Source organism: Paramacrobiotus metropolitanus, unplaced genomic scaffold (genome assembly GCF_019649055.1).
Source record: "Paramacrobiotus metropolitanus isolate TYO unplaced genomic scaffold, Prichtersi_v1.0 Parri_scaffold0000099, whole genome shotgun sequence".
Classification (NCBI taxonomy): domain Eukaryota; kingdom Metazoa; phylum Tardigrada; class Eutardigrada; order Parachela; family Macrobiotidae; genus Paramacrobiotus; species Paramacrobiotus metropolitanus.
In genome coordinates, this window is record NW_026570319.1 from 459,387 (window position 1) to 526,153 (window position 66,767).

The 66,767-nt window shown below is 45.6% G+C and overlaps 11 protein-coding genes and 1 long non-coding RNA gene across 18 annotated transcripts; 6 read left to right on the forward strand and 6 right to left on the reverse strand.

The window, feature by feature from the left end:
• The first annotated feature begins 3,745 nt into the window (after positions 1–3,745).
• Positions 3,746–6,241, forward strand: LOC129596987 (uncharacterized). The gene is made up of 7 exons (XM_055494395.1): positions 3,746–4,000; positions 4,231–4,355; positions 4,468–4,615; positions 4,724–4,741; positions 4,845–4,990; positions 5,441–5,661; positions 5,766–6,241. Exons 1-7 carry the CDS (start codon positions 3,935–3,937, stop codon positions 6,029–6,031), a joined length of 990 nt encoding a protein of 329 aa, XP_055350370.1. The 5' UTR covers positions 3,746–3,934; the 3' UTR covers positions 6,032–6,241.
• LOC129596986 (uncharacterized) lies at positions 6,056–9,574 on the reverse strand. The gene is made up of 3 exons (XM_055494394.1): positions 9,419–9,574; positions 7,782–8,660; positions 6,056–6,992 (listed from the first exon to the last, which is right to left on the reverse strand). The coding sequence occupies exons 2-3, from the start codon at positions 8,254–8,256 to the stop codon at positions 6,349–6,351; spliced, it is 1,119 nt and encodes a 372-aa protein (XP_055350369.1). The 5' UTR covers positions 8,257–8,660; positions 9,419–9,574; the 3' UTR covers positions 6,056–6,348.
• A 1,238-nt stretch (positions 9,575–10,812) lies between these two features.
• LOC129596985 (solute carrier family 2, facilitated glucose transporter member 1-like) lies at positions 10,813–18,781 on the forward strand. 2 transcript variants are annotated; one of them, XM_055494391.1, is made up of 10 exons: positions 10,813–11,253; positions 11,752–11,850; positions 14,500–14,735; positions 15,441–15,565; positions 16,064–16,342; positions 16,758–16,945; positions 17,052–17,264; positions 17,433–17,565; positions 17,688–17,815; positions 18,217–18,781. In XM_055494391.1, exons 1-10 carry the CDS (start codon positions 11,023–11,025, stop codon positions 18,352–18,354), a joined length of 1,770 nt encoding a protein of 589 aa, XP_055350366.1. In that variant the 5' UTR covers positions 10,813–11,022; the 3' UTR covers positions 18,355–18,781. The 2 variants fall into 2 exon arrangements, with proteins under 2 accessions (XP_055350366.1, XP_055350367.1); XM_055494392.1 differs by having other exon boundaries at positions 11,251–11,390.
• Positions 18,782–19,359: 578 nt separating this feature from the next.
• Positions 19,360–22,147, reverse strand: LOC129596997 (kelch-like protein 17). 6 transcript variants are annotated; one of them, XM_055494409.1, is made up of 5 exons: positions 21,928–22,147; positions 21,497–21,753; positions 20,925–21,288; positions 20,299–20,462; positions 19,360–19,807 (listed from the first exon to the last, which is right to left on the reverse strand). In XM_055494409.1, the coding sequence occupies exons 2-5, from the start codon at positions 21,670–21,672 to the stop codon at positions 19,597–19,599; spliced, it is 915 nt and encodes a 304-aa protein (XP_055350384.1). In that variant the 5' UTR covers positions 21,673–21,753; positions 21,928–22,147; the 3' UTR covers positions 19,360–19,596. The 6 variants fall into 6 exon arrangements, with proteins under 6 accessions (XP_055350384.1, XP_055350386.1, XP_055350389.1 ...); XM_055494411.1 differs by having other exon boundaries at positions 21,006–21,288; positions 21,497–22,147; XM_055494414.1 differs by having other exon boundaries at positions 19,360–19,787; positions 20,332–20,462; positions 21,497–22,147.
• Positions 22,148–24,212: 2,065 nt separating this feature from the next.
• LOC129597022 (uncharacterized) lies at positions 24,213–25,961 on the reverse strand. Its single transcript, XM_055494440.1, has 5 exons — positions 25,798–25,961; positions 25,705–25,722; positions 25,184–25,314; positions 24,567–24,796; positions 24,213–24,475 (listed from the first exon to the last, which is right to left on the reverse strand). The coding sequence occupies exons 1-5, from the start codon at positions 25,942–25,944 to the stop codon at positions 24,213–24,215; spliced, it is 789 nt and encodes a 262-aa protein (XP_055350415.1). The 5' UTR covers positions 25,945–25,961.
• A 2,694-nt stretch (positions 25,962–28,655) lies between these two features.
• LOC129596992 (uncharacterized) lies at positions 28,656–29,402 on the reverse strand. Its single transcript, XM_055494404.1, has one exon. The coding sequence runs from the start codon at positions 29,361–29,363 to the stop codon at positions 28,884–28,886; it is 480 nt and encodes a 159-aa protein (XP_055350379.1). The 5' UTR covers positions 29,364–29,402; the 3' UTR covers positions 28,656–28,883.
• Positions 29,396–32,255, reverse strand: LOC129597023 (uncharacterized). Its single transcript, XM_055494441.1, has 3 exons — positions 32,164–32,255; positions 31,388–32,112; positions 29,396–29,974 (listed from the first exon to the last, which is right to left on the reverse strand). The coding sequence occupies exons 2-3, from the start codon at positions 31,598–31,600 to the stop codon at positions 29,396–29,398; spliced, it is 792 nt and encodes a 263-aa protein (XP_055350416.1). The 5' UTR covers positions 31,601–32,112; positions 32,164–32,255.
• Positions 32,256–32,531: 276 nt separating this feature from the next.
• Positions 32,532–34,619, forward strand: LOC129597012 (rhodopsin-like). The gene is made up of 3 exons (XM_055494430.1): positions 32,532–32,595; positions 32,662–33,866; positions 34,269–34,619. The coding sequence occupies exons 2-3, from the start codon at positions 32,985–32,987 to the stop codon at positions 34,431–34,433; spliced, it is 1,047 nt and encodes a 348-aa protein (XP_055350405.1). The 5' UTR covers positions 32,532–32,595; positions 32,662–32,984; the 3' UTR covers positions 34,434–34,619.
• A 2,897-nt stretch (positions 34,620–37,516) lies between these two features.
• Positions 37,517–39,118, forward strand: LOC129597024 (uncharacterized). Its single transcript, XM_055494442.1, has 3 exons — positions 37,517–37,559; positions 37,626–38,256; positions 38,938–39,118. Exons 1-3 carry the CDS (start codon positions 37,517–37,519, stop codon positions 39,116–39,118), a joined length of 855 nt encoding a protein of 284 aa, XP_055350417.1.
• Positions 39,119–41,905: 2,787 nt separating this feature from the next.
• LOC129596993 (melatonin receptor type 1B-B-like) lies at positions 41,906–46,615 on the forward strand. Its single transcript, XM_055494405.1, has 11 exons — positions 41,906–42,240; positions 42,297–42,364; positions 42,452–42,478; positions 42,549–42,639; positions 43,101–43,200; positions 43,453–43,473; positions 44,390–44,508; positions 44,587–44,638; positions 44,760–44,788; positions 44,850–45,159; positions 45,751–46,615. Exons 1-11 carry the CDS (start codon positions 42,087–42,089, stop codon positions 46,079–46,081), a joined length of 1,302 nt encoding a protein of 433 aa, XP_055350380.1. The 5' UTR covers positions 41,906–42,086; the 3' UTR covers positions 46,082–46,615.
• Positions 46,616–46,639: 24 nt separating this feature from the next.
• LOC129596994 (uncharacterized) lies at positions 46,640–47,780 on the forward strand. The gene is made up of 3 exons (XR_008691506.1): positions 46,640–46,873; positions 47,024–47,102; positions 47,422–47,780. It is a non-coding gene; the product is annotated as an uncharacterized LOC129596994 (long non-coding RNA).
• Positions 47,781–50,166: 2,386 nt separating this feature from the next.
• LOC129596996 (uncharacterized) lies at positions 50,167–63,420 on the reverse strand. The gene is made up of 2 exons (XM_055494407.1): positions 63,235–63,420; positions 50,167–53,254 (listed from the first exon to the last, which is right to left on the reverse strand). Exons 1-2 carry the CDS (start codon positions 63,385–63,387, stop codon positions 51,065–51,067), a joined length of 2,343 nt encoding a protein of 780 aa, XP_055350382.1. The 5' UTR covers positions 63,388–63,420; the 3' UTR covers positions 50,167–51,064.
• Between the last annotated feature and the right edge of the window lie 3,347 nt (positions 63,421–66,767).

Here is a 66,767-nt window from a genome sequence, read left to right on the forward strand (position 1 = left end):
AAATTTCTCTTAAGTTGTCCGTTACATCCATAGTTCCAAGAACGGACACCGCATTGAACTTCTTTCGTTGTTCTAACTACTGTTATATTCGCAAGCGAATGAAAAGTTGCTCACATAAACTGGATGTAGACCAGCAGATTTGTCGTGACTTTTTTGATAAATGTACCGCCTACACAGAAACAGAAATTCACTTTGGAAAAAATCCGCGTTAAGTTAGCAAACAGTATTTAACATTTTAATACGTATATGATTTTATATCGGGGCTCAAAGGTTCAACTTCTTATTGTTAGAAGCTCTCTTTTACATGAAAAAGGGTTCGTACACGCAAAAATAAATTTCAACAATAACCTGGTGACAAATTCACAACCGCTAAAGCCACGGTTTCATTTTTTTTCACTAGAAACAGTATTATTAACAATTTTACACCGTCCTGGAGTCTGGCGAGTGCATGTTTGCTTTGCCAAGATGCCATAAGTTCGCAAGAGACAAGTGATTTTGGGTGAATCGGAGTTCAGGCAAAACCGTCATGTGACGGGAGTGCTGCTTTCTGGTGCTCGGCACGGTACTTTATTAAAGCATGGCAGCGGTATAGGTGCAGCTTGAGTTGCGTTATTTTGGTGAAAAACCGACAATAACGGTATGCCCTTAAGACACAATTTCTTATGAAACGACTATCGAGAAAAGAACTTAGGTACGAGACCTGAGAAATTGCCAAACTTCCGCTACCCGGGTTGCAAAATGTTATGCAACAAGGCGTACACAGGGGCGAGGTGCCCGGCAAACACTATCAATACGATTGAGTCACCTGAGTGTGATTAATTATGTAGACCGAGCATTGGCGCTCTCGACGACTGAAAGCACGGATGATGTGGAAAATTTTCTTGCAGAATACGGCAAAGCAGACAGCTTACGAGACTGAAAGAATACTTGCAGGTTATTTATTATGTAACCAATTTTTCACCTTTTGGTTATTTTACTCTTATAGCAAAAAAAGCAATTACTCCGCATTGTAATGCGGAGTAATTGGCAGAAAAAACAGTCGAATAATTACTCAGTCGGCAGTTCCGGCTACACCCGATCTTATATAAGCGCTTATATAAGATATCAGCACCTACGAAACTTCTACAGAGTCTGTACAACAAGGCAGCTGCAGTTGATTCTATCTATGTACGAGTACAGCTTAGGACAAAATGGTCGACATCTCCACATTCAGTACGAATGCAGTGCAGTGCACTGTACGACTGAGTTCAAAATATCCGTTTCGTACAAGTGCACTGCACCGCTTGCGTACAGAATGCTGGGTATGGGGCTATGCGACCATTTAGTCCTACACTGCATATACGTTAGCTTAATGCACAAAATAACGGTACTGTTTGTGGCGTTGTCGTGCACCTGGAAGGCTGCGGTAAGCGCCTTTATTTTTTTTGGATACCTGCGATGTAATTATTTCCTAAATAACATACAATCGCTTTATGCTTTTACAAGCAAATTATTTGGGGGATCATTATGAGCACAGTATAATACAGTATATTATAATCATACTCAAGTACTTACTATCTACCTATAGTAAGTTCTTGTCATACTATATAATAAAATGGATGCCAACATGACACAACATTCCGCGACCAAGGAGCAAGCCGCACCGAAAGTTTCCGTGCAGAACTACCGTAGCATTCGTGCTGCAAATACTTTTACCCAGATCCTCGTTAAACCCTTTCACAATAATTACATGCATTTGCAGAGAGCAGCCGATAATTACCGCGTAGTTTCAGCTGCAGGACTTTACTGCACCAAAGTACGCTACGGAGGACTGCAGCCTGTCCTCCGACACCGAACTGCTGAGAGAAACGGACGGCAGGCAAGCTGGCACTCAACTTGGCAGTAGTCATCGTCGATTAGAAACTTAGGATTTGAGTGATCTGACACTATGCTCCAAAAAAACTTGCACCTACACTATACACATGTCACTGACTCACAGATATGAAATTATTCAGATTTTGTACCGCGGCTTCGAAAACCTGCTTCCATCCGGCGGATGACAAGAAGTTTCTCAACTGGGGAAGCTTCCTTTACGAGTACTGCTTCTACAAAAAAGCGCTCAACAACACCTTTAAGGGTGAATTCTGCAATGCTAATTTCAAAGTAAGCTGTCGGGAATAAAATGCTACTGCGGATTTAGCGCTGTTCACGTTAAAACGCTGTAGATGCTTTTCTTTTATTGCAGAAAATTAGCCTGCGAGTGGTAAGTAGGAGACAGTCTTAGCTACGCTTTGCATTCGAAGTCAACCAGTCAATATGCCAACGACCCGCTTCACTGGTGTTTTTTATCAAGACTGCCAAGCACCACTTCCAAGAGATCCAACTGTTCGACTGCTCCACTTCTGACAAGGCCGGCGATGTGGCAGCCGATAAAAAATCCGCCAAGTGGTCGACCAGCAAATCGTGCGATCGGAAGACCAAAAGTCCTGATGACGCCCAGTAAGTCGACCTTTGCGTGCTACGCAATATGCATGATTATACATATGTACGAGTATATAGGCTCGGTTACGGCTTAAACTAGAAAGTTTGTGCCTAGTATTAGCACTGTACAAACTTACAAGTTTTTACTAGTAAGTTTTAATTTTTGGTGACCTTTGTTAATCTTTTTTCGGGATCACAGATTACAGTACAGCTGGCGGGCTTATCGCATCCCCCAGGAAGAATGCGAAGATTCCCCGCGTGCTTAATGCCTGCCCATATTCATCCTGCCGGGCACCAGTGGGCAAACCGACAAACAAAACTTGATACCATTGAAAATTAGTTTTCTTCCGGCTTTTTAATTTGTTTTGGTACTTGTAGTATCAGGATCTGCAGGTACAACCACTGCTTGAATTGTCAGTATACAGTGTATCTGTTACGCAAAATAATATGTTTTAAGATCATTGTCAGTGTGGCGAAAAGATTACGTTGAATTTTGGCCTGAATGAAAACTTATCATCTTTTGATTACAGTGATAACACGGTGCTGTATAAAATAAGAAAAATTGCTAAGGATAGTCATGAGAAATATTGCTAAGGATAATCTTGCCACCGAAACCCCGGTTTCTTCAAGCAGTCGTCATTACGTAAAATAATATTAGCACGGGCTCGAGCGTTGCCGGTCGGTTTAACAAGCCGACAACATTATTGTCGCTGTTACATTGATGCTTTAGTCAACGACAGTACGAGAAAACCCATCAAGCTGAGTGCCGACTATTGTCTTTAAGGACGATACAACCAATGCCAAAGTATGAAATATACAGTGCTGTTTTCCTTCTTCTCATACGGTAATTAATAAGCACGGTACTATAACAGACTCGGTTATTCCTACAAAAACCTTAAATTTGCCCTGAAGGCAATGTTTCGCAAGACCCGACTACCGTGAAAAATTCCTGGGCGCGAGATGTGAGATGCCAAATTTCCGCTGCACTTGTACAATGTTGCAACGAAAGTTATGCAACTAGGCATATGTAGGACCTGGGTGCCCGACAGACGCAAAATTAATTACCACAGACTTTGATTGTCTCATTAATACCGTTGTAAACAATTAATTAACTTCGCAAGGAAACTCACGGCATGCAGGTTAAACTTAACACACTGCAACACTGAAAATTTCCATGACTAGGAGACCGCTTATTGCGAAATTGACAAAGTATCTGCAGATAGCAGTAAATCAATATTCCACCCTTCGGTTATTTTCATACCTTTAGTTAAAAAAACGATGACTGTACTCCGCCTTGTCCAAAGACAATGAATTAATTATTCAGTCAAGTTCCGGCTACGCCAGATTGTATAAGAGCTGCAGCCACACCTGTGAAATATCTGTTGTAGTGTCAAAACATTTTCAACTGAAGGAGGGCGGCTGCATCTCCAGACTGCTGTTTCCTGCTGCTGCTACAAAATCATCAACTGCGGACATGCGTTACGTAATACCCGTGGTAACGGCGCTGCTTATCGCGTTGTCGTGTACCTGGAAGACTGCGGTAAGCGTCCTTAGTCTTTCCCGGCTTTCTCTGGTTTTGCCGGCCAAATTTATATGCAGTTTGCCTAATCTCAGCAATGTTAACTGGGTAGACATCAGGAACAGGTTAGACGTCGTAGTAATGCCGTTGAAAAAATGCATCGCCCGAAACGTTTTTGTTACTCACACAGCGCAATCTTCTAAAAAATTACTAATAACAATCATCAACGTTGACCATTTGCACTTTTACAGAGAGCAGCCGATAACTACCGCGTGGAATATCAACTTCGCAGCTATGCCAGCCCGAAGTTCAGCAGCTGGGATAAGGACTGCAACCCGGCACATCACACTAAACTGTTCAAAGGGGTAGACAACAGGCAAGTTGACAGCTAGCATTTGGTCAGCGATCCGTCGTTGCTAATTGAAAATTGATCTAGCTTCCCAGTATGTTGCTACCGTTCCACTTGTTAGTAATCTAAAAGTATTCAGGTTTTGTACCTTGGCTTCGGATGAGTGCTTCCATCCAGCCGACGATGCGAAGTATTTCAGCTGGCGAAAGTTCTTTTCGGAATATTGCATAAGCCAAAAATCGCTCACCAACACCTTTTCCGGTGACTTCTGCAATGCCAGTTTCAAGGTGAAGAATTACTTATGCGAAATTTTACTGCACAGTAATTCACGCTCAGTACGTTTATTACGTACTGCCCAAATACTAAGGTCATCAGCTTCTTGCTTTTCGTTACAGAAAACCAGCCTGCGAGTGGTCAGTGAAATATCACAGTTTTTACTATGTCTCCCATATATTTGTCAGTAAAGCAATAATTATGATATCAAGCATCCGGTTCACTGCTGTTTTCGCTTTCAAGAAAGCCCAGCACTATAATGAAGACATTCAGGAGTTTGACTGCTTTACTTCGGACAAGGCCGGGGATGTGGCAGCTGATAAAAAATCCGCGAAATGGTCGGCCGCCAAAGCATGCGATCGCAAAAACAAAAATCCGGACGACGCTCAGTAAGTCAGTCTCTACGAATTGCACACGACAAGGAATTCAGAAATAAGTCAAATTAAATCAGGAATTTCAGGGATACGTTAGTCAGGCCGGCGGCACTAGCTACCACCGGATTATGTAAACCGGAAAACGTAGACGTACTTGAATCGTTGAAGGCGATCGAGCTAAGAAAAAAGGGAAATACTGCATATCATATTATAATAATTTGTAATAATTATTGTAAAACGTCTGTATTGTATTATCGCGGCAGTAAGTGCAATCATGTGTACGTAATAACGTATGTATCAATGTACATGTACTTGTACTCGTACTGTAATCAAGGCAGTATACATATCACGCCTGATTACGGGAAGGATGATGCTTAACCAATATTAAGAGCAGTTTGAACGTGACCTCGTACGCACCGAACCGTAATGTTGTGACTTCGCGTTAACATTTTTCCATTTTTATAGACTGCAGTACAGCTGGCGTGCCTATCGTATTCCCCAGAAAGAGTGCGGTCTGGAAGCGAAAGCCGCTAGTGAAGAATATCCTGTGGAAATCTACATCACAGGCTGGGTGGCCGCCAATCCCGATCCCGGCCGCGATTCCACCCTGGAGGACTGGACGGATGCGGGGCCGCAGGAAAAAACCATCCTGAGTGCAGTTAAAGAAACGTTCACAAAGAAATACCGTGAGTTGTCTCGCAGCAATCGTATCGATCACGTCAAAGGTGTCTCACAACTATAATAATATTATTTCATTAACTGAAGATTTCTCATGATTCTTTTTCCACAGCGAGCACCAGTGGCATGAAATCAGACGGAAACGCCTTCATTTACGATCGAGACTGCACGACAGAAAATGATAAAACGACAAAAAGCTGTTTCGCCTTCAAATATTCCATGCCGGCTCACAGTAAAATGCAAGTAGATGTCGACGTCTTCAAAAAAGAATTTGCCACCGCGGTCAAGGCTGCCAAAATTCCCGGCGTGCTTAACGCCTGCTCCGAATCGCCCTGTCGCGCATCAGGGACCGCTTCCGCATCGGGAAAGAAAAACTGACACCGTCAAACTAAGGGTCTTTTAATTTTTCGTTTAATCTGACATCAGCAGACACAAAAGCGCTGACTGAATTAAGTTGGTCAATTAAGATCCGATAAAAAAAAATCAATAAGCACTGAGTTCATCAAATTTTGAATGCACGTTGTAAGCCGACTATACTGCACACGGAGGTAATTCAAAACATCAGCCGAATAAAGCAATCGTAAAGTGCGAGGGTGGTTTACCTTCTTTAACAAAAATATCTGGAAAAACGATTTAAAATAGCCTATTTGATAATAAAAATATCAAATACAGCCAACTTGATAGAGCACACAAATTCACAACGATGACTGATAAAACAACACCGTATCATCCGAGGAGCCGACCGCGAACACCGGTCGCCACGGATGCACATACAGCTTCATCCCGAAATGCACCCCACCCCCGTCCTCCCCTCCCGCCACCGGATGACCCATCCGCTGCACCACCCCGCCACTCTGCTGGGCATCACGGATCTCCACCGTGTCCATTCCGTCGGACGCTGCCCGCATCTGATGCCCCAGGAGCACATGTTCCTCCTTCCCCCCGAACCACCGCACATCGAACAAATCCAGATGGGTGGAGAAGAGCAGATGGAAGTCCTCCGTGGTGGTGTAGTGAGGGTCGGAGAGCAGGAGGCCGTTCTCCCAGTGCACGAGGAGGCGCGTCCCGCTGTGGTTGTATTCCGCGGAGAAGGTGTCCGGGCCGCGCTGCTGGAAGAAGTGGAAGCGGCGGCTGGCGACGGGGGCGGTGGAGTGGCGGCCGGCGGTGCGCAGATCCCCGATGACCAGTTGCCGGCCCCAGGAGGAGCAGACGCAGAATTCGTGGGGCTGCGCGGGGTTGCGGGAGAGGGAGGTGACGCTCTGGCAATCAGCGGTGATGACCTGGACTTGTCCCATGGGGATCAGGTGGGGTTTCCGCCGGTCGCGCATGTACAAACGTCCTGCGTGTAAAAACAACCCTGAATGTGTTGCTGTATACTATATGACATCGTCATAGTGGATAGTATCAAGTGCCGTACAATCATAAAAACTCGAAATGTAAAAAAATGAAAAATTCCCTGCGGTTTATGTTTCGTTGTAGTTATTTACCAACAGCCTCATAACTACAAATAACATGACTATATAATTCTTCCCAATACTGCTCTAGAGTAGCGCGCAAATTACTACAGTATCTACAAAATCACTAAATATGTGTAGTGAAGTGCTTACATGTCCGTTTCGCCATGGTTGTTCTGCAAGCCCCGTTACACGATGCAATTATGTAAGTAGGTAGTAACTACTAACTAGTAAGTACAAACAATTCGTAAGAAAAGCTTTGACAGAGTTACAAATTTTATTTAGTAGGCCAGTAAGGCAACGGCGGCAAATTTCAAATAATTAGCACATTTAACAATTAAACTGATATCTCCGTCACATCACTGCATGATACAACATTAATTTGTGTGCTTCTAACGTAAAATTTAAAGTTGGTACTTGATAGCATGTATCTAAAAAAATTTTTATCATGTTGTATTTAAGAAAAATTAAAGAGTAATGCGATTTGCATTATTGTCCAAATCTGCACTGGAAGTATCAATAAACGAAGAAGTCCGACAAATGCCACAATTAAAACTCCCAAAAAATTCAATAAACTGACAATAAAATCCCAAAACGTGTGGAAATACTTCCCATTCATGGTCCGGTCAGCGTCAATCGTTTTACAGAATGCATACTCACGCAGTCCGCCGTACCTTTATCATCCGCAATGAGGATCTCGTTGAAGCATCCCGGCAGCACCGCCACGGCATCCACCGCGTCCTGACATTCCATCAACTGCATGAGATAGGTACTGGCCGTCTCCACCGCCACAATCCCCAGGAAGCACGTCTCACGATCCCACACCACGGCATAATCGTCCAAACATCTGGTGTGGAAATGGTTGTTTAACGGGTAAGGACAGTGCGACACCAGCCGTCCGTGTTCCCAGTTCCAGAACTGCAGGTGGAATTCATCGGAGGATCCGGCAGGACCACGGCAGACGAAGAGATCCCCGCTGGCGCTGAAATCCGCGCCCCAGTTGGCGGCGGCCACCAGGCGACGGGCCAGCCGCATGCGGGCGTAGGCGTACGGGGAGTTTAGACTGCGCTGGAGGGGGGTGGGGTGGATGTTGGTGGGGAGTTCGCGGTCCTGTAAGAACCGGGCGAGATTGAAGCTGGATGTCGCCATAAATGTAGGAGTGTATTGGTGATGATGGGTTTAGACGTGGAGATCATCGTTGGGGGTTTTTTGTGCGGGGTACACAGAGAATAATTAAGTTCAAATTGAACCTCATTAAAATTATTACGGGAGAGACAGGAAGTACTGACGGATGCAGAAAATTAAATCCAAAGAGAGAGTTTAAAAACTGAAGACCTGCGCAACTGCGCAACTCATTTTCACATCTGCGCGAGGAATCAGCTAGACGCGGAGTATAGTAATCCGCTGTTGTCGGTCATCTATCGGTCGGTCGGTCGTGTCGTCGGTCGGTCATCCGTCATCTATCAGCTGTTGTCGGTAAATGTGGGAATTTTCTGCGGAGTGGAGAGCCGAACCACTGGACAGCTGTCAAATCAGGGCGGTCGGGTTAGGCGCTGAAATTTCATTCAAATTTGACGCGCAAGCAGGAAAAATTAATTAATCGTATGCAAACAACTGAATTTAGGGTGGGTCTCACATTCAAAGCGAATCTAGTTGCGATACAGCAACTCCACCTCGCGAGGTGGCTTCGCGTACCGTATCTGTAGGCGTGGCCACTGCAAACAACCACCTCGTGCGGTTGAGCAACCGTACCCTAACGAGATTCGCTTTGAATGTGAGACCCACCCTTACAATATTTAGACATTGCCTAAAAATTTAAAATGCACTAAATTAAACCTTTACTGTAAGTTCTCGAATTAGTGTGCGGCCTACAAATTTACGATTGTGCCGTGTGCGTACCGCGTGTATGTACCATATCTGCTGTACTTCTATATTTCAGTAGTTTAAGTTTTACTGTACTTGTCCAAATTAAAGCGCTGTCGTTTGTTTTACCGGTAGATCAAGTACTACGGTATAAGTACTTAATAGCATAGAATAATAAAAGTTTTCTGTACAACTACAAAACACATCAGTTTTGTCAACATTAGCCAAGTGTGCGTTTTTCAGTAGAAGTATTATACCTCAATATTCTTCAATGTATTTACTCGTACAAATAAAGCTTTGACCGGCATTTTGTACTTGGACCGGCAAAGTTCTTACGTTGTATACAGTATACCTACAAGGCTACAATGTAAATTGTTATTGATAATACAGAAATTTAATTGTAATTTTGCACACATGTATTGTACTGCATACAGTGCTGCATACGTACGTAGTACTGAATCTTCCCGTTCCATGTTCCATCCAACTTCGTACGTTTCTTTAGTGTACAAATTCAGTTCCTGAAATCGTTAAATTAGTCTGGGGATTTCAGAACGCATCGGTTTCCGGCGTTAGGTCGGAGAAGGCATGATGAGATATACGATAGTACGCGTAGTAAGCCATGTACATCACTGTAACACACCCTGCGCTACGGCCAGGCGCCGGGAAAGAAAATTAAATTTGTTTGGCGATTTTCTATATTTATGCGCAATCAAGCACGTCAGCGACTCAGCATCGTTAAATATGGTAGTACATCCCGTTGATGCGCAGCTGCAATTTTTGTGCAACCATATGCGTTTGTTGTTGAATTTACTTACATGAAGTGTTTCCGGTTGTTGACACATAGCACGACACGACTTTTTATGCCGACAACCGCCCCGGGACCGTTAACAAGGATCAACCAGTCGTCCGCGATAGGATACCTCAGTACGAATATCCCTTGTGTGGATGTTTGTTTATCAGATGCACGAGGAATGTTTGTTTATTCTGTAGTAAAGAAATTTAATCATATAGTTGTCATTTTACTGGGTGGGCTTTTTGTCGAACTTTTATGGTTTGTAATTATCAGTTTTGTCGGAATGCATGTTAATTTATGCGGAAAAATCCTCCATAATATTAAAATATTCTGGAATATATTATATATACGCGCTGCATGGAAGGATATTTTATTTACAATTATGGAAAAATTCGGATATCCTATAATCCGGCCGGATATTATTGTATTCTACATCAATCATCAGATTATTGTACCGCACTTTAATTGTTGTATCGGTCGGGAAGTTTCGAATTAGCGGGATATTAAATTAATTATACAATTTGAAACCAAAAAGCACAAATGGAAAACCTGTATCTCTATTGTTTATTTCTGGTAAGAAAACATTCAAGATTACGTTTACACATATAACAAAAGTTACCCTATATTTTAAAGGAGGACAAAATTTTACTCTTTATTATTCTGCAAAATGCATTCCCGTATTTATTCTATAAGCTGTCTGTACGTACAGCCCAGTAACTGTGTATGCATTTGCTGTCTTTCTGAAATACAAATTATTTCGCATTAGTACGGTGTTTTAGCAAGTTGGCATTAAATTAGTTATTTATTTTTGCTGGTGTATAAATAAAACCATTATAGAAATAATAAGCTGCATGACATAACGCATTACTTTTACCGCTGTTTCCTCGTCAAGAAGCAGGTAAAAAATGCGAAGCCGTTTTACTACTACACCTTTCAAATTTTTGTATGTAAAAAAGTTTGAACTGAAAACGCGGGAACGGAAGTAAAATGTTGCCACTCAACCGGAAGTCCCTACCTCTCCCATCCAGCGCAGCAAATCCTTTGCTGTACTACACCATGCCTCAAGCCAAAACAACACAGCCACTATGTACTTTCCGCTCTATCACATCATTCACATGTACAAAATAAGTTTAAATAACCCCTGACCGGAAGCGTCCGCAGGGCAGTGTACCAACAATCGCAAATTACTCGTTCATTGATGTAGAAATTATATTGCGTGCATACCCTGTTCGCCCAATTAAACGGCAATTGACTACGAAATGGCGGATTGGCTGCCTAACGGGCGGGTCGCGCCAGCCAATGAGGAGTCAGCACGCCCCCGCAATAGCGATGTGCCATTCGACGCCGTGGAGATCGAGCAAGGCCACGATGAAGTGGCCCCGCCCCCACCAGTTAGCGATACACCAGCCAGACCGAACACGGTTGCAACGCCGCCGCAGACAGGCAGTAAACGGGGTTTATTGGGTCTTCTAGACAAATATCGCCGTCTCGTAAGTTTTCATGTTTCTCCACGTTTTCCAGCCCCGTTTTCCCAGGGTCGTTTGAAGTGGTTTTCCGTTGAGTTTTCCCTCGGTTTTTATGGTGGTTTAATAGTTGGTAGAAGCCGTTAAACATGAAGGAAAGCAAGGTAAATGGATGCTTATCGGAGGCAGTAAAAAGCATGCAATGGAAGCGTTGCAGTTTGACTGATTCATTTGCGGATTCTTGACATTTGTTGGTTTTATGATCGCGGTTGGCCGCTATCTTATCTCGCGTTTACGCTTCCTGATGAAGTGTTATTGAATAGTAAAAAGGATCTGCGTGGTAGATTTGCGGGATTGATAAGATAACTTGACAAGAATCCTGGAGAAATTCATCGGAAACTTTGATACGTGTTTTGAATTTTTCACTGTTTTAAGTTTTTGTTGACAATAATCATGCAGTGTTTTGGTTGTCAGGATGATTAATGAAGTTCCTGCAGCGATAAGTGATTTCTGTATTTTTTGTAGGGACTAACCGGACCCTTGGTGTTCGCGATTTTAGCAGCGGCGTTTGGATCGTCTTTCTTGTTTGGTTATAATATCGGAGTTATCAATGTTCCACAGACGGTGAGTGCAGTTTATTTATTTAGGAAATTAAAAAATAGTCGCAAATACAGCCATTGAAATGTGCATTATTCGTTCTAAATTTTTTATTATTTATTTTTGGTTGGCTTGGATATTTATTTCCATTTTTGATTTTGTGATTTATCGGTTTTTTTTTAAATTGGTACTTTGATTCCGTGGGAAACTCGCAACTTTCAAGGCCAGTTTCCGGCAATCAATAAATCGATACTGTGCTGCAGAAACTGAAATATTGCGCGGTATTACCGTATTATCAATTATGCGATTGATATGGATATGAGACTATAAATAAATATGCATCAGATGCGTTTTGTTAATATTATGCTGCATATTATCGGTTAAACCGTTAAAGAATGTTCGTGTGCATCTTGGCGAAACAGCGTTCGGTATATGTAAATGTGGTGAATTTTTCCCAATTTTCCTGCAAAAATTGGACTTCCTGTTGTACTGTGATGGTAAAATTTGGTTCGTTTGATTCTAAAAATAATCGTTTCGAAATATGGATAATTTATCAGCAGCATCTGGTTAATAAATGTTGCAGATTAATTTAATTAATTCATCAGTATTCAATAGTAAAAAAAACCTCCAGAAATGTTTGAATTGAAGTAACGTTTCGAAATAAAAATTATTATAGATGGGATTCTAAAAATAATCGTTTCGAAATATGAATAATTTATCAGCAGCATCTGGTCAAGTATTGCAGATAATTTATTTACTACCTAGTAATTAATCAGTAGTAAAAAAAACCCCAGAAATTTTCGGTTTATGATAAGATCGTGGTTTTTGACCGAGTATTTTGGCAGGGCATTTCTGCATGTGTTTTTTTGTGTGTGAATTGAAATTACGGTGCATCACATCATTTGACTGCCAGCCACAATGTTGTCAAATGCCGATTGTACATGCCATGAATATTAATCATTTATTTGGTATTTCTTGCACCGCAGCCGAAGTATCCATGGAGCGTAACTGACACATGTCAAACGTACGATTGTTTCATTAGGCTCATTTTTCACAGGGTAGTTGGTTAACAACTTAACATCCAATTATCCCCTTTTATTCACACCGCTGTTTTTACTGTATCGTTTCGAAATTGATAACCTGTATCTTATTGGAAAATTTGGAACTGTATCCAATCTGTTACTGACTTACTGTGTATTCGGAACCGCTTTGTGTCAATAAGAAAGCCACACGATTTTATTGTGCTTTGCGATAACACACAATTCTGAATGATAACGGTGTTGTTTGTTCTTTAAAGTGGTCTTTGTGTAAGTACGGCGCGTGCGATAGACGCGTGTGTTATCAAGTAATTTTATACTGGGACTTTGTGCGAAACGTATGTTAAGCGTCCTTTATTAGTTACTTCATAGATCACACAATTTACTTGCCCCTGCCGTAATTCTTTTAAAATTTGGATGATGCTAATTAATTGATATAGAGTGTACTTTATTTACTTAAATTTCAACGGTGATTTATAATGAATTATTAAAAATTTCAACGATGATTTATAATGAATTATTAATTAAACTGAATTTTATATTGCTCTATATTATGTGGAGAAGTTACTTAATTATTGTATCTGCAGTAAATCTGAAGCAGCCGCAGGGATTAAATAAAAATAATTTTATTCAAATTTTTGGATCGCGTTAAATTTTAAAACATTTTATTTGCGAGATAAGGAATGGGTTTGGGCAGTGATATTGATATTTTTTGCTAGTTTTTACTGGTAAGTTCGCACTTCGATGCAAGATAGAAGATTGTAGTGAAGTGGCGTCTTTGGCGGTTATCAGCAGTCGGTAAATCGTAGACGGTATAGTTGTAAGAGCTTCACAAATTTTCCAGTTCATTTAGACAGTTCAGATTTGGATTATATATATCGTTTAATTTTTGTTACTGCAAATGATCAGATTTATTTACTGACTACTCTTGTATTAAATTGTGCTGCTATGTGCTGGAGCCATTTTTCTCACAGAATTTTGTTGCCAATTTTCAGATCTCGTAATTCAACGCTAATACTTCCCGATGCTACCAGTATTACGTAATTTTCTATTAATTTTTTAGTTTAAAATTGGATGACACGGTAAAAGGGCGTTTTATTTTTGGCTTAATCAGCGTGTAGAGACGCTTGAATTCGGTCAGCACGATGGCAGCATGCCCAGTTTTCTTTGCACTGTCTGCCTAAATAAAGATGAGCTTTCGTACTGTGCTTGAATAGGATTAATTTTATCACTATCCGAAATATGATTGATCTCTGCTTTGACAGCAGAATTTGTGTAGTTTGACGTGTGCGTACTGACGCGCGATGTTGCAGTCGATTCTTACTGGCGGAAATTGAACGGATTATCACGAACAAAAACTAAACAATTCTGCAGCAGCCCATAAAAATTGAAAAATAAAAATACATTATAAATAATCCTTCCAGCAAAGCATTCTTGGTTCGATGATGCAAAAAAGGATTGAATGAAATTCGAAACACAAAATTAAGTTTAATTAACGCTCTTCAATTGAACATACGGATCGCTTGCAAGACGTAGTGTAACGGCCTAACAAAACTTATGGCTATGGCAGTTTCTAAAATTTGAATGAACGCTACATGCACAAGTTTCTCATGTTTTTGTTATTTTCTCTTATGTGCAGTTGGTTGGGAAATGGATCCGCGATGTCAAATGCAGCCGGCTGGACAACCAGACCGCGCCGGTCGCCGACATCGAGAGATGGTGCGCCCCCATTTTACCGGACACTCCGCAGGAAGAGAACATGTTCAAGGACAACACGGAGCTGAACACCATATGGTCCACGGTAACGTCCATCTTCTGTGCCGGTGGTCTGATTGGAGCACTGTCCAGTGGATTTTTCGTTTCCAGATTTGGCCGGTGAGTTGAAATATGTAAGAAATTACAGTGGAGTGATTTTATGTCATGTCAGAATTTTGTGAGTAACTGTTATACTGTTACATTATACAAACGATACTTTATTGGGAAATAAAATAACGTTTGACAGGATATAAATAAATAGCTTTTAATTTGCAACGCCTTTTTTAAAAAAATCCCGGTTAGTTTGAAATTAAACCCAAAAGATGAAGAATTATTAAGATGACGATCCCCGATTAGGATAGCATAGAGGAAGTGTTTCTTTTGTAAATGCCGTTTTGTTCTGGTGCATAGTTTGTACCCGTACGATGATACTTATTAAAGTTTTTGCAAAGAATTATTAAAAATTAAACAGTATTCTTTTATCGTAGTTACAGAGTACAAAAAATAAAATAGCTAATATTGATAATTTACAAAAATAGCTATTCATTTACCGGGCTTACTGAATATTATTTGCATCAAGCTTTTCGATAAAATAATTCCGATGGCATACGCCATGAAAAATTTTTAAAGCTGTTGGTATTTTATGTAAATAATATTTGGCACGATGTTAGCAGTTTGATGGATCCGTGCTTGTTGACCGATTTTCGGGGGTCACGCAATCTGTAGCGCTTCACATGGGATTCGCTGATGTTTACAAATTACATAATGGAAATCATGGCATACATGGCTTTGATATCCTGTTGACACCCGTGTTGATCCCTGTAGGAAGGGTACACTGATGATGAATCTCGTTACGGGATTTCTGGCTGCCGCTCTGCTGGGATTCCCCAAATTGGCCTACTCCTTCGAGATGCTGATTATCGGACGATTTGTTACCGGTCTCAATTCAGGTAATGATTGCTGTTGTCAGCATGCCTCCTCCTGGTTAATTTGTTTTCGGTTTGTTTTGGGGTTGATTGTGTCCAGGGACTAATTGAAATGTTATTGAGCATGACGGCTCATGTGAATTTTCCGCTGTACATAAATTTCTTTCGTTTTCAAAATCGTCTGTAATCAATAATCATTCGTTTGATGACTGATTGTAATTATTAGATAGTTTACTTGATTATCGATTTTAATGGTTTCGGTTACAATGTTTCGTGTGCGCAAAAAGAATACGTGAATTTAACTAACTTCCACTTTATTAAAATGTTATCAGTAAAATAATTTTTAGCAAATTTTCACTGCTTATCCCATTATTTAGTTCAGATGGCTGATTTGGATTATGTTACGTTGATGATTTGTTACAGTATAGCATAATTTTGTCGGCATTTTAAAGAGATATTCGGTGTTAATTTTGATAACCAGAAAATCGTACGTCTGTTTATTGTGGGTTTATTTGCTTGTAGGCATTAATTCCGGCGTGCCACCGATGTATTTCACGGAAATCTCACCGGCGTCGCTGCGTGGCGCTGTCGGCAGTATTCATCAGCTGTTTATCACCATTGCCATTTGGGTGTCGCAGATTCTCGGTCTCCCCTTCATCCTGGGAACGTCATGGGGATGGCCATGGCTCTTTGGACTGTCGGTCGTACCGTGCATTTACCAGTTGCTGACGCTGCCGTTCTGCCCCGAAAGCCCGAAGTATTTGTACCTGGACAAAGGCGATGAAGTCGGCGCCCAGAAAGGTACGTATTGCACTTTTCTTCGCTTTTGTGTGTATTTTTTTAACTACAGATTTTAAATCGTTTTTAATGCAGAGCGATTATTTATTGTTTTTCTCCAGGGGTGTTGCTTTTTTTTAGTTTTTTACCTTTTTTTAATGTTTTGTCCGGAAAGCCCCTTGACAAAAGGCAGTGTTTTTCCCTTGTTAAATTTTGCCTTTTTTCATGGTTTATGTGCGCATTTGTTTGAAATAGAGATTAATTAATTCATTTTTTCAGTACAGCGATTATTTATTGCGTTTTGCGCGGGTTTCTTGCATTTTTTAGATTTTCTAACCAATTTTTGAGTACCTTTATGAAAACGTTTATTAGAATGTTATTGAGATGTTAATGGTATTAAAATGGAAACTCACTGGTGATGTTATTCTTTTCATGGCAGCATTGGTGCGTCTTCGCAAGAGCGATAACGTCGCGGACGAGATGGATGAAATGCGCATTGAGCACGAAAAGGCCAAGAGCGAAGCCAAGGTGACCGTGCGGGATCTGTTTGCCAATCCTTTCCTGCGCAAATGCACCATTATCGCCATGATGCTGATGGTTATGCAGCAGTTCTCCGGGATTAACGCGGTATGTCCCGGAAACTCTCTTCGTGTTGTAATCGCCCTAAAAAATATTTTTTCTATGTGTAAAAATAATAACCATGACAATGTACTAGTTTGGTCTCGTTTTTTAGGTGATGTTTTACTCGACATCCATCTTCAAAGATTGCGGGATGAGCGGCAACAGTGCCCTGTACGCCACCATCGGTATGGGCGGGATCAACGTGCTGATGACGGTGATCTCGGTGATTTTGGTGGAGAAAGCTGGACGTCGCACGCTGTTGTTGGTGGGATTTGCGGGGATGGCCGTGGTGACGATTCTGCTCAGTGTCTTCATGCTTTTGCACGTAGGTTTCACCATAAAAAATGTGAATCAATCGTCCATGTATTTCAGTGTAGTCTTTCGGTGTAGCATCGTAGATGGATGGCTGTTTAGTAAATACTTAAACAGTTTTACTGTTGCAAGAATATTTAACAGCGGCAGTAGAAATTCAGGAATTTTCTTCTCTTCACAGGCGGCCGGCAAATGCGGCGGGCAGAAATTGACGGTCGAGGAGTGCAAGGGCGTGGAGAATATGTACCCGTGGGCGGCCTACGCCAGTATGGTGTGTGTTATGCTCTTCGTGGTCATGTTCGCGACCGGACCTGGTAAGAGCGAGATTAATTTTGCGAGAGAGAAAAATTATCAGAAATTCCGTGCTGAAAAAGAAAACAATTGCCAGATAAAAGGATGGAATTTGATCGGGAATTGTAACGGCATGTTTTTGTAGGCTCGATTCCGTGGTTTTTGGTGACGGAACTGTTCACGCAAGGTCCGCGCGCCGCGGCCACGAGTATTGCGGTGGGCGTCAACTGGTTGTGCAACTTGATCGTTGCGCTGTCGTTCCCATTCATTCAGGTACGAATTTTACAGATATATTTGAGGTTTTCGAAAATATTTTACGTTTCGACAACCGCTTTTTTTGTTAATGCTAAATTTTACCTCTTTTCAAAAACTTTCCTTTTCGAAGACCTTTTTTGCATTTTACGTCTTATTGCTGAATTTTACGGTTTATACGTATTTTCAAAATATTACTCATCGTTCACAGTGTTTTACCGTTTACCGAATACCGAATTTTGTGTTTTTTTCTGAAACGGTTTATTTTTAAACCGCCGTCTCCTGTGTTTTATTATTGCTGCATTTGGACATTGAATTCTACGAATTTTGACGTTTGTCGGAAATTAATGTTTTATTAAATTTTGGAGATGTAAAATATGTGGCCGTTGAAAAATGACTTCCAAATTGATTTTGCTTTGCAGTCGGCTATCGGTGAATACACATTCATCGTCTTCGCCGTTCTTCTCGTGCTCTTCGTGGCGTACACATGGTTCAAAGTGCCGGAAACCAAAGGCAAAACTATCGAGGAGATCCAGGCCGAATTACGGCAAACTCTGTAAACAATTACCGCCGTGCATCGGCGATGTTTGTATCCTTTCTTCCCCAAAAATTCCCCTTTCATGCTGTAAAAGACTCCCCGTATTTGGAATATTATACTCGCTTTTGTAACCACTTTGAATGGCCAGGCAAGAGCACCCGTACTGTAGAGATTTTACGTAATTTATTTATTTTTACCGTTTACCTCCATGTTTGTGTTCGGCTGTGCTGTATGTACGTTGCTGCTGTTTGGCTTTTCTTATGTTTTAGTTAGTATGGTGCTTTTTCTGGCGTTTTTTTGGCGTTTGATGGGGTTGTGCAATGCGGAGAGATGCGATATGTCATGTGGTGATGTGAACCCTGGTAGTGTTTTTCTTGTACTGTACTGGGTAGGGTAGGGGTTGAAGGTAACTGTTTATTTTGTTATTTTCAATAAATTAGCGAAACTTGCATTAAATTGTGGCTGGAAGGGTCGCAAGCAAAAGACTGTGTTAATTAAAGGTCTTACTTCATGTCTTCGGCAGTATCAACGATTTAGTGTCTGTACATAATCATGGATCAAGTAATATATAAGCTGTAAACAGCGGCTGTTACAGCGCCGCGGAACACGGCCGTGAACAGTATCTGCAACCTTGTGAATCCTTTCTCCCTCAAATTGCATCTTTTGTGGAATATTCTATTTGGATTTTGTAACCGTTTGAATGGCCAGCAAAAACACCCATACTGCGGATAGTTTTGTGTACATAAGTAATTTTTTTTACCGTTTATTTGCGTTCGGTTCCGCTGTATCGCCTGTATGTACAGCAACTTATTCCGTACTGGATTATTAAGGTCTGATTAATGAGAGATCCGTCAAGTGTACAGTTTACAAGACTACACATATAAAGTGTATCTTGGAAGGTTCCTGTGCTTGTAAGTTGTAACTACATTAAAGTACAAGTTATCACTGCTTGTTGACTGCGTACGTTGCATAATGTAGAACATAACATTGCATAAAAGTATTAGTAATACTTTTGATTTCCTCTGTTGAATTCGTAAATGCTTCTAGGTACGAGTAAAAGTACTGTACGTAAAACACTTTCCTAAATCTTCCACGCTTTCGCTGTTTTTCCCGTTTGCGAAGCGGCGCATAAAAACGCATAAAAAGCGTAAAACACAAGGAAGAAGAAGCATAAAACGCGCAAAACATTGAAACACCAATGAATAACTCCATCCTTATAACCGAACGAAAGGATTAAACACAGACAACGATAAGCACCGCATTCCTACTTCTTCGTAGCCTTCTTACAATAGGATTTTCTTGCAGTGTAGCGAGAGGATGCCTGGCTGGTGTATCCCGGCAAGGCCTGCAGATATCCTGACGGACGCGGCGCTTTTTCGGAATAATCCGTGAAGGCGTTGACACAGGCCAGCAGATAATCATCGCTGCCTTGCGGGCCGAGATAAGTGGGCCGAATACTGTATTCGCTCGGACATCTTGAACCACAGAGTGTGTGTACGGGAAAAACACCCATTCAATATACACACTCTAACCGGGCAAAATGCACGACTACGAAATATTCCTCATTTGGTTTCAAGATGAACAGTTCTTCTTGTGAATTTGTTTAATAGATCAAGACTTTTCATTTAAATGGCAATTCACTCTGGAAAAAAGGTTCTGTGGCTGAAAGCTCGAATTGTTCGGTGGTTCATCGCCATCAAGAATGTTGACGCGGAACGTACCCCTCCTCCAGGGGCACCCCAAAAACCACAACAAATCCGTTTGTAACTCGTGCTTACGCCAAAGCTGTATGTTAATGGCTGCTCGAGCATAAACATGACAAAAATTGTTAGAGCTCTAATTTTTCATTATTCAAGAAGTTCTCCAGTCCAGATGTTGTAAGACATCAAAAATTTATCAAATCGCGAATCGCGCGTTTGGCCCGGTTAGAGTGTGTATATTGAATGCGCGTTTTTCTCGTACACACACTCTGTGGTTCAAGATGTGCGAGCGAATACAGTATATTGCAGCATCTCCCAGAACTGCCAGCGTCGTTGCTGGAAATCGTGATGCAGCCACCGCACGATGGCCCGCAGTACATCGTCTTCCCTGCGCCACGCAAAGACTATCACAGCAGATCAGATCGGTAACCTGGTAAGTTAAAAAAAACAAATAGGGATCAGCATATGTAAAACTGAAGAATATGTCAATCACATTTATTCGTCATAATAATTCATCGTACTGTAGAACTAATTAATTTTATCATTGCTGCAATTGTAGTGCAGTGGCTGCTTTCTAAGCGCCGGCATCGCACTTATACAGACATGTACTGTACCTGTATATCTACAGTACTGTAGAGTAACCCTGCACTTGACAGCTTTTTTTACAGCTCAAAAAGACGTACGTTGTACGATCACATTCACCATTCACATGTGCTGCCTGAGACTAGGCAGGCACCACATGTGAGTGCAGTGCAGTCGGCTCTGAGCCAGCTGAACGTTCGCCAGTGCTACAGTGTCGTACAGCTCATATCGTACGAAAAAGCTGTCAAGTGCAGGGTTACTCTACAGTATACAGATGGATACTGTACCTTTACGCACGAAAATTAATTACCCTGCTTGTACATTGTTCCATTTTGCTACAATCAGTTTCGCCGCCAAAGCCAAGGCCATTAGCTGGCAATGCATATCCTACCGTTTTCTTCGGCACTTCCAAGAAATCTGGTCCCTGCGCGATATCAGCAAAATGCTGGAGAGTGATAGCCTTGGCTTTGGCGGCGACGGCCAGATTCTTGTGCGCATCGGAATCCGCAAAACAGTACAGCATCAGACAGTTGCTGGCGTTCAAGCGATCCTCCATAAACTTCCAGCAGGCCTCCTCCACGGCCGGAATACTGAGGAACGCAGCCGCCACCAGTATGGGCTGCACGCTGTCTTCCGTGACGACAATGTCCGTCATGTAGAAAAAATCAATCAACCTGCACAATCAATCAAATCTGCCAGATTATCTCGTTACCTCATAACAATACTCAGTGGAAATCGGGATACATACTGCCAAGATCATACGACACTGGAGACGAAAAATCAAGCAAAAACAGCATCGCCATGAACGAACGCAATGCACGAGCCATCGCCACAATCAGCAGCGTTCCGCAGAACAACTTGCTGACAAAATTGAAAACTTACTGGGACAGAACAGGATGGGAGATGTTGTGCAGCTGGATAATCGGTTGCGCGGATTCCTTCATTCCCGTTAAGAACATGGTGCGAAAATACCTACTGTGAACACTGAGAACGCTGCGGTGACATGGAATCCCTATGGATTCTGCTTCACCACCTTGCAGCTCCACATCGCATAGCATGCCAGAGGCTCGAAGATTCTGCCATTCCTGACGCAAATCCACATTACTCGCTTTAATCCGTATGGTGCTCCCAGCGGGGGGCTGAGGAGAATAGTGAGTCGGCGAAGTCCGCCGTAAACCGTAAAACGGGCACCGCTTTTAATCAAGAGTACAGAGTTAGACAGAGCGTGTGTCTAACGAATTTCTGTCTGCTCCCTTGATTAAATGCGTTTCACGGCGCCCGGTCGCCTGCCCAGGCGGACTTCGCCGACTCACTAATTATCAGACCGGCTGGCTTGTTCAGCAAAAGCTCTTTTGGTTGGAGTTGGACCAACTTGTTCAGCAAAAACCCTTTTGGTTGCCATTCTAAAAGACACGCGGAATCACTCTACACTCAGTCTACAGACTCTGTATCAAAAGGCACTACACATACGTCGCAGAAAGGCTGCCTTTCAAATTATCAATAAAGTATCACATAATGATCTATCACGTAATGATCTCAATTCTATTATCACGTAATGATCTCAATTCTCAAGTTGTAAATTCTGTTTTTACGGGTGGCTGCAGTATTTTTACTGCTGACTGCAATACAGCTGGGGGAGCCAGTAGTGATTGGCGATTGGCGCAGCATATAACCTGACCTCCTTGTCCGGCGGTTTTGTATGATTTCGGCGATTTTTTAGGCCTGTAATTTAGTATTTCCCGTTTACGGCCCTCGCATTTACCGGTTTACGCACCAAAATTTGCATCCAAAAGGTTACTTTTTACTGATATAATTCCAACAAAAGGTTTTTCCCGTTTTCCCGGCAATCGGTGAATACACATTTGTCGTCTTCGCCGTTCTTCTCGCGCTTTACGCGGCGTATTGCTACATAATCGAAGTATCGGAAACCAAAGGCAGAACAATCCGGTTAATCCAGGCGGAACTGCGGCAAACACTGAAAACACTCAGAACAGCCACCGAGGATGCATCCCAGCAATGTTTTGTAGCCTTTCTTCCCCTTCCATGTTGTAAAAGACAGTATTTCACCCGCGTTTTGTAAATGCTTTGAACAGCCAGACGAAAATACCCGTACTGTACAGATTTTACGGAATTTATTTATTTTATCCACATTTGTGTTCGGCTATGCTGTACAGTACTTGTATACAGCATTTTTATAATATAAATTAAAAATGTTTGCCCGATTTGTTAGGCCTGTTTACCCTTGTCCGATTTGTTAAGTCTGTTTACCGCTGTTTAACCTGCCTTGTTAAACTATGTATTACTAATGTACTAGTAATTGCGTATTGAGTAGCTGTTGTTAAATACGAGATGCAGTACGAGTAGCTGCTGTTGATCGTACTAGGCCGTCAGCATAACCATGTAAATTATGATAAAATGCATGCCACAAAATGTGCAATGTAAAGATATTACGAGTATTAAGTTGTTGAGTGGGCATTTGGGACAGCTGTGCAACATGGGCACCATTCTTTAGCTGCGCATGTGACATGTCATATTATAGTGTATATGGAGTAGAGCCCTGCACGAGCAGCTAAAGTGCTGCTCGACTCGCTCGTTTCAGCTTTCTGAAACGTCCTGCTCGCTCAGCTCGCTCGCGCCCAAACCGCCGCTCGCTCAACTCGCTCGTTTTCCAATTTTTGTTTGCTTCCGCTCGCTCAGCTCGCTCGTAATTTTATTTTGGCACATCGGCTCGCTCGTGAGATCGGCAAAAATTTACATATCAATTTTTCGCACGAATTAATTATACCAAACTTTTCACCAACACAAAATTCATTAAGTGTAACAGGATGTTCAGAGACAATCACTTATATCTCCATACTGGTAGTCCGTTTCATTACAGTTTCATTTTTTTGCTAGTACCTTACTCTAATTTTCAACTGGATGTAGTTCTCTTAATTTAGTCTAAAATAAATACATATAATAGAACGCCCGAAAATCAAAACGCACCTTTCTTAGGAAGCATTCAACTGATTCAGAAACCCGTCCAATAATGTTTTTGTTGGCTACAGAATATCAGAACTCCGCCCTGAGTCCCAACCGGTCTAGGAAAGTTAGTAAGTCACTTCGCGCGAAGCGCGAAGGTGACGGTGGTTTAAGACCGTTTTCAGGTCGGTCAATGTAATTTTGTACTAGAAACTTCTCCAGTTCGCACAATGTCAGCCTGTAAGCTCGCGATCGCTCGCACCGGACCATCCCGCTCGCTCGGCTCGCTCGCAATTTTTTTTTCTGTTGCTCAGCTCGTTCGCAAATTCGCAAAACGACGCCTGCTCGCTCGAAGTGCTCGCGAGCGCCGAGCGCTCGTGAGCCGAGCGGCTCGGCTCGTGCAGGGCTCTAAATTATGGAGTCACTACAATGCACAACCAACTAACGATATTTTCCTAACAGTATTTTTGGTTTTGCTGAGATTAGCGCCACAACACCCAGTGGCAGTGCTAGTGTACATAATCGAAAACTGGTGACTTTATCACATGCGAGATGACCTTATATGTATTCGTAGCGGCGGTATTCGTAGCATTCGTGTTCTCAGTTCTGAACTAATGATGCCTCTAAGGTTTGTTCGTTAAGTTTTCTTTGATTCTCCCGGTTCGGCGGAGGCCTTAGCGCAGGGTTTGTCTTTACAAGCGGTGAACACCCCGGGAATTTTCGCGGCTTTAACGGCGGCGAGAAACTCATCACTGACAACCTTCTGGTTCACCTTCTTATTCTTGCTTTCAGCTTTTATGCTATATTGGAAGGCCGAGCAGTTTTCTGTCGTAATATCGTAGAACGCTTTTGAGCAGTCACGGGCACTTATAATGGCGTTGGTCTTCACTTTCATGGTCCCTGTGGAGGAAAAATCAATCGTTAGACCAAATAATCGGGTTACTTTACTCCCTTTGCCAACTCTGCGATTCCATTATAGCCCACAACGTACCGTACTTCTTTTTGAACGCTTCCGTAATGGTATTTAGAATGGTTTCCTCGCCGGAGCCGGCATCCGTAATAAAATGCGCTTTTGCCCCTTTGCGGATTCGGTCTGGATCGGGATCAGTGGCCACCCAGCCCGTTATGAAGACATAGTTTTTCGCTTCTTCAGCAGCGGCTTTCGCTTCCTGACCGCACTCCTTTTGGGAGATTTTATAGGCGCGCCAGCGGTACTCGAATCTACGTAGATACGATAAGAATGTATTACATACACTCTAAAGAAAGCCGATGCTCGTATTCGTATCCTGTATCCTAACAATAAGATGGAACCTATTTCAATGGCGTTCTTACAGCTGTCAAACAAAATTCAGTTTCCCTGTTGGAAATCGCCCTCAACTTGTGCATTTAATCGCTGCGGAATCGGATTGCATCGTGTTGCACATAAACGGTGCAACAGAGCAGGCATAGGTCAGGGCTAATAAATCGCTCTGTGCACCAGTACTGTAAGTGTGGCTTTATGGGCAGCGTTCAAGTATCACCGCTTTCAAGTTCTTAACCTCGCCATTATTTTTCTGACATTCGTACTGTATGTAGCGCCTGTTTTTCAGTAATGATAGTCGCACTTACATTGCTCCCGGATAGCAGTAGTCAGTGTCCGACCACTTTGCCGACATTTTGTCTGCTGCAAGCTGGCTGGCATCGTTGGATGTAGAACAGGATACAAACTCTTCATCCTTATTCACGGCATGCCTAGTATTCTAAAGAACAAGATATCACCTCTGTGCAAATCTGCGAGATTATCGGTATTCGCTTAATGTGCAGTTTCTACGGGCGTATTGCACCATCGTGCCGAAAATTTTGACGGCATTCGGAAAATGCGTTTAACTACGTCATATTGGGCGAATGCTGCTAATGAGAAACGTAAAAGAAAATTAATACACTTTATTTCTGTAGACATATTATTCATATTACTCTTACACCAGAAGCGCCACATAGGCCGTTCTGCCTTTCTAGGTAATAGGTACCTTTAGGAGGTACGTTTATCATGCAGCACGATATGTTGCTCTAATTCAACGCCATTTTTGACCTTTATGTGCATAATTCAGAGCTATGAGTTACTAACTCTGCCTTGAAATGCTTCGACTTACCAATTCCAGGGACGTTCTCTGCAACAGAGAAATTTTTACTTTTACGAAAAAATTGCTGTATGATGACAGCAAGACGGTTTCTTAAACGCTTGCCTGGTTTTGTTGGTGTAGCACATAGTTTAAAATCGGTGTTGCAGAAATCAACAGAAAAGGTATTGTTGAGTGACCATGTCTTCTTGCAGTGTTCCGACAAGAACGCCCGCCAACTGAAATACTGCATCTCGTCGGTCTGCGATTCATAAAAGCACTCCTTTGCAGCATTCGTGCAGAACCTGAAACTCACTGTTTTTTTGTGGTCAGCCTTTACGGTTGCAAGTACACGACTAGGTAATATGAACGGACAATGTGTTGCATTTGACTGTAACTGGCCGCTGCTGACTTGCCTGCTGTCCACGCCTCTGTAAAGTGTCGTGTCATGGGACGGGCCGCAATCCGTTTCACTGTCCGCCCAGTTGGTATATTCCTGCAGCTGGATCTCCACCCGGTAATTGTCGGCTGCTGCCTGCAAAATAGTGCGTGCTGGATGACAGGCTGACTCTCATTTATACAATATTTTCAAGAATTTTCAGAGCAGAAACATGAACATTTTACACTGTACGATACAAAACCGTACGACGAACGTTAAGGTTGTAAAGTACCTATGTGCAGTATCTGTAAAGGCATTCTTCGTTGTATAATTTTAGTGAACTTAGTAGTACGATGGTTAGCTATCTTCGTGTTATTGTATTACTAGTACCAATAACCAATTACATTCATGAGCGAAAGAACTATCTGTATCTGTACGAGTACTTCTTTAAAAGAGCGTAATAAGCTGCTGTCTTATACTCGATCATTCTGCAGTAAACTTGCACATTTTTGCGGGCAGTACTGAAATGACTCAGAAAGGTCAGGGTCAAGACCACACTTACCGCAGTCGTCCAGATGCAGAATAACACCGCAAGCAATGCCGTAATGATTTGCAGGGCGCAACGCATTTTGCAGTTGGAAATGGGAAATGTTGATGCGGTCCTTAACCAAAATTCTTCGCCGAAGATTTTAAACTGCAACATCCAGTCTGGGCGTAGTATGTATTTATGATGAAACGAAATTGTGCAGCCGGAAGCTCATTAAATGCGCTAAGTGTTTTTGTAATATTAAAACAGAAAAGCACCGGAGGGCTGAACGAAGCATAAATTAATTGCATAAGCAACCTTTTCTAATGAGCGGACTAGCCTGATTGTAAGTATGGGCGTTGTCAATCAATGGCGTATGGAGACCGACATCGATCGGCTAAAAAACACATATTCACCGTTAGCGCTGCTTGTTTGGCTTTTTCCAGCTGCTTTTATCAAGGTAGCAACTAAACAGAAAGCGAAATTATAAAAAAAAATTTCAAATGCATAAAATTTAAAAAATTTGTCTTATGGGCACGTCGAAAAAATAACTTTCGACGTGCCCATAAGACATAAACAGCAACATCAGCAATTTCGTGTAAAATGACTGCGTTTTCGCGGTCAAAATTTACACATGCAAAGTGTAGATGTACAAATACTGTACAATAAAAATATAATGTATTTCAGAAAAGCAGCAGTGTACCTATTACTTTCAACTGCATGCAGGTTCGGAACGAAATTTAGGGCTATTAATTCACCGTTTTGTTATATTTACTATGGCATGCTATACTGATATTTTATGATAATTATTATGTTACACTAGTTTTTCTATTAGTTGTTATACACCAACTACCGTAGCTGACACGGAAGAAAATTACCGTTTTCAGTAAATAATGTGTAAAGTGTAAACCCTGGAGCGTAGGAGCGGACGGTTCGTTCTTTTCGCATTCAGTCTGTCGTTATTGATTCCAACCCAAATATTTCTATCAAGTATCAGATTAATTAAGGCAGGAGCCAAGTACATTACAGTAATACTCATTTTTCATACCAAACTGCACTGGGTAATTAATTTTCCGTCTGTCAGTGGATGATTTTGGTCCTGTTGGTTGCATAACGTTCTGCAGTAGGGTGGTGCGCGGAATTTTGGTAGCTTTCGCGTGATCGTATCTCGCGCCTAGGATTTTTTCCCGGTGCGGAATAACAGCTGATTTGTTTTCAGGGCATAAATATCATGGTTTTTACCTAGGGTAGCCAACAAAGCTAACTGCACCCATATGTATGGTAGGTACACTGGTACACTCACGATACTGCCCTGGTTTTCATAAACCGAAGGTGCAACACAACCATATTTGGTGAAGCCGATTCGTTAATTAACCAACAGCCAGTGCAACAAAACTTCCCTTGAATGTGCGACAGCCTGGTATTAACGCTGTTACCGTAATCAGATTATTATGTATGTACGTCCTATTTCTACGCGTACAGCTTTTACACTCTCTTCGGAGTCTTCGCTACGTTTTACCATTCCCCATGAAACTGCGCTGAAGGCCACCCGGGTACCGGAGCGAAATTTCTTTAAATCCCATGAAAACGTCTTGTTTTTTATTAGCCATGCAAGCTACAAGCCCATCCAACAATTCTTTGACCGCTGTAAGCGCAGCGCATATAAATCGCGCACAGTAATGCAAATACGCATCGTAGTGTAGTGGCAGATATATTTATAAATATTCAACCAATAATAATATATTAGATCACAATTAATAGACCATTATTAGACCAACGTGGAATCAATCATCTTTAGCCCGGGCATGTTGCAATCAGTAATTTGAAAGTAATATGGATATCAAGTACCACCGCGATATTGTATTGCAAAGCAAAGATAATACCGTTAGAAAAGCATAAAATTAATATAAATTATGATGGCAATAAATAATGCTAAACATATTACATTGTATATCACAGATACAGTAACTGCAACACATGCAGATTTGTTGCTTATTTACGCTGAATACGCAGACCCCTGTGGCGTGACGTGTCGAAGCACATTAAATGGCTCAAGCCCACGTTTCTTTAAATTCCCGCTTGTTACTTTTATTGGTTTAGTTGGCAAACATAGTTATAAGCATCACATTCGGGAACATTACAAAACAAAATAAACAGCATTAAGACCGTCCGAACGTGGAACGGTCGACGTTACAGACAGCGCATTTCCCCGCTGTATTTCAATGCTAAGCCGTTGCAACAAAAACTCGAAAGAGCGTCGTTCTCCAGTAGCATCCATTATCCGCTTGCCCAGTTCGCGCAGAAACTTCAAACATGCTGGGCCAACGACACCAAAGGTCTCAAAGCTAACGCAACAAAATCGTACTCGTCAGCTAAATACTCGTATTTCCGGCGCTTCTCTTCTTCCGCTTTTTTGGCCGCTTCACCCGCCTTTGTACTGCTGCTGATTACATTAGACAGGGCCAACGTGTCCACGCACGTCACATCCCAGGCAAGTCTCCTTCCATTTCTCCAAGGCAGCTGTGATACACCATCCGGTCGCCGCTCATCCACGTCGCTAGTCCCTCGTGGTTCGAGTACAGCCGGTGTATTAGCGGTTACCAAGCTTCTCCGAATCACTTCATTCAAAGACGAATGTCGCATGAAACGTCCTGCGCTCTTTTTGCATGAGAGCCCATGATGGCCAAATTCGTCCACGGGCAAACGACAGTCAGTGCACAGGTGAGAACTGCAAATAGGCGCACCAATACGTAGTCCGACCGCTACACGGAAGCTCTCATCCGACATCAAGGTTCCAAGAGAAGGCACGGGTAGAGCGTTCAGCCATTTCCCGATTCCGGCTGCGCAACTGCAAGCAAACGCGCACAGTGGGTTACGTCATTCGCGAAAGTATTCACAATAACTTCACAAGTTTTCTTCACTAAAGCGGCATCCCACACTTTCTGCGATCGCCGAACATTTTCCGCTGGTAGCTCAGCACCCGAGGCTGTTTGCCACAACTGGTGCACCAAGTCATAGCACTCCGTTGCAGTGGTGATGTCTGAGACCACGGATGATGTGGCATAAACCGAAGCCAAATAGGCTGGAGTTGCTAGTTCTGCCACACGTCGGATCCCCAACCCACCACTGGAAACGGGGAGCGATGCTTGAGCCCACGTTAACCCATCCATTTTAACGTTCGTGACTGCCTCTAAAGCCGATTTGCCCACGCTATCAAACTGATCTAATTCGTCGCCGCACAGCCAGGTTGGACTTGCACGAAGTAGATAATTCATTTTAGGAACACAGATACACGTCCGCAAAAGGAAATAAGCCTGATGTGCAGGCAGTATACTTAGCTTTGAGGAAAGTCTCTGTAGATCTTGAGCCTTTTGGAGAATTGCATCAGGAATCGCCGCCTGCAAAAGAGGAGCGCCGAGCAGTAATAGTTCACTTTCAGCAGGCTGCAGAAATTCCGGATGGCACTTAGCAAACGCTTCGCGTACGATTTCGCGTTCCTCTGATGTGCCACCGAATACAAAAAATTCACATTTAGCTAAATTTAGTTGTAGGCCATACTCTTCTGCTGTGGCAGTGATTTTTGCAATATCACTCAGTAAGTCAGCTAGGTTGCCACCGACAATACCATCATCCAGATACCAGGCATTCAAAGGCGACACCAATGACAATATTAGCGATAATATTAATAGACAGAATAGTAAAGGGCCTAAAGGATCTCCCTGTTGCACGCCTGCTTGGGATTGAATATCCCATTCCCCAAAAACTAGACTGCTGGGATCGCGGTAACATTGGTTAACAAAATGGGCATATTCTGGGAGCTCTGACTGAACACACTGCATCATCTTATCACGGTGAATTGTGTTAAAAGCGTTGCGAAAGTCGAATTTTACGAGAACTTGCACTTCATCTGCAGGTGTCGTGACAAAACGTCGTGCTGCATGTACTACGGCCTCGCAACCGCCAGGAGTACCGAAACCCATTTGTTTTGGTCTAAGCTTTTCGCCCATCTGCTGCTGTACACGTTTCACCACAATCTTAGCTGCAATACGACGTATTGTGCTACCAACTGCTATTGGTCTTATCCCACCCCCTTTTTTATTCAGCGCTGTTAAATTTGCCCCGTAGAGTACTGGCAAAATTTCTTTGGGAACACGGCCGGAAAACATGAGATCTGCTAACAGTGCTAACTGCTCACACAGCTGGGCGGAACTGTCATTCGCGATGTTAGTTATCAGGTCCTTAAAGTGTTGTGGTCGAAATCCATCAAGACCACCAGCTGAATCATTTGGAAAGCTAATAATTGCTTCGAAAATTTCTTTTTGCATTACACGGCTAATTTGTACACTCTGAGCAGATGACAATGGTGGGTAGCGAGCATCCGGGTTAACACCCGGATGTTTTTTCTGCAATTCAGCGAAAGTGGCTGCTGTGCGCGGTGCCAAGGCGTCCTCGGAACAAAGAACGCGAACAGCACCAGAAACGTCGCCATTTTGAATTTTTCCTGCACAAATTTTTTGTAAATCGAAAGACCGTTGTGGCTTTGTGGGTGCAACGGGAACATCTCTTACACCTGACTCAAACTTAGCTATATTCGACTTGATCAGCGTAGCAAGTGACTGACTACGGTCGTTCTTGGTTTTTCCCGGCAGACGAAAAACATAATAAGCGAAAGTTAGCAGTGCTTCCCACGACTGCGCTGAATTCTCCGTAACACATCGAGAAATTACATGTGTGAGAGCCGTAGCAACTGCTCTACGTGCCCCTTTAGGTATTCGCTTAACCAGTCTACAGTTGGTTTTAAGAAACTTCACCTGATTTAGAAGACTGGAGCTGTAGTCCGTGGCCGAGGCTTCTACGGGGGCCGAGTGATCCAATCCGCGCTGTCGACGCAACACATTTTCCTTGCACTTGTTGCTCCCAGTGTGGTTGGTGAAGGCGCTCTTGGTTGTGCAAATAAATCCACAAATTTGGCAGGGAAAAGAGGGTTTTGTGGGTGGCACAACTCCCCCAGAAGATAAATCCATAATTCACTCCATTTGTTTTAAAGGGGTTTGACCAATAACATTGACCATTAAGACAAAAGAAATACACTCGCACCTGCGCCAGATTTACTGGCGATGAAAGAACATGGGAACATCTTTTGATGAGATGTTCTGCTTATTCCCGCTTACAGCGGTCAAAGAATTGTTGGATGGGCTTGTATAATCAAACTACTCATAGTCTCATACAAATACGACCACTTCTTGCACGGAAACATTATATTTTGTCACCACAATCAGTAATTCAGCACTCCACCAGTCCACCCTACATATTATAAGGCTCAAGTACTGATTGTGGTGGATAAACGGCATTTCTGATTATCGCATGAAGCGCTGGCAAAAAATTATAATTTAGAAATGACCTACAATGCATTACAGGAAGGTTCGATAGCTTTTCATATGTAGTACTTGCAATTTGTCGTGCATTCGGCGTGCTGTTGTACCCTCGCATCCGCAGTATGCGTTTCACGTTGACCCCGACTACCACCCCTCGCGTGCTGCAAATAGGAAATCATTACAACGTTCAATTCTCGCTCAGCGTACCGTACCCGTCGAAGCGTAATAATCGACTACTTTTTACGGTAGTTGTGCAATTTAAATTCAATCCATACATTACAGCTGTACATTGTCGCCGTATGTAAATGCCACCATCTTATGCAACATACTCTCCACCTCCATGAATAACACTGCAGCAGTAGTATGATATAATTCTTCCACTGTTATTTTAACTGGCCCTGACATTTATACATTTGGCGCTTTCAGAATAGCCCGCTCGATGCGAATATGTTAGGCATCAATGGCGTGCTCCTATTTGATATCTCTCGAAGTTTAAAGTTCAGTTTTTTTCTGCATGCGTCACAGATATATGGGCCTCATTTTTACACGTTTCAACAATGAGCCGAACTATTGATTAGCCGCGGCATGCGTTTACTGATGCAACAGCAAACACCAGCGTCGCAACATCAACATAGCTTATACCGGTATGTGCATATAAACTATGCGTTAGTCCGTACCCGGCGAAAATCCATTAATTGATTTCTTTCTAGCCGGCATCGCATCTCGAGCCCAGCCACTTGTTCCCACTTGAGACAACATATACTCCAGTAAACATTTCCCTCAAAGAGGATAATCGTGCTTAACAAGCTGTAATTTTCGAGGTAGGCACTAGGCACTGTTAGGCACTCCTTTTTTCAATATCAAAAATCCTAGCGTGTAATTCGCCCAAAGAGTCGGAACGCCTGGAAGTGAATCCTTTTGACATTTCATACAACGCACGCAAAGCAAATTTTTCTCCATCACCGAACCCTCTTCATAACACAAATATGTGAATTATTTTTGACCAAGATTTTTTTATAACGGACTGAGAAAAATGCTTAATTCCTCGATCAATACTTCGTCATTTCTGGCTACAGGATGGACGTTATATCCCAGCGTCTTTACCATATGGTTTATCATCATGTTGACATTTTCCTTATTTGGCACCATTCTCAACCTATCGCTGATGCTGCCCATAATTGCATCCCGCAAACTCCGTTGTGGAACGGGAATTTTAATTGCACATCTCCTATTAATTAACGCTACATTATGCCTCATCCACATGTCGATACTGTCCATTTCCACGTACGCCGTAGCGCCCTACACTGACCTTTCGCTGTCTTTCTGCCGGCACACTTTATTCTGGTACTACCTATCACTGGACGCCGTTAACTGGACTTTCCTGCTGATCGGGATCAACCAGTTTGTGGCCATCTTTTTACCCCATTCCTATACAAAATGGAGCGGGAATGTCATTGTCACCGGGGTCATGGTGACACTGCCATGGCTGATTGGTCTATCGTGTAAACTGCCGATTTTCAATGAAATGGGATGCAGATGGCAACCCACCACGCCCTGGGGCACCTGTGGGGTGCGGGTGTATCCCGGATCCGTGGTATATCCGCTGATCGTCACCGTGTGTGTCTTCTCGCCGTTGGGGGCGCTGGGCGTGGTGTACGCGGTGATCTTTGGCGGGGTGGCGCTGCGGTCGGTGTGGATGCGGCGGCAAAAGAACGGCATGTCGAGAGGGGCGCAGCGGATGTTTACACGGCGCTACCGTAATGTGAAGATGCTCTTTGTGTCGTATCTGTGGTACTCGTGCTGTTTGCTGCCGGCACCCATCGCGTCCAGCCTCTTCCCGAAGGAATACACGTCAGAGATGCTGCTGCCGTTGTTTATGCGGGCGTTGCTGCTGTTTGGATACGCGACCATACCGGTACATTTACTGGATGGTTTCGTTCTTTAGTTACTTAACATGAGCGCAGAATTTACTTTTCTTTGACAAAGTTGCAATACATAAAATACTCTGTACATGACGTACCATTATTTAAGCTGATTATTTCCATTAGATTTGTTAAGCAGTTTTTATACTTTAAAAACAAAATGAAACTAAGCTATAAAAATAAATGTAATATTACACGTCAATGTACTGCAACGTGTCTATAAACATTTACATAAATTCTTTTAATTTTCGACGTTTGTGTTGAGATCATGTACGGACAGATAAGGGCGTTGATCATGGAACTTGAACGTGCCGGTATCAGGGATTACGTCCGGATATTTTTAATGCCGTCCTAATTAAATAAGATGTTAATGTATTCTTTCTGTCTGGTTGTAGGTTGTCTATCTGGTGATGAATGCTGAGTACCGGGGTCATGCGAGGATGTTATGGTCCTGCTTAATCGACCAGAGAAAAACCGTCAAGATAATCCCGCATTCCGAGAAACGTTACGCACTCCTCCCGTTTCCCAGTTTTCTCCATCAGGGAAAGCCGAAACCCTAACCCGTAACGGATTGTGTGTTTATCTTACGCTATTGGACACCGCTGTGCAAGCATACGATTGCGCGTAATGTGATGGTTGTCAGCATGTATTTACACCGTGCGGCTTCGGTTTACATCCAATTTGTTGACGTCATAAGGACATAAACCCGGTGTTTGGGATCTTGCTGCGCAAATGATGTGAAGCAAATTAAGGCACACAAATGGTGTAGTGTATATTGATTGTACTGTTGTAAAATTGTACTTACAGTATTAATTTTTACGGTTTACCAGTGTATACAGAGTAACAAAATAAATACTGAAGTAAGAGTATACTTAAGTAAATTGTCCGTAACGTAAAAAAAAGACGTAAATATAAGAGTATACTTACGTAAACGTAAACGTAAGAGAATTACCTGTCCGAATCGGTAAAACGCTGCTTGTCTAGCGACGTTAATTTGCCTTTTTTGTAAAACATTTGTTACCTATTAAGTTATTAACGCACAGCGCCGGCTACTTTAATTTCAACTTGGCAGGAAATATTTATATGGTTTCTTCACTGAAGCAGCATATTTTAACAGTATTTAATTATTTATCTAATAGCGTGCAGGTGGTTTTTGGAAAATACTAACGAATGACCAAAGTTCCTTGTTTTTGATCGTCAGATTCGGCGTTATAAAGTGCAGAGATTATTTTTAACGCTAGACTAAGCTAATCGATCGATCCACTTACAGGATTAGGCGAAGCTGTAAAGGCTCTTGAGACCTTCGTAAATTACTTTGTTTATGCAGTGATACAATACACTCCCCAGAGCACGACATTGGTTTAAATTTGGAATTGATTGTGTTTAATACCGGCACTTATTGTACAGGAACCACGTCATGTTCACAAATTTATTACTGTACGAGGACGAGCTTAGTACATGTGATAGACAAAAAAACTAGGGAGAGAATCTGATAACCATTTGCGTGCTGTGCAACACTGTCAGCCACCTTAGGCTGGCGGTAGCCGCGCGCCGTCACGCAGCCGTTAGCTGAACACGGTCTGCTATTTACTGTAACGCACACTCGTATTGAAATTTAAATGCGAGTTTTGTTTTGGTTTTATAACTTTGTTTATAATTGGTTCTCCGCAAAATTTCCAGTAACCAGTGACTGACATTAATTAACCAATCTCTTGATAGTAATGTTATAAAATTACCATCTAAATATAAAGATTCATCTGGCGAGATGTACTACGATGAGAAATTGAGAATATCACCGACGTACGGCTACCTGCCAGTTTGTTTTCTGCACCTGCGATGGAGATTTCTTTCACGAGTATCAGCGTTGTTTCGGGCCTACCGTTGAGTGAGAATTGTGTGGAGGAACCTGCCAGCGACGTCCTCAGAAAAAGAGAAAACTTAAAGATTCTCGTCTGCGCGCCGAAGCAGGGCTTATTGCGACTGACAGTAAAGTAATCGCAGCGCTCGAGCAACGGGAAGCAGAAAAACTGATGAAGAAAAATAAGCGAAAAGAAACACTCGTAGCGGACTTAGCGATGTGACAAATACTCCGACTAAAATTGAAAAATCTTTCAGAATGGGTAAAAAGTGAGTACTCTGAAATTTCACATGTGGTTCTACAAAGTCAAAGTTTTACTGTAAGAAATAAAGCGTGCGGTATTACTGGGGTGATTATTTGTATTAAATCATTTAAATGTGATGTATTTACCAGCACTGACAGACCTGGGTGGTTGCCCGTGTTGCACGGGCCGGGCATGGTTATCAGATTCTCTCGCTAGTTTTTTTGTCTATCATATGTACTAAGCTCGTCCTCGTACTTATATTAATCAAATCAGACAGATTCTTATATGCCGTACATGGAAACGAGTACTTCAACGACACAGCTATGCAACTTATAAGCAAAATCTGGAGTAAACACAATTAGATCAAACTCCGGAACTTTTGTAATTATTTTATAGGCATCAAAGGACCCTATTACTAATACTGAAATTTGCAATATGAAGTTGTGAACAATGCTCCTGGCGCATCTCGGCTCGATTTGCATAACCAGCGCTGCGAAAGCACATGCACTACGGGGTATGTACCTAGCGTAATTTTGGGAAGATTTGAAAGGGATATAAAATCGTCAATGCGGCTGTTAGTTCGAAACTGGTTAGTAATGTAGCGAGAAAAACGAACGACACAATTTTCGCATTCCGTAGAACGATGATGAGCACTGCACAGTCGGCTTGGATTGAGTTGGAAGTCCGAAGTCGATCGAACTCATAGAAAATTTGGATAATGAAGAAAGTGCGCAAAACAAGCTCGCTGCTCGGCGATTTAGAAGTACAGTACTTTAGTACTGTAATTAAGACAATTTAGCAAAATGTTATAGAAAATTACAAACAGTGCTTACAAATACAAACGATATACGTATTTAAAGAAACAAGGTGACTTCGTGCTTGTTTGGTGCACTTTCAAAGGTTAACCTAAACGAGAAAATACAATGCGCAGGAACAGTGCCGCCGATTCAATAGACGGCCGGCGGTGACGGGCAGTCCTTCTCATGTCTTTGTGGCGAAGAAAACGAACTGGCCATTGTTAAAGACGACGGCGGCCGGCAACAAATTCGGCTTTGGACGCGGGTACCGAAACCGAGCCAATGCGCGAGGTTTCTTTTCCGATGGGGTGTCGTTCCAGATAACTGGAACGACACCAGTTAACACAATCCAGATAACTTACACAACGCTAATACTTATTGAATATTCTTTGAGTCAAGTTGTCATAGACTCGTAGCAGTGAATTTTATAATCGGTTTCATTCATAATCATTCTCTTGAAGAGATGGCTGAAAATTCATCGAGCAATTCCGGAATGTCTCCCTGCTACGTTCATACTCTTCCTCAAGAATGTGTAGTGCACATTTTCTCGTTTCTGGACGTGTTTGACCTCAGCAACTGTTCAGAGTTGGTTGAAATTGTTGCTGTTTGACCTTTTGGTGCTTCAGTGTGTTTTTAAATACGGTTCAAGATTTATGTATTAATGTACCGTATGTGGTTAATTTACATCTCTATGCGATACGTTCTATACTCGTATACGGTTTTTTACCGTAGGGTCTGTCGACGATGGAAGCGTATCACGGCGACCGACACGCAGCAGAAATCCACCGTAGTTGACCTGCAGAAATGGGCCACATACCGTCCGTTAATGTTTCCACCAACACTTAATATTCAGGACTCGAGGCGCGCCGTAAATCATTACTTAAGCGCTTCCTCACTCGGAAGACCCGCTTGCTGATCCTGCGCCGATCCGCCGGTTCTCCGCCGCCCACCGCTGAGTGGATCCTCGGCTACATGATACACACCTCGTTCTGGGAGTATCGTTGGTCGGATGTGGAGAAGGAGATGGAGAGCGTTCTGGCTGACTACTCCATGGACTACAGCTTCGCGGCGAACCTGGGTCTGCCGGTGCCTGAGCACGAACCCATGAGGGATGTGGTGCTGACACTGCAGAATGTCCATCTGTGTGTCAACTCGTTGCGCCGTGTGCCCTACTTCGTTACGGCCATTCATCTGGAGAATGCGACCATGCGTTGTCATGTCTCGACGGGAACGTATCCGGTCCGGTCTCCGCCCCAAGTGGTTCTCGAAGTCGCCGTGGAAAAAGCCATAATTGTGCCGGAGAACGGTTCCTGGCCGTGTGCCACAGGGGATCCGGTTGAAGCCGTACCACTGCAGGCGTTGGCGTTCTTTGGACGATTTCTGCCAGCTGCGCTATCAGCCGCCGAGGAGGAATTCATCAGAGAGCAGCTGCAGTCGGACGATCCTGTTGGTGCGCATACAGCACTGGTATCATATCTCAGGAGGTACTCTCGTTTTCAGATTGCAATAAGCGCTTTGAGCGCATGTTTTTTTGAGAACGGTTTCTGTAATGTTGAATAACGTCGAGAATACCGTATCTCTGGTGTCCGGTACGTGAATCCATACAGGAAAATGTCTAACACAGATCTGTGTTAGATGGTTGCCCTTTTACGCATACCTTTTTCGGTCAGTGCACGCTTTGATGGTGAGTCTAGACTCATCATCAGAGCATGCATTGATCGAAAAAGTAGTAAAGCAAAAGCTAGGAAAAGGTAAAAAGAAAGTAAAAATGAGTATACGAGTAACGAAAATCCATTACACTTGGTACGAAAATCCATTGTAGTAAGAGACTAAATAACCACGGGACACCAATAATACCGGTACATGCCCAAGCTTCACTTCATGGTATGGAAAGATCGCATAAAAGATCTACTAAGTGCTCGTCCTTTAAGCATAAGTAATAAATATATACAGTAAAAACTGTGCCTGAAGTAGAAGCCCTAGTCGAAGTAACTCTCCCACCCTAAATCCTTATGAAAGAACGATAAGCTTTGTATGAGCCCAGTAACATTTGGTTAAGCTTCACGCGATAGTAATCATAGGTACGTCGGAACGAGAATGTGTTGCTGTTGTTACCCCAAACTGTACGACCATGTCCTTAATGCATTGTCGGTAAATTGTCACAGATGGGTTCAGTTGCCATTTCTCACCCCAGTTATGCCTCTTGGTTCCTTGGGATTGACCTTGAACAATGTCCTGGCGTTCCCGATTTGGCTCCGCCAGCTGGTGCTGGAGCTGCTGAAGGATCCGTCTATTGGAACTGTTCCGATTGCTAATACAAGAATCGACTATTCTTTGTCCATGTAATCTTACAGTAACACTAGTTGCGGCTGTTGGCAGTTGGCACTAAAACTTTTGGCGTGGATGGTAATTTCCATTTTGATTACAAGTTTCGTAACTGTTGCTGTACAGAGCACTTAAAAGTTTTATTACTTGCCACTTAAAAGGTATTGTCGTAACTACTCGTACTTAGTACTGGTTGGTGGTTGAGTGTCTGCCTTCTCTCTGAAACTTTTAAACCGGCATAAAAATTCATTGTGTCGTTAAAAATATAACATGTTACGCTGTTCATGTCTGATTCCGCTCAATCACTCGTCTCTGCTGTTTATTTGAACACCGTTTGTGCGCGCAACATATGAATAGAATGAAATTTTAAAATGCTTAAGATTCATTCAGAAGCGCCAAAAATCATTAGGTATGAACCGATCTTCTCCACATTTTAAGTAAACGCATATGAGTATTAGGTCGTTTTTACCGAACCAGACCATCAAGGTCTGTACAATGTACTGAACTGCAGTATTAAATTACTCATTACACTATTAAATTACTAATTATTGTACCCACCCGCGATTCCATGAAGGTTAAAAAATTAATTTCCGATCATCTGATCAATCAGACAGAACAAACCGCATAGGACGAAAAGGGAACCAAGTACAGCTAAGGCTGCGAGTTACAGTAGCTGTAGACTCCAGTGATTCATTGGGGCCGCTCAACTGATCAAAATCACAAAAGCGTTCGATTCCACAGAGTTTTGCTGCGTACCAGAGACAGTGTAGGTGCTTTTCTAGGTACCCCGGTACTGTGGCCTGCAAAACGGTGTCATGACGCTTTGGATGCTGTGTCCTTATTGAATTGCCTACTGTAATTTCCGTTGATTGGTAGTTTCGGTGAATCAAACAATGCACATGCAATACTGTCCTACCGTATACAGTCTATTCAGTCTCGTACTTATTCAGTTCCTTGCGTCAAGCGGTAAATTCCTTGGTACCTGGGGGGTTTTGAACGGGCGAACTGATTTCGACAACCACCTGGTGTTAAAAATTTTGATCGGTCATTTGAATCACAAGTTTTAGCGGATAACGACTCCCATTAAGCTGCATAATCTTGTAGTATGCTTATCGCACCGTGTGTCTTTGCCGGCTAGCAGCGGAAACAGGAAAGTACCGACTATTGATCGAACAATTTTCCCAAGATGTTCGCCTTGCTCGGTACGTCTATGTCCGGTTTCACAATGTACAACCGTACAGATGCTGGTTGATATCTATGTGAGACGGAAAGGAGCGTCGTCATTGTGGGCACTCGCTTCGTACCACGATTTTACGTGGGAATGGTTCAGTGTATGTACTATCGATCTCATGCTATATGCGCAATCCTAACTTACAGTGGTGTAAACTGTTATAATTATGACGTTGTATGCATCTTGTATGACGCTCCGGTGGTGTTTTTCACATAGTAATTTATACAATACTAGCGGTGATTGCAAACCACATTAATGCACGAGCGCGAGTGCCAATATCACTGAGAAATGGTATTGGGATTGTGGAATTGGAAAAGCGTGACATACGCTGTTCTTGGCGCCAGACAAATATTTTGTGCTCTTGATTCGGTTGCCATTTCTCACCCCAGTTATGCCTCTTGGTTCCTTGGGAATTGGGATTGACCTTGAACACTGCTTAATAGTGGCATCTCGCAGCGCTCGATGCAAATTATCATTATCTTAAATCAGTAATTCGAAACCCATGCAAGTGTATTGTTTTCACTGGGAGGCAATGCCTGCATTTTCCGTTTGTCAAAGTGGACATGATATGCCGAAATGCGGCAAATGACTCAGCCCTCTCAGGTAAGGAAATGTGCTGTAAAGGTGGTTCAAGGTACCCGCCACAGAATTCGATTGCGCAAAAACTGTACTTACATTATCACAGTACAGCAACTGTGGCTGTGCGTTAACAGTTCAAATTTAATCGTCCGTGTAGGATTTCGACATGATGATTATAGTCGGTGTATCCAACAAGGAGAACGGTACAAGAACATGCAAGGAACTCTGGAGTGCAAACTTTAATTTTCGGTTATTGTCTTTTGCCGGAGCACGTACAATAGACAGCTGAACTTGCAAATGAGTAAAATTTATGGCGATGTGAATTTTTATGCGCCACTCGTTGAAGCGAGCAAATACTGCTGTGTTTCAGAACATCGAAAGGACATGACTTCAGCACGCTGCTGATTCTTCTTTCCCCTAATTTAACCGTTCATATCTAAGCTCTACCGGAAGCTGCCAAAGGATGTCCGCAGCTTGTCGGTGACATATACTCAGTACGTACTAGGTACAATATTATAAGAAGATGTGCAACTGTAATGTACGTACAGTCAAATAAGAACAGCGTACTACTGCCATTAACACAAATCGGCCGATGCCTGGTTTTAAATGCAAATGATTAACCAACCTTATGACTTGACATAATGTCCAATGCAACCCTTCACAGACAGATGCAGCAGATGGTGGCCAAGAAAGGTTTCCTGCCTTCCCTGCACGATGATGTCTAATCTCCCTTGACAGTACTACTGTCGTACATCCGTTTCCTGTACCGTGCCTCATGTGAGCACGCACTGTGGAACAGTGCGTACCTATCAGCCTGGTACATTTGTACTTGTACAGTTATACGTACTGTCGTACAGAATCTATGGCTGAAATTACTAACAGGCTCGGCCATGTGTTAAGCTTTGACGTCACCTTTGGGAAAAATCTCCCTATATAACCGCTGCCAGCCACCTAAAGATTCCGCATACCTGTCAGGTTCTGTAAAACTCCATCCACTTCATAAATACCTCGATGACATACATCTATGGTACAATGAATGGTGACAACGGACCCGTGATGTAACATCCTGTCTGGCACCTTGCACAATATTCCCATCCTCAAGTTATCGCCGACCAAGTTGCTAAATCTTGCTATTCCTTCTTGCGCTTCGTGTAAATCGCCAGACGGACGCTATAAAAAATGCCGGTTATTCCGTATATGTGGGGCGCACCCGACCCGTACCGTACGGTCAACTTCACTGACCGGTTGTGCAGTGGTGCGAATGCCTCGACCAATGGGAGCTGTATACATTCGCATGTCGCGGAGCCGTACATGTATCTTGAACACAATTTAGGTAAAACACTTTTAAAGCTTTTAATAAGCGTTGAGGTGAATGTGATTATTATGCAGCTTGGAAGATCATCACCGCGTTGGTCATCGGTACTGCCGCGCTGATTGGGACACTGGGTAACTTTTTGGTAAGTCGGTGTCTGCTTTCTGATACTCCACACACACCTTTAGCTTCCTCAATGATTTAATGGCAGATTTTTCCGTTGTTAATACAGATTGTTCTGGCTGTGTGCTTAGTGAAGGTAAGAACGAACAGATATAAATGACGATTAATGCTCGATTACTGACCGAAATATATCGGTGTATTTGCAGCCTTTACGCACCAGCGGCAACGTATTTGTGGTCAATCTGGCGCTGGCGGATATTGTCATAACCGCCTTCATCGATCCGTTTAATGTCGTCGGTAAGTGAAGCTGACTTAAACCGTTTCGTGAGCGCGTCGCTGCCCATTCAAACAAGCGTCAGTAATGTGGTAGAATGATCCAGCTTTCAGTTCGTCCATATATCTTTTACGTCAGTGCAGTAGTTCCAAATTCATTTAGCCGTTTACCAAAGATAACCTGCAGATACAGATACTTAGCACGTGAATCATCGTGTTATTTTGAGCAAGAATATTCCTTGCTTGTGCCACGGTGTTGGTTATTTGCCGGTTTTGTTAGGGTATCCTTGCGTGTATACGTTAAACATAACGGAAGCCATGAAACGCTTCGACTTATCGAGTGTAGCTACAGATCAAAGTGGCGATGACCTTTTATAATGAAACTCGGTTACAAAAATGCTACCTAAATATTTTACAATTTGATCAAGATGAAACCAGTCAACGAAAGACTACAACTTCTTAATCAATTTGTTGTTTTAAAACAGGAGCGGTGGCCGGTCGCAATGTTTTACTGCACAACCGCACTTTGTGCGACTGGATTGCTAGTTTCTGTGCACCGGCGTGTTTGTCATCCATGTGGAATATGTAAGTCCACTGCAGCTTCTATCCGCTTGGAACGAAAGACTAATCTTTTTCCAAGAATATTGACATAGCGTAGTTAATCGCTATAACTAAAGCACTCACCCACGATTTTAATCAACCTACTGTCGCATGCGCAGTCCGTTAAGGACAATAATCTTTGTAAGTAATTCGCTGACTGCTCACATCTTTAAAGCTTTTTGCTGTTCCACGTTCGGGAGCACTGATTGTTTTGTCTACTGTGTTGCTGTGTTGTAGGTGCGCCATCAGTCTCAACCGGTAAGACGAATGATAATAACGCTAAATATGCAAACCCTGGGCACACTTAATAAAAGTATACACGTATATTAATTATTTATTTCTGTTATTTATGTGTGTGTGTGTCACTTAGTTTAATATAAGTAAAACGTATAAAATCTTAAGGAAAGTAAAATAAACCGTTTGTAAGTATCCTGTATATAAAAAGACTTTTTTACAATTGACCTTTAGGCGTTCTCCACATGTGTTTTATATCCCGGCGCTATCTGAGTCCGATCTACTGTAATTCGGCTTTATAAAATGACATCAAGCAACTGAATGATCAAAATCATGTGATCCCCTTATTTGTAAATAATCTAATCATTACCAGCAGAAATGGAATGTTGACCATTACATAAGCCATTTTGTACCAAAAAAAGCTCAGTTCAAGGTTAATGTCTGATCGCACGGGACCGATCACGTCCCTGCGACTAAATAGATCCTTTCATGTTTATCCCGGGAGACAACAGAAAACCAAAGAAATATTATTTTATGAATGTTCTGCGGACGGATGTATTTAATTTTATGCTGATTTACTTCTATCATTACGTATGGTATTATTACGCTACCACATCCGTGATCGGTCCCGTGTTGATCGCATGGTATAGCGAAGATGGTACGAGAATTGTTATAAGTTTGCGTGCTCCATTGCGGTTGCACCGGAAATGTAGTCACTGTAGTCAGGCATGTGTTATCTTGCACGGCAAGTTCTCTTCCGCTACGATGCTTTCCTGCTCTCATTCAGCAGACACCGCTTGCCATTTTTTAAAATTTCCTGAAATAGATCAACCGCGATCGATGAGTCCCGTGAATGACTGTAGGAAACGCTATCCGAATTAAATTTGTAGACAGCTGCCGCTTTTACCAGGTTGGTGATAGCAATGATTATACATTTTAGATACGTTCTTATCTGCAAACCGCATCTGTACAACAAGATCTTCACTTTTCGTACGTCCATTCTGTGCTGCCTCACTATCTGGATCGGGGCGCATTTATTCCATATGCCCAATCACCTCGGTGCGTGTTGTACATCGATTAAACGGTTGGCGTATTCCGGGCTTCTAAAGGTCATCGCATGGTTTTTCTACTTTTCAGGCTGGGGAATGAATCGATTCAATGTCGACTACTACATCTGCACGTTCGATATGTAGGTTTGATAGGATATATATTAATGTAGTGTGGTGACCTTTGGGATCTGTACCAAGTCTGAGTAGATTAGATGCATGCGACCTTTGATATCTTTATTCCATACCTAATTATTCTCGTAGTGTCACACATTCCTACGCGATATTCTACAGTAAGTGTACCGACTTATGTTGCGCCCAGTTCCTTGGCATACTTAACGGTATTTCCCTTAGTTATTATGGGTGTGGTAGTGCCGTTGGTGGGTGTGCTCTACGGGTACACGAGCATCTTCCTGAAAGTGCGCAGTGTGAAGACCCAGTTGCGCCAACACCAGAGCGCGGTGCTGGGTAACGGTGCTGCTCACCCAGCGGCGGCAGGAGAACAGAGGGGATCGCTTCCCCTGGAGCCGCTGGCCGACGAAAAGGGACACGCGGCGACCAATGGAAAGTCGATGCGCCGGCCTAAACGCCCGGGATTCACGCAGGATGATGTCAAACTGGCCAAGACACTGTTTGCGGCGTTTCTGGTGTTTCTTATTTGCTGGTACGTAAAAACCGGCTGAACGACGCCAACAATTCTACCCTAACTTTCCCCGTAACACGACCGAACCGAACACGCTACCGCGTAATCCAGAAAATTATTCTAATTAATAAATTTGAAGTTGAAATTTAAACAGCATACGAAGAAGAATAAATCATTAAACAAAAGTAAAAGGTAAAAACGTGGAACAGAAATAAAATGATAATGGAGAAAACATCTTTCGATTTAACGCATCTTACTCACGATCAGATAAACGCCGATAAGATGATATCCAACGTATATTACTATATTATATATATACAACATAATTATAATGATACAACACATACTGATCTCTTTGGTTAACAAGTTAATTTTTGAAATTTTTATGTAAATTTTTGACTGGCCTTTTTTTTTCCTTATACTTCTATATTATGTGCTCCGGTATTTTGCATTGAGATTCTTGGTCTCAAGTTTAAAGGTCACCGCAGAAATCGAGCAGATTGAGCGCATTTTTCTCATCAGTTTTACACACCCGTCACATGCCACGGTTGTCCCTACGAGCACGAGCGAAGCGAGCCGGCATTTTCTAATTTCGTTTTTTTTTAATTGTAGGCTGCTTTTTGCCCTGTTTGTCCTGGCCCATCAACCGGAACCAGTGCCCGGCTGGCTGTATGTGCTAGCCATCGTCATGGCGCACGGCAACTCCGCGGTCAATCCCATCCTGTACGGCATGACCAACGAGAAATTCCGCGACGGCTACCGTAATGTCCTGGGCCTGGGCAAGAAGAACGTGGCGCCCGCCACGGAAGGGATGGCACGCGGCACGGCCATCGTCTCCGGCAACTTCACGGTGAACAGCCATACCACCAGCAGCCAGCATGACCACAAGACGCGCCGACAACCCTCATCCACAGCCGGGGATTCCGCGGCGTTGGATACATAAGCGGATCGGATTAATCAGCGCCCAGTTACGGGATCGAAATCGTCTTTATCCAGCTTTCTGCACTGTAGGCGGGATTAGTGCTCGGATTGGGGGTTATTCCCAGATCATTTGCGTCAGCATTCCGCGGTAGTCTACCAAGCAATAATTCTGTCGACAAATTAAATATTATTTTTTAATTAGTGTTCTACTTTGTTGTCGCGTGATTCCGTGAATCATTAATCCGATTTTCGCATATAATCTGTGCGTTGGTTTTGTTTTTGACAAGATGCGGAAATTTTTAAAGCAGCTAAACGCATGACCTTTAGAGACTTCACACCCATGGAGCTCTTATCGCCCATTTACTTCGCAACATTTTGCACATTCAACTTTTCACCGCGTTTTTCGTGTTCGCTTTTTAATTTTCACTAACGATCGGTACGGAATAATGCTCATAAAAATCATTAAAATTTGAAGTGATTTTATTGTTATCTTAACTGTTACAGTAATATGGTGCAATGTCTGGATGACGGCAAGGAATTCCTCAGCAACCATACAGCGGGCTTTCCCAGGCATGTTCAGTTGTGGGAAAGTTTTATATTAGTGTATATCTGTAATAAAAAAACTGCATTAAAAACAAATATGTCGTAAACCAAGGTGTATAATAATACTGCAGTTTTTGTAATATTTCATCACTCATTGCCATATTCGAAAAATGGCGTCATCAGCGAAACTGGGAGATAAACCGGAATCCCCCGAGCTCCTTCCAAAAACCTTAGAAAAAGCCCTAAAACAGTTTATCTATCATTTTTTAAAGTAAGTCAGTAAGTGATTATCTCGGCCACATATCTCACGGTATAATTTTTTGGCTGAGAGCATATATACGAGAGAACATGTATTAGACTTCAGAAAAAAGCATCAGAAAATTTCAGAATAAAAATGTCTCGTTATTTATGCATGGTGAAGGGACAACATACCAGATGATCCGCAAGCGTTTGTGGCTTATGCATCGGACTATTTCTACAACAAACGCAATCCTAATGCGGTGAGTCAGGATAAGTAAACATGATGCACGCGCTGTAAAATGTACTTCAGTATTGAAGTAAATGGATAATAAATTTAGGTAAATACTCTGTAACAGCCATAAAAAGTTATAATCGACATTATGCAATGCGCAGCCCACTGTAAACGCACAAACTATTAAAAAAATAGACAAAATAATACATTTTCTAATTGACTATTATTCTGTAAGTGAAAGCCATATGTTTGTGCATTACAAAGCTTTGAAATTCAATTGCATATATCTTTTCTATTATAATTTTGATTCTGTGATCAAATAATTAATGAAGAACCAACTGTAACAGGCAAGCGCGAGGAGATCACGAGTGATGCTTTATTGACAAATAAAGGGAGCAATGCTGCGTAATAGCAGGAAAGCAAGAACAAAGCACTGATGGCTAAACAAGCAAGTGTATGCTAAAAGAGCTCTTGAGCGTTCGTCAAGACGTGAAAGAAGCAACTGGCGGCAAACACGTGCTGTGTGCCATCAGCTGTGTGATGATGCGCAGACTGGACTCAATCCAACGCGAGCGTACGCTGAGTCATACAGCAAGAGAGGGACGAGAGAGCAAGTATGCTCAGTGTGTGCGCCGCATATATCCGCTTCAGCGGGTATGAGTGCAGTGCAGCAGCACACGTACGTACAGCGAGAGAGGCGGTATGGCAAGCATGAGTGCAGTACGTCCATGGTGGGCCGTATGCACCAGGCGCAGTCATGTGCCTCTGACATGCCTCTGGGCGGGAATCCGAGCTCCTGCGAAGGATGCTCCGACTCGGTACCGCACCAGTACCGCACAACTCTCCGGTCGGACCCATGTGGGGTCGCCGGTACGCGTCCTCTAGCAGTGGGGGTCCGGTGTCTGGTCGACCGTCCCTTCTTCACTTCCGAACCCATGAGTGGAAACCACTCACGGCCGGGAAATCCGGAAGCCGCTCGGGCGTTTCGTTGGACCGGTGATGCTTCTGTTGGCTTGGCTTCTTGCGTCTGTTGGCAGCGGAGAACAATGTGAAAAGAAAATGTAATGAAAGTTTATGCAGCGCGAAAGAAAGTGAATAAAGTTTAATCACAATTCCAGTGAGCAAAGGGGTTACAAAACAGATCTGTCAAAGAGATCGAACTAGAAAAATACAATTCCATCTGTTAGGAGAAATGCTAAAAAAATGCAAAAATCTGTCCGGGGGTCCTATTCCGACTAGGATGACATCCACGGGGTCTCCTGTCAACTTTCATCCGGTGAAGTTGGGTCCGGGGCATCGGTTCCCGGGTTACCCGTCGTAACCGGTTACATTCACCGAGGTCGGGTAAGCACGGTTAAACACTTACTTCCGACTCGTATCCGTCCGTCAAGGGTAGAGAGGCACTGTTGCAATTGCAAATGCCGAGGCATCCTCTCTGAATGGGGAATAGGACCGAGGTCGGTTTGACCAAGGTCGGCCTACCGGTAAGTCGACCGGCGGCTGGGGAAATTCGGCTATGTTCCGAATTCTTAAAGTCCAGATCGGAAAAGGCTGTATGTAAGTCATGCGGCCTGTGTGGTCGTCATGTACAGCAGTTCCGTTCAAAAGTGGTCGGTTACAACCGTTCAATCTGCTACCACGAGCCTGATTTGGGGCTATCCGAGTCGAACTGGCTCGAAGGTCCGGTCGGAGTTTATGAGTTTCAGCGATGGAAGTGTCCAGTCGACTTCCACCCGATCTGTTCCGTTGTTATCCGACCTTTTGTCGAGGTCGGTTATCCTATCCGTCAGTGGTCGACTAGGGTTAACCTGCAATAACATGCCCATGTGGGGCTAAACAAGTTCCTTCAAGTCGAATTCGTCCACCGCAGATATCTGTCGTTCTTCTTCCGTCATGTTGACTAAGTTGCCGACTGCCGACATGTGGTCGGTTATGGTCGACTTCGGAAGATCGGATGAACTATGTTTCCATCCGTCCGAAGGTCGGATTTTTCCGTTAGGAGGTCGGTTCTCGACTTCTGAATGTCTTTGCCGACTTGTTGTCGTATCTTTCCGACTTCTGTGCGGTCACTTCCGACTTCAGCTAGAGGTCGGATATCCATGTCCAAGTTCGGAGGTCGGCTATTTTCCGACTTCCTCAAGTCAGAAAAACTTTGTGTTTTATCCGACGAAAGGCTAAATGCTTTCACTAGGAGGTCGATTTCGTACTTCTGGTTAATTTTCCGACTGGTTGTCGCTTGCTTCCGGCCTCCATCTGGTGGTTGTTGACTTCGTTTTAGGAGTTCTGTGCGTTCGGCTACAGTTGGCCGGGTCCTTGGTGTCGGGACATCCTACGGTCAGTTCGGACTGGCAGAAGGATGTTCGGCGGCACAACTCCGTTCCCTCTGTGGTTTCTGATATGAACTCCAGGTCGGATCCGAGCTACTGTTGAGGTCGGTTAATCCGAATGACTTGCTTCTAGGCCGTCGAGTCGTGCAAGGTAGAAGTTCCTTGGCGTCTGTTGGCCGATTGACTGGCGTTTCATCATGCACTGCGCTCGCTCACAACACTAAGGGTCTTTGTGGCCCCGGTCGCCGAGCCGAGCTCTTTGGTTTAAACTTCATGCACATGCAAGTCCCTGAGGTCGTCAGATCCGATTCTTCCATTTTGTTTTGTCGCGAACCTGTGACGCCTAGCCGCTTCTGTTGGGGGTAGACGACTCATGTCCACGGGGAAATTTTTCCTTTGCCGGTGCCGCTGTCCAATTGGCCGGTACTTGTTGCGGGCAAGTGGGCATCGACATCGGGGATTGGTTAAAGGGGTGCAGGGCGAGTATTCTAACTCGGTCTGCCTAGGATGTTCCATTGAAGACATGGGGAAGCAGGTCGCGGCGGAGTCGTTGGTACACCAGTATCCAAATCACCGTCGCTGTTCCTCTTCAGGGAATGGCAGCACGTTCAGAGACGCGCGTAGTCGTGGTCACCGGTGAATCGGCTGGTTTACCCGATATCATCCGGGGGAGACTGCGGTTGGACTCCAGGTACAGGTTCCTGGTTGAGTTCCTGTAGATCTGGGTTCAACCGGAGAATCCGGTTAAGTTACCACGTTGCCACTGCCAGCTTCCGTCCATGGTCGACTTCTTGTTGGTCGGCTACCATATGCTCAGTCGACGATCTGCATCGTTACAGGTCGAACAGTTTGGGTCTCCAAAACCGATCTTTGTGATCGGCTTGCACAACCGACCTTTGTGGTCGACTTGCGCAGCAATATCCGCTATGTCTCCAAGTTATGGGCAAAGTACGAAGTCGACCTTTGTGGTCGGCTCCCGTACCTAGTCAAATCCGAGTCTTCCTGCACTGTTGGCGGCTCGGCCGAGGGGTTTCCGCTGTTTACAATGGTGAAGGCTGCTCGGCTACCCGGTTCTGAAGTTGGCCACGGGTGCTTGGCAAACATGGCGTGAAACGCGCGCAGTCACGTGTTTCGCGCCATGTTAGCGTAATCCTCTCGGTTTCTTCTCCGGAGTCGGTTGGCCGGAGTATTCTCCATGTAACGCGGATTGGGGCTTCTGTTGGCTCCGATGGTCGCAGAACGTGGTTGACGATCTGCTTTGTTAGCAGATGTGGTTACGATCTGTTTTTGCCAAGCTGGGGAACTGGGGTCGGTTGCCCAGTTCGTTCCAGGGGATTCCTTGGGGGACGTACCGGTACGGTGAAAGAGCCGAAATACCCGGGTCTAACCACACGTTTCCGGGTCCGACCAAAGAATCCGGCCGACTTGTGTAGTCGGTTTTTCTGGCAAAATCGTCGTTGACGTCCGCCGCGTACATGGTTGGTCATTTTCCACAAAAAGAACTAAAGAGAAGTGTCCGTTCCAAAGTCGGTTCTCGACGGCGCTGTTTCTCAGCTAGACTGTTTCTCAGTCGGAAGGTCGGTTTTCGACCGTGCCGTTTCTCGGCAATGCCTCCTTGAAGTTATTCCAATGGGGGATCGAGTTCCAGTGTGGGAACTCGATCTTAACTGAGTGGAACTTCGACGGGTTTATCGCCGCCGAAGTAATCTTCTTCTTCATCATCGTCCGGGCCAGGTCGGTTATGTGGCCGTATGTTCGGGTCCCTAGGTTTACAAGTCGCCGGGCCGCTCCGTTGAGACATCTCGTCGGTCTCATCTGTTTCCTGGCCTGGGCGCTCCGCTCTGCTCTTCCTCGATTCCTTGGCCGCTTGTTTGCGGAGCCGCAGCGCGAACGGTCGTGCGCCGGGTGCTATGTCATCCGACATCCAAGGTTCGTAGGGCGACGAGTTGAATCCGCTAGGCAAAGTTTTCTTTTCGCGGTACCAGCTGATGAATCGGGTTGCATCGTCGCTGGGGTCTACGTGGTCCTCACGAAAGGCATACTTTGTCGCATACCGTTCGTGGGTGTACAGCAAGTCACGCATCCAGACAGCTAGGATAACACTTCTCATTGGCGTGCCGAGTTGGGCTACGAGGGTTTCCACAGCCGCTGGTATCATCTCATTCTGGTACAAGCCGTATAATGTATAATGGCAGTAATAATTGCCAAGTCGGGCTGCGAAGACAAATCGCAGGAATGCCGTGACTCCGTCCTGGGCCGTGTCAACTTCTCCTTCCGGAAGATGCTGGGTTAAATCCAGTGCTGCCCGAGCCGCGGTGATTACAAAGGCTGGGTGTGCGTCCGTGATGACGAACTGGGCAACACTCTCCAACTCGTCATGGGAGTATTCCCGAGCTCCTAGTTGGCTCGCACGTGTTCCGTCCGGGCTGTACAATGGTATATTGAGCAAGACCGGGTCGGTCATCGACGGCAACGCATTCGATCTGGTGTACGGGTGTTCAACATTCGGCGCTGTGTGCGCGTTCATGTTGAAGTCGGACCGCCACTGATGTTGTTCGAACAGCGTCTGGTATCCGGATCGGACGAGGAATTGACGAAGGTTTTCTACCATCCGCCAGATTTGTGGTCGGTTCCGTTCCTCGTAATTCATGACGTTCATAATATGGTTCGTCCTTTCGGTAGGGTGTGGCATGACGACCTCGATTCCTTGTTGTCGAGCTCGGTCATAGCGAGGGTCTTCTCGGGTCGGCACTTCCACCTGTGGCAGTTGTGCCATCTGGTCGGCTACGTCGACGTCCATCTGCTCCTGTTGAGCTGCCAGTTCAGATTGGACTTCGGCCGGTGGTTCCGCTTGTTGGGCTTCCGGCCGTTGTTCAGGTGGGATGACGTTACGTTTCGACTTATTTGTTAAGTCGACCGTAAGTCCGATCCCCGTTTCTCCAGATCCAGTACGTTTCCCTGGTGGAGCTCTGGTTGGCTCCTTTCCTGCTTCATGGATAACGGCTCGTTGCGCTTCGATTCTGTCTCGAAGGTCAACTGGGCCGATCCGGTGTCTAAGGTCATGTCCCGCAAGGTTTTTGCTCGGTCGGCGCTGCTGTTGAGCGCGATTTCCAGGGATTCCGGATTGAGGAATCTGCTGAGAAACAGTTGGACGGGCCTGTGTGACCACTGGCGTTGCCCTGTGTGGGATTGCCATCAACTGTTCCTGAGTTGCCGGTGTGAAGGTAACTGGCTGTTGAGTTCCGTCCGGCATATTCATCATCATCGTTATAGATGCGCCGGTCATCGGTCGGTTCGAATCTCCGACGAAGACATCACGTATTGTAGGAGTTAATTCTCCGACTGTCGGGAGACCCTGTGTGGGTGTCTGTACCCGAATCTTTATTTCCGGTTCGAAATCGGTCGGTGGTGGATGGACTCGCATTGTGGCGATCTTCCTATCGACCTCCTTTATCTTCTTCTGGTCGTCAAGTTGACGTTGCAGGTCCAACATCTGACGATACTCGAACAGCCTATTTGTTAGGACTGGTGGTCGAGTTTCCTCCCATCTCGGGTCGCGAGCTCGTTGTCGCTGAATTGTAGCCAGGTTGTCCTGTTCATATGACTCCAGTTGATTAATCAGGTATTCTCTGCCGGCCAAGTACCGGTATGCACTCAAATTGCCAGCGACAACGTTTAGGTAAAGTGCCGCCGCCTGAGCACGGTGTTGCGCTCCGGTGCCGGAAATTCGTTCGTTCGTGAAGGATACGATGCACAGCGCGCAGGGCATTCTGTTGTTGTCCCTTGTCGCATTGTCCATGCACTGTTGGCAGTCCACCGTAAAGGCTTCCGTTCGGGGCTCTTCCGTACGAGTCTGTCAAAACAAAAGTCAGCAAACCGTTTCTCGGTTGCATCCTATAATTTACGTCCTATAATTACTACGGTCGGGCCAGGTCGGTTCTCGAACTGGTCCAAGACGCCTTTGTGGTCGTCTAATGAGGTAAGTCGACTTCTGTTGGTCGATGACGCCTATGTGGTGTCACTGGGAGGAGGTCGGTTATGCCTCTCTCCCAACGCGTTCTGCGTTTCCTCATTCCCGTGTAGGTGCTTCTGGCGACCCAAGCCGACTTGCTTGGTGCGAGTCGGCCAACTCGGTCGATTGTGCCGAGGTCGGTCGTTCCTTCGGTAAGTGTCCATGTCGGTGATTTGATGGATTTAAGGCGATAAACCGTTGACCGCCTTGGGTTGTATCGGTGTTAGTGGCGAATCGTTGTTGGTAGAGTGCCTTCGATATGACGAATTCTAGTTCGTCGTCCAGGGAGTACTTTTTCCGTCCGGCAATCGTGTCCGGTTTGGCCTTGTATTTGGGATCGACCAGCTGTGGTTCCGTTGATGTCCACTGGAACTCAAACCGCGCTATAAGTTGGTGGAGTATTTCTCCGCGGGTAAGTCCGTCAGGGTGCCAGGACATTTCCATGCACGCTTCGGATGGCGTGTATCCATCCTTCATATGTTGAAGGAGCCGGGTCCTTTTCTTAGCCGGTGGGAACTCGTAGTACATCCGCTTTCCGCTGGTGTATGTACGTATCAACTTCCCTGCATGGTATCCTAGGTCGCAGTAGTGTCGCACGTTGTTCTGGCTAAGTTGTCGCCAATCGCCCGTTTCATCTACCTTCCAGTGTTGGAGGAGTTTGAAGGCGATTCTTGGTGTGGCGAACTTTGGTCCACGTGTGGCCAAGGCCTTCAGAGCGGCGAATGTATACATCCATCCGGCGTCATATTCCGAGACACTCGGCTTGGGTTTCGAAGCCGATTTAATGCCGGTATACTTCAACCTAACGTTGACCAGTGGGGGAATATCGTCTGGTAGGACTTCTATCATATCCTCATGAAAGTCCGAACGAAGTGGCTGGTGGTCGGAGTCGGGCGTCAGTGGTACTCGTTTACCGTACTGACGAGGAACGTATACTCCGCCGTCGTCTTCGTTACTCTTGGAATCGTCGGCCTTGTCGCCGCTATCCTTCTCTTCAGGTTGTTTAGCCGGTATCTCCGGTTCGGCCTGCTGTTGCGGTGCCGAGCTCGATGGTGGTGGGGGTTTACCGTTTCCATCGTCGTCGTCGTCGTCATCCTTCGGCGATCCATTTCCGGGTGTTCGGAAATCTTCGTCGTCATCGTCTTCGTCTTCGGTTTCTTCCTCGGATGACGAGATCAGCTCGGATGACTTCGGTTCCTTTTTCTTAGCTGGCTTAGTCGACTTCGTTTTAGTCGACTTCGACTTTCCCTTCTGTTGGGTATCTTCTGGTTCCGGCGAAATTTCCATAGGCGAGGACGGTGGGAGTGACTGTACGTCCTTCGGTATGAACCGTCCCTTCGCACTCCGAGTTGGTTTGGCTGTGCTTGCTCGTCCCGCCGGAGCCGATGCCGTACCGACATATGTTGTCGGTTCGTGTGGTGCTCGAGGTCGGGTCAAGGCTTGGACTCGTCTTTGTGACGACTGTCCAGCCGTACGAGCTATATGCAGCAAGGTGGCTGCATCGTCCGACGGTTGTTCGTTGGAGTCGCTGTACTCCTCGGTAGGTTCCGTGCCGGCCGGAGGCTTGTCCTTGTTGACGTAAGACATCCGGAGGTTGAATTCACGCCGATGCTGTTCCGGGATGAAGTTCGGCACGGTATACCTCACCGGTACGTCGCGTTCCGCGTTCGTCGTCTGAAGAGTGTGTGCGGTGACCAGTTCTTCAATTCGGCCCTCTATATGGCTGATAATATCATCGATGTTGCCCTTCTTGTCCATGTACATCACGTTATATACACGGGCAATTTGGACCAAGTTCGATCCGCGAGGGTTCCGAATGTATCCGATGCACCGTGCTATTCTAGTCGGTGTATCGTCCGCATTTCTTGCCGCTGCACTTTTAAGTGACTTTATGAGGTCCGGTTGGATCAGCTCAGCCATCCGTCCCCATTGTCGGTGAACGGCGACTGCTAATCCGTAGTCCAAAGTCCAGGCGACAATCTGCATCATGAGTTGATGCGTCAGCCATTTTCCGGTTTCGCCTTCGACCTGTACGTTGTTTGACAAGTCCTGTACCAAGGACTGGTAGATGTCCTTGCCGTTTTCCTTGGCGCTCCGTATACTACGGGTAACTTCGACGTGTACTCGAACTTTGCGGATTAATGTGTCGACCGGATCGTCCGGCTGTTCGTCTGGGAGGCGTTCGCGTACATCGTCCGGGGCTGGCCACTGTGATTCGTCCGTGTCCGCTCCGTGATCAAACATTTCCTTTAGGTCGCCTTTGTACCCTTCGTAGGGATCGCCGTCTCCATGGTCGGAGATCGAGTCCTTGTCTTCAATGTCCGAGACCTGATCGGATTCCACATCGGACTGTTGCTTCGATGTGGAAGGCTGAGATTGTTCAGGCGGAGTCGGTGGTTTTGGTGGGTTTCGTAGCCGACCTCCTGAAGTCTTAGCTGGCTTTGTGCCTGCTCGTTGCATGACTTCTTGGAACTTCCGTTCTACCGCTTCCTTGTCGTGCGGTTCCTGTGCCTTCTCCTTCTGCGCGGTCCTTTGTGGGCCGGCATCCGAAATATCCAGGTCGTCGGACGACTTGTGTCGTTTAGCCGGGTTAGGTCTAGGCGTTTTGACCGTTGAGTCCGACTTCGGTTTGGTCGGCTCCTTAGCCTCCGGCTTGACTGGTTTCTTCAGAACTTCCGTCGGTTGCGGTTTAGGAGGCTGTTTCGCTGCTTCCTTCTTGGCCTTCCGTTTATCCTTGTGGGATTTTGCGGAATTGGCCGAGTTGATGACCTTGGTGTCCTGATCGTCGTCGATCTGGACAGAAGGTTGTCTGGTCGGAGGGGGAACTTTCATCTTAACGACGGGTTGTTGTACCGTCTTTTTGGTCGACTTGGGTTCCGGAGCGGTGGTTTTGCGTGGAGTCGGTGTAGCCGCTTGTAGGGCTTTAGGTCGGCTCCTTTCCGCTCGGTAATGTTCTCCCATTCGTTTCATCACGTCGGCCATCTTCTCGGTAAGTCGGTCGTGGTCACGCCGAGCTTCCGTGGTGTTTCCAACTATACTGGCACGTCGGATTCTCAACGAGTGCCAGAGTTCCCTATCCTCCGGGTATGCCATGTCGATGCAGGCATCCTGTTCCGACCTCGTTAAGTCCTTTACATAATGTAGGGCTAGGTCGTCATGAAATTCCCGCGACGAGTCCTGAGGTGGTTTCTCCTTGGCCGTGCTTCGTTTGGTCGGTATGTTACCCGACTCGGTCGTCGACTCGTTCGTTCGAGACTCGTCTATTGTTAGACGTGGGCCAGAGTGAACGGAGGTCGGTTCGTCCCTTTGTGGTGACGTTTCGACCGTGGTTCCGACTTGCGCTTCCGAAGGGGATGTTGTATCCATCGCTTCTTCGGTTTTCTTTGGTTTCGTTGGGGTGTTCCGAGGTGAGAACCTAAGTGGTTTCTCAGTCGTCGGTTGACTTGGCAGCTTAGTCGGCTGGGATGCTGATCGAGTCGGCGAAATCTGCTTTACCGGCGATCTACCTCGTTTCGGTATAGGTCCCTTCACTGGTGCCGCTGTCTTTTGGTGCATGGAGTCGTCGGAGTCGATGTTGTCCGCGTTCTCTTCATCTTCGCTGCTATCCGACATTGTTATCGGAATCTTCTCGGTAACCTCTTCTCCAGGCCGAGGTTGAATCTCCAATGTGTAGGCGCCCGGGTTGATGCTCGGGTTGCGGAGCCGCTGAATCGTCTGGATCATGTTCGTATCCAGCGGGAGTTGTCGTAACTCCTGCTTTCCGCATCGCAGAGTAACCAACCTTCTCAGGACTTTGTCTCTATCCTGGATGGTAGCATGGATCTTCTGGGCCATTTGAGTCTGTTGCTCTTCTGTCATGGTCCGATCTCGGATGCCTCCTTGAAGTTGTGCTTCGTAGAGTATCCGTTGAAGGTCCAGCGTTTTGGCTTGTCCAACCAGCTTCTTATGGACGGCCGGAGTAAACAAAGCTTTTGCTCCCATCACTTTCCGCGACGGGCTCGGTTTCTCTTCGGCCGGTGGTAGGGAAGACGGAGTCGCCTTCAGGATTTCCAAGAGTTGTTCCTTGGTCCTGACTGGGACTGGTGATGGCGACTTCGACGGGAAGAGCCGCCTGCGTGGTCCATGCTCTCCGACGTTATCCGTCGTTTTGGCTTCCGTGCAAACTTTGTTGAGTTCGATCCGCCTGGTTGGAGGATAAGTCGACCCTCAGGTGTTCGTTCACTCTGTGGTTCTCTTTGTGAGAGCCCAGGTAACGTTGTAGGTCGTTCCAGGGGCTTAGGTCGGGTTACTTCTGTTGTTCCGACTTCCTCCGAAGTATCCATCGGTTCGTCGTCGCCTTCAAGTGGAGGGACTGGCACTTCGTCCATCGGCTCGTCTGGGTGACTCGCCGGTGGGACTACCTGTGTCGGTTTGACAGGTTGTACCTTAGGCTTTTTCGCGGATGGCGGTCTCCTCGATTTCTTCTGTTCTTCCGCTTCTTTCCGTTTGTAGAAGTCGTCTACGAAAGACTGGATCATGGCTACCAATGTTTGTAGCCGTTCCTGATTCTTAGCTGACCACACTGTTGTTGGTCGAAGGATAAATCGGGCTTCCTTGGTGTTGTTCTCTAAGTGTCCGAGGTTGATGTCGATCTGACAATACTGTGGACTCCGCTGGTCGGTTTCGTCCATCATTTTTCGGAGTTCGACTATAACAGCGTCCGCTCGCAGTAACTGTGTGTTAACTGCTTTTATCCACTCAAGGTCGGGTTTGGCTGGTGGGGCCGGAGGTGGAAGTCGGACTGAGTCGAAACTCGGTTTCCGGGCCGTCTGGATCTTTGTGATCCTAGACGACCGACCTTCAGCCATGGCGTTTGTTGCCACGCTGGTCGACTTCTCTTCTTCGTCCCGTTGCTTTTCCTCCTCGTACTCGTTCACCCTGGTTTCCAACCATGATGTAGTTCGGATAAGATGTTGTCGAGTCCTGGTCGTTTGGGGGGCGTCCGGATGACAAAGTCGTCGTATGAACCGAGCGTTATTTCCCCAGGCCAGGATGTCTCGATCCAAGTCGTTTGCTTCCTGACTGTTATCGACACAGAAATTTCGGCGGGCTCTCATCTCTGTGATGAGTTCCGTTACTCGAACCAGCAATTTAACTATGTGTGGCGCGACCGTACTCGGCAATTCGTCCGTGTCCGGTATGGCTTCCATAATCCGAGCTTCTGTAGCCGGAGACATGGGCCGGTCGGCCATTTCCATCGGTTCCGATTGAGCCAAACTCGTTGTTGAGGTTGGCTGAAGCTGAATCCGAGCTGTTGTCGAAGTCGGTTTGCTCGAAGTAGTCGGCTGTTGCGGACCACGTTTTTCTCGGCGGATTCTTTCTGCCATCGAATCGCGTCGGAGCATGTCGATCTCTGCTTCTATATCCTGGACGTGCATCTGGGAAATCCTGAGTTGATCTCCGATTGCCGTCCGTATGTTGCGGATAGTCGGATCTGTTCCGTCCATACTGTCGACTTGTCGTTGTAAGTCGGCAGCAATCTTCTTAGCACGAGCCAGCCTCCGATCAAGTTCTTCCCGCTGTTCGGCCATTGTGGGCTCGGGCGGTTGTTGTGAAGTAGTCGGCTGTGACTGAGTGGAAGTCGGCTGAACCCTTTGTGGGTTAGCTTCTAGGACTTTCCACAAATCTTCGACCCGCCTTGAGCAGATAGTATACTGCTGGTCCAAGGCGTCACGCATCTGTTTCTCCATAGCGTTGTTAGGATCGAGCTCCCGGAGTTGTTTTCCGAGCTTTTCCATAACTTCGACCGCTTCTCGGTATTGATCTTCGACTTCACCGATGTTGACTTCTTTTTGTCCAACTACTTCGGTGGATGGAAGTTCGACGTCGAGTCCAACTGATGGGACTGGGGAAGGTGTTCTCTCCCGAGCTGGTACTGGTGCTCCCGCTTTGTTCGGTTTAGCCAAGTACTGTTTGACATAGTCGATCACCGACTGGAGTGCTTCGACTAGCCGGTCTCGGTTCGGACCTGGCGGTGGAATTTCCCATGAGCCTAGAGTATCGGCCCAATCCAACTCGAGTCGTAGTGCTCGGTCGATTCGGGTGAGGTCGGTTTCCTCTTGTTCCGTTAAGGTTCCGCTAAGTCGGTGGAAGAAGATATCGGCTAAGTCCTGTCCAGCCTGGGTAATTATGTCCATGTTGGCGATTGGGTTTTCCATCGGTGTCGTGCCGACTAGAGTCATCACCGCTGTCGTAGTCGGTGCTGGTCGGCGAGGTGGCGATGGGGTCGGAATCCGCTTAGAGTATGCCGGTTCCGCGTCGAGGATCTCTGTGATCCGTTCGACTACCGACCTGAGTTGCCGTTCGTCGGCCTCGGTTGGTTCACTTTTACCCATGAGGATGTCCGCCTTTTTCAGGTAAGCCATCAGGTCGTTCATCTTCTGTCTCGCCACTTTAAGAGTTTCAGGATCGGACGGTGTCTCGTTGACAAAGGATCGCTGGAGGTGTTCCAGTAGATTCCACCCGTCGGTTATTATTCCAGCCATCTTTTCCCTGCGGCTTTTCCGTATTGCCGAGTGCATTTCCATGGCCGATGAGGTCGACGGCAATGCATCCGAAGTCTCCATGTCGGAGTCGGCTGGTCGGCGTTGACTTCGGCTATAGTCCCGCAGCTGGTTTATGCCGTTCTGGACAAGTTGGGAATGGACTCCCGGTTCAATCACGCCTGATTGTATCAGGTTTCTCACAAGTTGTATGTGAGTGGTGAATTCAGAGATTGTCTTCTGGGCGTTCGGCTCGAATCCCTTCTCAGCGCGCTGCTGAATCCGTTTCAGGACGTCTTCTGCCTCTTGTATGGCAATTCTGCCCTGGGCGATGACTGTGTCGCTTGCCAGGGTCGTCAACGTTACGGCCTGTGTGGTCGTTGTTGGCGTTAAAACTGAGGCAAGGTGGACTTGCTGTTCCTCCGACTGGATACGTCTGTCCAAGTCGGTGTGCCAATTGTACAGTTGTTTGTACTGGTCGAGTAAAGCTTGGAATTCTTGAGGGTGGCTATCGTCCCCTGTTGGAAGAGTAGCCATCCTTTGCCTAGTTTCGTTCGACTGGGCGATGACATCCTCCCGCTCCTTTTTCAGTTCGGCCAATCTTCGGATGCGTTCCGAGTTAGGTACCTGGGGGTCCAGTGATTGTGTCCCGCTGACGACCTGTGTGGTTGCCGGCGGTGGTGACGATATCGGTGAAATCCTGGTGTCTCCCGGAATCGTCATCGATCCTTCCGTGTTGGAGGTCGGAAACTTCTCTGACCAACCAGCCCTGTCTATACGGCCTATAGCTGCTCGAAGTCGGTTCTTATCCTCCTTTGTGGTAGGCGTACCAGACTTCATCAGATCCCCGACCGACTTTATGTCGGTTATGAGATCGTTAATCTTATTAAACTTGAAGTCGAGGCTTCCCGGCCAGGCGTGGTCGTAGATGTGTTGAATGGTCTGTTTGCCTATGAGAATCGCCTTCCAAGCTTCTGTCGGCTGGCCGTCCGCTGCGATTTGAGCTGTCATTACGTGATAGGACGGAACTTGTTGTTCGGCACCTTGTGGGTCGCTCTGGATCATCTGTTGTATCCGTCGAACGTGTTGGTTCAGCCGTACGGCCTGGTCGTCTGTGGCCGGGTATCCTGGTGCTGTGAGTCGTCCAGCTATCCGGAGACTTGTGTGAAGGGCGCTGATTCTAGTGGCTGTCCCGTCCACAGTCGTCTGGGTCTGTGGTGTCATCCTCCAGTGGTCGAGGAGTCGTTCTCCCCTAACGAGGATTGGTTGGATCTGCTCCGGTGTAAGTACTCTCACTGCATCCGACCTCCGTTCGGCCGCTTCCAGATTCTGAATCAACTGGGGGTATCGCTCGGCTCTGTTGCGAGCATTCCTCATCCTGTTACCAATTGCTGTCAGCAAGGCCAATTCCGTCGGCATACCGGTGTTCAAGTACGGTCGCAACCACTGTGTGTGCGTTGCGATAACCGCTCGGTCGCCGTTAAGGTTAATGGCTTCCGGAGTTCCTTTGGGAGTATCTTCTAGTACCGCGTCAATTCGTCCGATGACTATGTTAGTCATCCGGAGAAGATCCCTTAGCTCCTGCAGTGTTGGGAGAGGTTCTACAGGTGGTCCTTGTCGGACTTGCTGTACCGGATTCAGCGATGGGAATGGGACCATGATAGGTGGCATATCCGAGCCTACATTCACCGCTATTGTTGGTTGGGGTTGACTCGTTGGGACGGCCGCTTGTTGGGTCGTCGTCGGCTGGAGAGCTCGGATTTCATTCTCTTGCTCCATGTATTTCTTTGTCCAGTGGTCAATCAGTTCGAGATTGCTCTGGAGAATTCGATGATGATGTTCCTCGGTCGGATCGAGTGTGGGCAGGCGTCGCTTCGCCTCGTCGATCCTGTGGAGGTATTCGTTGCGTTTTTGTGCTAGAGCGTCCAGCCGAGCCAACCGGATTTCTTCATCAATCACCGCCTGTGTGGTCGGTGCTGAGACTCCGGACGAGCGCAAGTTCTGTTCCTCGGCTCGTATCTTCCTTTCGAGATGAGCGGCCTGATCGGTACATTGTTGTTCCTCTCGGTCTATCCTTCCCATCTCGGCCGAGTAGTTCTCCGATGTATGGGGGGTTTTTGAATAACTCATTCTGAGTTTAATTGCCTTCTTAATGGCCTCCTCCTTCTGGACGCGGAGTTTTCCGATCTCCAACGACGGTGTTCGGCCAGGCACTTGTTGGCCTTCCGAGGTCGACGGAGTTGGCTGGGACGTCGGTACGACAACCTGTGTGGTTATCGAGAAAGGGTCTGGTTCTGGGTCTCCCAGTCTCTGGGCCACATTCCGGGCTACTGCCTGCTGGCAGATTCGGAGGGATTGCTGTTCCCTTTGATAGAGCGTCTTGGTAGCCTCGTTCAGCCGTGTCTCATTATAAGAGAGCTGATTTAATAGTGCCGCTCGATAGTCGGCGTGGCTTGGATCCATCTGCGAAGTCTGCGTCAACGCGTGGCTAATCGTGTCTATGTGAGCACGAGCCAATTTCGCTTGTTGGCGGAGTTCCTCGTCGGTCCTTCCGTTGGTGTTAATTTCTTGGACGACCACCAAAGGTGGAGGCATCGACGTTACGACCTGTGTGGCCGTCGTCGAAACAGGCACTTGTTGGCTCTGTCCTCCGACCTGACTTCTGTGCTGATTCAGCCGGTTCATTAAGTGAGTCGTCGCGTTCGGATCCATCCAGGAACTTTGTTGTCCAGGTGGTCGAAAATGAGTCGGCGAAGTCGGTGGCGTAAGCAATATCGGCCTTGGTGGCGAAAGTGTGCCATCCGGGTTGACCATGCTGATCGTTGCGATTTGTGGGGGTGGTATTCCTGACGTTGGCGGGATTGATGCAAATCGCATCGCCGGTGGAGTGTATGGGAAACTACTCGGCGCCAATGTGGGCGTCGTGTAGATCGGACCGGCTATGTTAGCCGTCCCTGGCGCCATTGTGGGCACCATGTAGACCGTTGCGGGCGTATTTGCTATCCCTGACACCATTGTCGGTGACGGGTAAGCTGCTCCGGTCATCATTGTTGATGCCGAGCTGGTCGGTCCGACTATTGTTGTTGGTGCCGACCACTGATACGGTGGCATTTGACCATGTAGGTCTGTTGCCGTTACCGGAGTCGTTTGACTCGTTCCAGTACCGAGGTTCCACAGACAGCCTGTGGTGTCGACTGCTGTGTTCGGCGGCAAAACCTGCGGCGGTATCGCTCCACGTTGGGACCCGACCGTAAGACCTGCTAAAACATTAGCCGTTGCGTTAGCTTGAGGATTGTTTACCTGCGGTAAAGGCGTCTGTGTGGCCGACCGCGAATTATCCGATCGCGATGTCGAGCGATGAGCCGGGTAGGGCTGAGATCGGTTCGATCCGCTGCCACTACGTCCGCTGTTAGATCCGCTGGAAGGTGGGTCGTGTCGGTGACGGCCTGACATTGTTGCTTGCTGTCAAGGAAAGGAAATACGGCGCGTTAGAATTCTACCAACTCCCGTACATTCAACTGAAGATGTTCCGGTCAACTGAAGAGGTTCCATTTCGACACCAAAGGTCCATCTATATCTAGCTACTGTTAAGCTACCTAAAACTTTTTCTAAGTTTTACGCCTATGGCCCTATGACTGAGTCTGTTCTGTTGTGACTGCTGTTTTGGGTGTCTTAGGTTTTGCTGTTTTGACTGGTTTCTCCGAGTCCGCCCGTCCTTCGGTAATTCGTTCGAGGATTTCCTTATGGGCTTCATCTTCAGCGACTTCTGTTTCCTCCAGCATCTGTTGTGCCGTTAGCCTCGGTTTCTTGACTGTACCGTACTTCCGCTTCGGCTTAGTCGGTTCGACTGCCTGGTCGGCTGCTACGACTTCCGTGGTCGGCGCCGGTGTACTAGGTAAGTCGACCTTCCGCTTTGTATACTTGCGTTTTGGCTTGGTCGGTTGGACTGCCGAGTCGGCTACAACGGCCTCTGTGGTCGGTGCCGACGAGTCGGTTTTCTTTACCGTCCTCTTTTCCGAGCTGGCTTTGTTGCCGACTTCGGTTCCTCTGTTAGTTGGTTGGCTGGCTGGACCGGCGTTTCCGACTTGTCATCCGACTTCTTCGGCTGCTCGGTGGTCGGCTGAGCTTTGTGCTCGTCGACTTCCTCCGAGGTCGGTGCTGGGTCGGCAGCTATCACATCTTGCTTCTGAAGTTCCTTCAGTGCAGGTGTCTCGAAGTCGGTCGGAGGTTTCTTCCGAGGTCGACCTCGCTTATTCTTCACCTTCGGTTCGGTTTTATCCGCATCGTTGGTCGGATTCGAAGGATTTGCAACGGTTTCTTCCGTTTTTTTCTTCGGCTTGCGAGTAGCTTTCCCTTCTGTCGGGTCGGCTACCGGGCCAGTTGACCGAGTTGCTGGTCGACTTGTCTCGACTCGGCAATGTTTAACTCGGTCGACGGCTACCGTATCTTCACGTCCGTCTTCGCATCGGAGGAGCAAGTTGTTCGGGCCAACATAGTTGATGACCGTCCAAACTCCATCATAGCGTTCCTTCCGAGCTGGGTCCTTGGTCGGGAATTCCACCGTTACCTTGTCCCTCGGTTTGAAGGTCGGACTCGACTTCTTCTTATTGTAATGCTCGGCGTTCCGTTCGAATGCTTCATCAATGTTGATGCGAGCAATCTCGTGCGAGCGTTGAAGTCGTTCTTTTATCCGTCGGATATATTGTTCTTTATCCGTAAAGGTTTCCGGTGTATTCGTTCCGGCCACTATGTCCTGTGGCATGGTCATTTGTCGACCATACAACATGTAGAACGGTGAGAACTTAGTCGCGGCGTGGACGGCTCGGTTCATTCCGCAGACGACATAATCCAAGGCTCTGTGCCATCGGTGTCCGTCTTTACGTCGCAGAACTTCCTAATTCCGTCCCAAATCGTTTGCATTTGCCGTTCGACTTGTCCTTGTCCTTCCGGATGGTGGGCAGTTCCGAGCGTATGTTGGATGCCGAAGATCCGTGCGACCTTAGCGAACGTCCTCGCTGTAAAGTGTGTCCCTCTGTCCGAGTGGATGAAGGTCGGCATTCCGTACTTCAAAAGGACATCTTTGACGAAGAACCGTTCGAATTCCCTCGCGGTATTCGTCTTTGTTGCCCGAGCTACGGTGAACTTCGTCAGCTGGTCGGTTACCACTGCGATATACTGGTATCCCTTCGTCTCCGTTCGAGGAAGAGGACCTTTGAAGTCCGCATAGATGCGGTACCAGGCTTCACCGACTTCCATCTTCTGGAGTTTACCAGGTGGTGGGCGTCGTTGCTTATTGGTCATGATGCACTGTCGGCATTTCTCAATGTAGGCGATGGCATCGGTGTTCATCCGTGGCCAATAGTAACGCAGCTTCAGCGCTTCGATCGTCTTCTCCCGTCCGAAATGGTTTCCGGTTTTTCCATCGTGGAGTGATCGGATGATTTGATTTCGCATAAAGAGTGGTACGACGAAGCACCGTTCCAACTTTGTGTTGATGGTCTTCAGTCTGTACAAGACTCCTTGCGCCATCTGGTAATGTTCCAGATGTTGCGACTTATGGTCAAGGTTCTCTGGGTGTTCCAGTTCATCAATGATTTTGCGTAGTTGTGGGTCTCGCAACTGCGCTTTCCGAAGTTCTACGTTCGGTTCGGGTGGAGGTGGGAGTGTCTTTTCGACTTCCAACTCGTCATCTTCCGCCGTGTTGACGGTCCGAATAGTCGGTTCAGGTGTCTCCGATGCTGGGATGTTAATGACTCGGACCTCTGTGGTACTCAAGTCGTCCCAGTCGGTTATGACATTGCATCCTGGTAGAACCGGTGGAAGGGGGATTTTCGGTGGTTCCTTCAGATCCTTCTTCCTTTTCTTTGAGGCATTTGCCTTCAGACGTCTAAGAGTCCGTATTGTGCAGACCTTGATTTCGTCCTTGAAGTCCTCGAAGTTGGGGACTTGGTCCAACTCTTCGTGTGGATCTTTGTCGTCACTACGTTCGAGTGGCCATCTCGACAGGGCGTCCGCATTGTCGCAGAAAACTCCTGGCTTATACTCGATGGTTATGTCCCGTCCTTGTAAAGCCAGTGCCCATCTCGTTAGTCGAGGGTTGATGCCAGGTCGGTTCGACTCGCATCGGAGCAGATTCTGCAGTGCTCGATGATCCGTCCTTACGGTGAATGGTCCGTGGTCGATGAAGTGCTTAAATTTCTGCACGGCCCATACCACGGCCAAACATTCCCATTCGGTGACTCCATAATTGAGTTCCGGTCCACGTAGGACTCGACTGGCGTAGGCTATTGGATGATCGTCTTGTGAGATCACCGCGCCAAGTCCGGCTCCGCTTGCGTCCCATTCGATGACGGTCTTCTTGGTCGGGTCGAACTTCGCCAGTACAGGTGCTTCGGTTAGCGCCTTCTTGATGTCGTTGAACTCGGCCGTGTGGGCTTCCGTCCAATCGAGCTTGATGTTCTTGTCCTTCCGTAAGAGCTCATACATCTTTGCAGTCTTCTGAGCGTATCCTCGGATGAATTTCCGGTAGTAGTTGGCCAGTCCGAGGAACGACCTAAGTTGCCGTTCAGTTCTCGGGCAGCTTTGTTCTGCGATACAGGCCACTTTCTCATCGTCGGTCTGGACTCCGTTTTTACTAAGAACATGTCCCAGGAACAGCAGTCTGTCCGTTCCGACCTCACATTTGGAGGGTTTGACCGTAAATCCAGCATCGCGGAGGCATTCGAGAGTTGCTCGGAAAGCCTCTAAGGAAGTCTTCGAACGTTTTGCCGAAGAAGATGATGTCGTCAATGTAGGCGAATACACCTTTCTTCCGAGCTGATGCCGTAATTTTA

Coding starts and splice junctions, on each gene's coding strand:
- LOC129597022 (XM_055494440.1), bottom strand. CDS start 25,944: ATGAATCGCAGACCGACGAGATGCAGTATTTCAGTTGGCGGGCGTTCT. Junction 24,797..25,183: donor TACTGCTATCCGGGAGCAAT/GTAAGTGCGACT, acceptor GTATCTACGTAG/ATTCGAGTACCGCTGGCGCG. Junction 24,476..24,566: donor AGCGTTCAAAAAGAAGTACG/GTACGTTGTGGG, acceptor TTTCCTCCACAG/GGACCATGAAAGTGAAGACC.
- LOC129596986 (XM_055494394.1), bottom strand. CDS start 8,256: ATGGCGACATCCAGCTTCAATCTCGCCCGGTTCTTACAGGACCGCGAA. Junction 6,993..7,781: donor CCTCATTGCGGATGATAAAG/GTACGGCGGACT, acceptor TTTTACACGCAG/GACGTTTGTACATGCGCGAC.
- LOC129596997 (XM_055494409.1), bottom strand. CDS start 21,672: ATGCTATGCGATGTGGAGCTGCAAGGTGGTGAAGCAGAATCCATAGGG. Junction 20,463..20,924: donor TGGAACAATGTACAAGCAGG/GTAATTAATTTT, acceptor TTAACTTACCAG/GTTACCGATCTGATCTGCTG. Junction 19,808..20,298: donor CACATCTTGAACCACAGAGT/GTGTGTACGAGA, acceptor CTGTGGTTCAAG/ATGTCCGAGCGAATACAGTA.
- LOC129596992 (XM_055494404.1), bottom strand. CDS start 29,363: ATGTCGGATGAGAGCTTCCGTGTAGCGGTCGGACTACGTATTGGTGCG.
- LOC129597024 (XM_055494442.1), top strand. CDS start 37,517: ATGGAAGCGTATCACGGCGACCGACACGCAGCAGAAATCCACC. Junction 37,560..37,625: donor ACACGCAGCAGAAATCCACC/GTAGTTGACCTG, acceptor CTTAATATTCAG/GACTCGAGGCGCGCCGTAAA. Junction 38,257..38,937: donor CTGGTATCATATCTCAGGAG/GTACTCTCGTTT, acceptor AAATTGTCACAG/ATGGGTTCAGTTGCCATTTC.
- LOC129597023 (XM_055494441.1), bottom strand. CDS start 31,600: ATGGATTTATCTTCTGGGGGAGTTGTGCCACCCACAAAACCCTCTTTT. Junction 29,975..31,387: donor GCTCCAGTCTTCTAAATCAG/GTGAAGTTTCTT, acceptor CCTCTTTTGCAG/GCGGCGATTCCTGATGCAAT.
- LOC129596993 (XM_055494405.1), top strand. CDS start 42,087: ATGCCGGTTATTCCGTATATGTGGGGCGCACCCGACCCGTACCGTACG. Junction 42,241..42,296: donor GTATCTTGAACACAATTTAG/GTAAAACACTTT, acceptor ATTATTATGCAG/CTTGGAAGATCATCACCGCG. Junction 43,201..43,452: donor TTGTCATCCATGTGGAATAT/GTAAGTCCACTG, acceptor GCTGTGTTGTAG/GTGCGCCATCAGTCTCAACC.
- LOC129596996 (XM_055494407.1), bottom strand. CDS start 63,387: ATGTCAGGCCGTCACCGACACGACCCACCTTCCAGCGGATCTAACAGC. Junction 53,255..63,234: donor CACAGACGCCTTTACCGCAG/GTAAACAATCCT, acceptor TTGTTTTGACAG/ACTCGTACGGAAGAGCCCCG.
- LOC129596987 (XM_055494395.1), top strand. CDS start 3,935: ATGCGTTACGTAATACCCGTGGTAACGGCGCTGCTTATCGCGTTGTCG. Junction 4,356..4,467: donor TTCAAAGGGGTAGACAACAG/GCAAGTTGACAG, acceptor AAAAGTATTCAG/GTTTTGTACCTTGGCTTCGG. Junction 4,991..5,440: donor AAAAATCCGGACGACGCTCA/GTAAGTCAGTCT, acceptor CCATTTTTATAG/ACTGCAGTACAGCTGGCGTG.
- LOC129596985 (XM_055494391.1), top strand. CDS start 11,023: ATGGCGGATTGGCTGCCTAACGGGCGGGTCGCGCCAGCCAATGAGGAG. Junction 16,946..17,051: donor AGTTCTCCGGGATTAACGCG/GTATGTCCCGGA, acceptor CTCGTTTTTTAG/GTGATGTTTTACTCGACATC. Junction 17,265..17,432: donor GTGTCTTCATGCTTTTGCAC/GTAGGTTTCACC, acceptor TTCTCTTCACAG/GCGGCCGGCAAATGCGGCGG.
- LOC129597012 (XM_055494430.1), top strand. CDS start 32,985: ATGCTTAATTCCTCGATCAATACTTCGTCATTTCTGGCTACAGGATGG. Junction 33,867..34,268: donor TTGGATACGCGACCATACCG/GTACATTTACTG, acceptor GTCTGGTTGTAG/GTTGTCTATCTGGTGATGAA.